The following is a 72,089-nucleotide window of genomic DNA, read 5'->3' as shown; positions in this document are numbered from 1 at the left end:
AAAAAACATAAAAATAAAAGTTTGATCATTAATGTGGATGATCACATCAAGATGCCAAAACAGGAAATGCTATATAGGCCTAGTGTTTAATCTGCCACCACTTAAATAAACAAACAAATGACAAAATCACTCAGGAAATGCATGTCACGCTAACCCTATAGCTGCCATGCTGTTACGATGCGCCACCACTCATTTCTTAATTTCAAGTTTTACATCGGACCATTTCTTCTTAAAGGGGTCATTGATTGCGGGACAGACAGCAGCACCATCTCGATTCACGGACATTTTCGGTATATTAACACATAATGTCAATTGGTTACTGGTGTGTTGTATCATGTATGTCTGATACTTTATTAACATGTATGTATTACATGAACTTATACATAACGCAATATTGTGAAGCAGAGCTAGAAATGGCTATGCTAGCTACCATACTGTACATACCAAACAGTAGCCTAATGAGGACTATATTGTTCCACTTAACGTTTAACCTTAGACGGTTGAAGTAAATGGGTCTTCAGCCCACTTACAATTTAGCCTACCACATTAACAACACTTATATTTGTAGTACTTGATGCAAGTTGAATCTAACCATCATCACCAGCAACTGCTCAATTTAAGACAAGAAAGGAGTTTGGTAAATAGAACAGAATAAACAAGGCAACCAACTGCATTCAATAAAACATTTTATTGTACAATATGTCCTGTGTTCTTCCACTCCTTTTGTTTGTAGTGATCCGGGGATCTTCTGGCTATGATACATGTACAGCTAGCTAGAGTAAAAGTGTTGCTTACGTAGACCTACAGTCTAGCTCCAACTGCATTTAGAATCTAACAAGCTTACGATAAACTTTAACTAAAGCTGGCTATATAAAATACTAACCTACTAATAACAATTGATATGTGGTGGTCGAAATATGAAAAAATGCAGGATTTTCGTGAATTTACCAGCTAACTTGCTTCAGACCACTTAATTTGCAATTCATTGTTGCTAGCTCTACTAACTAGGCTAATAAGAGCTTTATATAGAAGACTTACTTTGTATGCCAACGAGCACCAATAATTAGAACTAATTTGACAGACTATAAGCCAACTGACTTCTGGTTATGATACACGTGTTCTCTAGCTAGCTTCAGTAAAAGTGTTGCTTATGTTAGATACTAGCTAGACCTACAGTCTAGCTCTAACTGCGTTTCGAATCAAACAAGCTATAATCTTACGATAAACTTTATCTAAAGCTAGCTATATGAAATACTACTAATAACAATTGATATGTGGTGGTAAAAATATGAAAAAATGAAGGATTTTCATCAATTTACCAGCTAACTTACTTCGGAGACACTGAAAATGAAGGGGATTGAACGGTGGAAAATGCAATGTTTGGAACTACAGGTCGCATGTGACACGCTTTACTTCCACATTCCTCGATAACAATGGGAGTCTATGGTCTACTCTCTTTTTCTATGGCTCTGTTCTGGACCAGTGGGTTCTTTCCCTGTCCACACCATCTCTTTCAAGGAGCTTGGTGCTCTCCCCTTACTGCTCAGAGACCAGGTAAAAGCATGAACCACACAAATGATCATTTGCAGCCAATTCTACATATGTGAATTTTGTGTATTCTAATACAAGATCATTTCTCATAGGCTTGCTTTCTACAACCATGGCATCTGGTTTCTACAACTTGACTAAAGGAGAGAGTATATGAACAAGTGAGTAATTATGATAGCTTGCTCCATTAATAAAGTACCAAAACATTAAATAATTAATTAAGTAATTCAGACCAGAATTGCATAGATGTTACAGTATGTGCAGTATTATACATATGGTTTGCATACCAATATACATATACTGTAAGTACACAATTATGTGCAGTGCAGAATATGAATATAATTTATATATATATATATTTATAATGTAAATAAAAAGTGACTAGGGATGTGGTTTGTGTGTAATTTTGTGTGTGGCAGGTCTGTGACTGTTGGTGAAGGAGCAAAGAGTCCTGTACTGCCTCCCAAGATTAGGTGGCAACCAGCCAGTTGTTAGGGTCCTCTGCAGGCTCTCCTCAGGAAGACCAGGAGAGCTCCTCAGAGATGTGGACACCCAGGAACTTGAAACTGGAAACATAAATATACATTTTATTAGGCTAATACTAGTTTGACAGTAGATCAATATCTCTACACTAAGAATGATTGTGGTCCAAAGTACTTGAGAATACATGTAAACATTATAGGCTATTAGTGACAGAGTCCATGAGTGGAAAACAAATACTTGTGCATGTTTGTAAAATATCCCCTGTGCTACTTGTGACACAGTACTGGATTATATAACACGCATGGCATAAAAATACAGGCCTACAATATAGATTTTCCCAATGTAAAATACACTGCAGTGCCATCATGTAAATAAAATCATCGTAAAAGCAATGGGCACATCATAATCCCTCTTAGTTACAAAACAAGTGTTATACATCTTGTAAATCCTGAACATACATCTTGTAAATCCTGAACAGTTGTAGGCTACTCTTACAAAATTGACTGATTCATCCTACTCAGTGCTGTTTTCTCTTATCGGATCATGTTGGTTATGGTATATATACATTAGATCACTTGTTTTAATGTCTCTGTTCATATTGGGTAGGCTACAGAAGTTTAACACACCAAAAAATATGGCAGATCGTGTCACCACAGCCGAAGACTGAGCTCACGGGCCGGGACGTCTCGTGGATGGTTTACCAACAGATTCAAAATGCTAACGTCTTTCTTTGCAGTTTTTGGTGGTTTTCAGCGAGACAAGACAGAAAGATTAAGGCATTGTTAGAATTGTAGTTTTACTGTAGTATAGTTGTTAAATATTTTATATAGCTCTAAAGTTTTTAATAGTTCTTGTTTAGCTAGTGTTCCGACATAGCTCTACTGTAGGTTTGTTGTGTAATCTTTAGCGTAGCTTATGTAGTGTAGTTTACAGTAGTGTTTTGTATATTTAGCATAGACTAATCAATTGTTTTATAGTATCAGTGTTCTGTACAGTAGTTTTATTGTAGGTTTTGTATTTAGGTCTAGCGTTAGTTGAATATACTCAATATTTTAGCTAGTCCAAGTTAGTTGCTACGGCCTAGCTTGCAATTCCTGTACAGTACTGTACAGTGACCAACTGACAACTGACCAACACCAATCGACAACAATTGCCAGGTGAGTAGAGCTAGCCTACACGGGTGTATGCGATGTTATTACGTTAAGTATTTACGGTTAATGTGGAAATGAACTGACACTTATTTCAGAGCTTGATGAGATATATTATGAAACCCAAAAGGGCACTGATTTGATATTTTGTGAGGCTTTTTCTCAGGAGAAAAACAGGAGAAATAAGCCATAATCTCGTTTTGGTTTCATACATACCCCATTGTTGACTACGAGAAATGCATGAGACATTTTGAGAGCTCTTTTCTAATTTTATTTTCCTCTGGGCTCTCTCCTCACTCTCTACAGATGTGGACCCTAGTTTGAGCAAATCCTGCATGACTCCTTTCCAGGGGTGTCGTTAGACCATTTGGCACCCTGGGGCACGTGCCCCAGTATAAATATGCTGTGCCCCAGTAAAATCTAAAGTTTTATTTTTAACAATTTACTTTTAGTCAGTGCATTAATTTAGGTTGATAATCCGGGAAAAAAATTACGCAGTATCTCAACGCTTGTAAAATGAAAGCAGTTTAACCGAAAACTCAAACCGACGCATGTCAGCGAGCTCTTCTGAGCTTGCCAAATAGCCACTGCAGCACACACACAGAAGTCCAGGGGCCTAATGTATAAACGTTGCGTACGCACGAAAAGCTTGCGTACGGTGGTTTTCACGCACACGGTGTGATGTATAAAAATGTACTTGACGTGAGAATGTGCGGGCCGTCACGGAGACCTTTGAGCAGACGTGAGAATGTGCGGACGTCCGCAAAGTCTTGTCTGGCTAGCCAGCTGTCAATGTTAACATACCTTATCTTACGATACTGACAGTAACCTTTCGAATACAATATCATAACTGACAGATGAATATTAATGCAACAATTAAACATAAATCTAGCTACTAACATAGCCTTATGTGAGAAACAACTTACCATTCACGCGTGCTCATCCCGAATGACTACTCTCGTTCAAATTCATTCCTCATTGGTGTCGACGGAAGTGGCTGGATTTAAAGAGTGCAGTAAACAATTGTCGCGTTGTTTACATAATTAACCCCTTCTGATCCATGATGACTGTGTTCACACACGAAAACAATATTCACTGCATTTACATTTAACTACTTTAATGTTTAATTCTAATTACTTAATGATTACATGAAAGTAAAATAAATAACAATGATTCTCTTGTATGAAAGTATTATACACTTAACCAAAGATCACTTTTCATGTGCTATTAAAGTACTTGGTCAGAGCTTACTGTTGTATAAAAAACGCAATTGCGAGATATAATGCAGCCTACAATAATATATGTACATACTGTTACTATTGGTACTTTTACTTCTAATTAATCAACCAGAATGTTAGTGCTAATGCATTTACTTTGATACATATCTGCTATTTCTGTCAACTTTCTGTAATATCGGCAGACGTCCCCGCTCTTCCTCCTGCAGCCAGACAGCTATTCACTCAATTAAGGTGATAAAGGTTCTTTAAAAATAAGTTATACATAGTTAAATGTTTAAATGTGAAGGCTTCTTAGTGTCCAATCAAATGACTTGGTCAGTACCAACTAAACTATACATGTCACTGCCCTTTAGTGATTCACTTCCACTGTGTGTTTTAGAACTCTTGGCATTTGTCAATAATGGCTGAAGAGTATTCAGAATATAGTGTGACTTCAAACATCCGGCGAAGGTGTACTGCAAACGTGGCTTTCTGATTTCTGACATCCATCCAACACGAGCAGTCTACTGTAGAAGATACCGTTATTCTTCAATCTAATGAGGCTTCAGAGGAAATGTCCAGTGATCAAGACTTTGAGAACTGGACAACAACATCAACAAACAACTGTTTGTTGATGCATCAATGGACAGTGCAGGTTTAGAAGAAGGTGGACAGCAGGGTGAAGTTGATGATGAGATTGATAATGAGGGTGAAGATGTTGAGGAGATGGTTGACGAGGAGGTTGAAAGTCCAACAGACCGTTTTAAAGGCTACTTGGTCAATTGGGCTCTTGAATATGGAATAACATTAGTTGCATTAACAGCCCTGCTTTTGATTCTGAGGTTCCATCATCCAACCTTGCCAAAAGATGCAAGGACTCTCCTTAATACCAACAGAGGCTACATAATTGACAGGATTGCTGGTGGCACTTTTTTTTACTTTGGTATTTTAACCCTTCAGAAAATCTGACACTTATTTCAGAGCTTGATGAGATATATTATGAAACCCAAAAGGGCACTAATTTGATATTTTGTGAGGCTTTTTCTCAGGAGAAAAACAGGAGAAATAAGCCATAATCTCGTTTTGGTTTCATACATACCCCATTGTTGACTACGAGAAATGCATGAGACATTTTGAGAGCTCTTTTCTAATTTTATTTTCCTCTGGGCTCTCTACTCACTCTCTACAGATGTGGACCCTAGTTTGAGCAAATCCTGCATGACTCCTTTCCAGGGGTGTCGTTAGACCATTTGGCACCCTGGGGCACGTGCCCCAGTATAAATATGCTGTGCCCCAGTAAAATGTAAAGTTTTATTTTTAACAATTTACTTTTAGTCAGTGCATTAATTTAGGTTGATAATCCGGGAAAAAAATTACGCAGTATCTCAACGCTTGTAAAATGAAAGCAGTTTAACCGAAAACTCAAACCGACGCATGTCAGCGAGCTCTTCTGAGCTTGCCAAATAGCCACTGCAGCACACACACAGAAGTCCAGGGGCCTAATGTATAAACGTTGCGTACGCACGAAAAGCTTGCGTACGGTGGTTTTCACGCACACGGTGTGATGTATAAAAATGTACTTGACGTGAGAATGTGCGGGCCGTCACGGAGACCTTTGAGCAGACGTGAGAATGTGCGGACGTCCGCAAAGTCTTGTCTGGCTCTGTAACATGGCAAATTCTAACTGAAAAGTGCCGAAACTCACCAAACATTACAAAATAAAGTTTCCACTACAGTTACTGTCATACGTCTATGACGTTGACTATTCAAAAAACATAAAAATAAAAGTTTGATCATTAATGTGGATGATCACATCAAGATGCCAAAACAGGAAATGCTATATAGGCCTAGTGTTTAACCCTTGTGTTATCTTCGGGTCATTCTGACCCATCAGTCATTGTGACCCACCGTCGTATTGCGACAAATTTACCTCATACAAAAACAAAGTGAAGCATTTTCTTTTAACCGTTGGGCTGTCGCAGACCCCCCACATTGCAAAGGTTACAAAATTATTTTTTATTTGTTTTTGTATTGGGTAAAACTGGGTAAACACAACGATGGTTCGTTATGAACCTTTGGGTCATGTGACCCGAAGGCAGCACGAGGGTTAAGTTCAATATCTAGCACACTCGACAAACTTTGGCAGAAACTCACAAATAGGTATACGTTGAAATTACAACTAAATTTTGATGGGCTTCCTCTTTGCCCATATTGGGACTGATCCAAGGATTTAACATTAAGAAACCCTTTTTGATTGCACTTTTTGGTGGAACATTTAAACCTAATTCATTGGCAGAGTATCTAAAAGATTTGGTGAAAGAAGCTAAACAACTGCACTCTGGCTTTACATTTAAAGAAAAACAACTCTTTATTACTATTAGTTCTGTAATGTGCACGGGCTTTCATCAAAGGTATCAAGTCACACTCAGGCTATGCTGGGTGTGATAAATGTACAGTATATGGTGTGCATTTTCAAGGTAGAATGACTTTTCCTGAGACCAAATGTGCCCTGAGAACCGATAGTAGCTTCAATGCACAGTCAGATGAGGAACATCACAAGGAGACATCCCCACTAAGCATACTTAATTTTGGTATGGTAACAGCATTTCCCCATGACTACATGCACCTTGTATGTCTTGGAGTGACAAGAAAACTGTTAGAGCTATGGACTGGCAGCATTGGTCCACTTCAATCCCGGTTATCATCTCAGAGGGTCACTCAGTTGTCTCAACATCTACTTAACTTAAAAAGCTATATTCCCTCTGAGTTTGCAAGAAAGCCTAGGGTTGTTGCTGAAAGACACAGGTGGAAGGCTACTGAATTCAGACAATTATTGTTATACACCGGGCCGGTTGTGCTGTACAACCTTTTGAGTGAACCAGTGTACAATAATTTCATGCTCCTTTCAGTCGCAATATCAATTCTTGCTAGTCCTTCACTATCTGTTCAGATGTGCTGTTTTGCTAAAACTTTGTTAGTGTCTTTTGTAGAACACTTTGGCCAGCTTTATGGGGACAAGAATTTGGTATACAATGTGCATGGTCTGATACATCTAAGTGATGATGTGCAACAACACGGTCATCTTGATAATATCTCGGGTTTCCCTTTTGAAAACTTCTTAGGTCAAATAAAAAAAATGATTAGAAGTCCACACTTTCCTGTGGCACAAGTTATAAGACGGATATCAGAGTTGGAAAATTCAACCTCTGATTGTTGTAGTGACATTTCTCACCCTAAGGTGAAAAAATATCACAATGAGTGTCCTATCCCACAACATGTTACCAGTACAGTCAGTGAATACAAGGAAATATATCTTGCATCAAGGTTGTCACTGGAGACCTAGCATCAAAAGCAAAGACAGTATAGGTTTAGTTAGAAATATAATTTGCATAGAAGGGGACCACTATGTTGTGTATAATGAGTTCACTTCTGTCACAGACTTTTTTGACTACCCAGTTAAATCCTCACAGTTGGGAGTCTTTCTTTTGTCAGATATGTCTTCAAACTTGAAATGTGTCAAGGTAGATGAAAGCCTTGTAAAGTATGTGCTCTTGCCATTTTGTGGGCATGCCACTTCTTCACTTAGTGGAAGGTTAACAGATGAAATCTGTACCGGTAGTCCAATAGATATTGGCAGATACTTGATTGTATTTGACTATTATATGTAAAACATTTTGGATGCCAGGACTTTTTTTTTTGTAATATGGAACCAGACCTTACCCAAATGTTTTTAAAGTTTGTGAATAGTGTTTACAAATACTACAACAATATTTGTGTGAAATTGGTGTTTAACTATTATAAATACAAATGTGTCTTTACAAAGGTGCATGAGTGTGTCTAAAGTCATTCATGTCATATTTAAGGGATCTACACTGCAAACCTTTGATTAGCCTATACATAAGTCACCAACAAGCATGGGAAAGTAAAACATGTCTTTCAAATAATCATAAAACACATAGGTACATGTTTTCACCTACCACATCCTACACAATCTAGTGAGCTAATTGTGGAGTTAATAAATATGCTAATTCATTCTCAATGTACACAGCATGTTTCACATTGTGGACTTTATCTCTGCGGAGAAGAAGGAAACCAAAGTTGTGCCTTCATCATGGGTCCAGGATGGCATGAGCTACTGGCCGCCTTATTCCTCCACAGAACGCTGCACAAGTGCAGTGAAACGTCAAGAAACACCTGACGAAACATGGGGTCTGTTTGATGTGAACATCAGGTACACAAGAGGTGAGTTAAACTTATATTTCCAGTCAACTACCGGTAATTATAAGTGACATCAACCTACTGAGACAATATGCATCTGCATTCTAAACACAGCACGTTATTAAAATATTCTCTAACAGACACATATGAAGAGGCTCGCCATAAGCTTCCTATGGCTGTGGTTCAATCTGATCTGCAGACAGAAGAGGAGGAGGATGACCGTCCTGCATACATGAAGAGAAAAGGAAGGTATATCAACTAACAACTTAATTTGATAAGAAAAACCTTTCAGTGGATAGGCTAAATATCAACATGAATGTACTTCACTGGTCATCCTTACAAGTTCAATAACCTTATATTTTGAACATCAGGGGCAGAAATACGCAAATATTCAGTGACACTGAAAGTGAGGATGAACCAAGTGCCAAGTTTCCACGGAAGGACCGGTCAGTCACCTCTAAAGGTTTGCCACCTGCACCTGTCTTTAGACCTCCAGAGGACAGAAGAGAGACACCTGGGACCTCCAATACACAAACAAGGACTGAGCCAAACATTCAACAGCAGCTATGCGATCGTAAGTGTTACTGTGGCTCCCACCAGAGGTCTGAAACTGGTGGTGCGAAAATTGTATTCCCCTGACCCACTGGAACATAATTCAGGGATCTTAAATTGTATCAAAAGTTTGGCTTTAGATTACCACTGGGTGGTCTTTAGATTACCGCTGGTGATGTTTTCTGATTGGCAGTTAACTCTGTTTGACTCGAGACAACTATTACCTTAGCAGACATCTTCCCTCGGTATGTATTCTGCCCTTGTGGTGCGCTTCTATGCAGAGCTAGACAGGTAGCTAACACTCAAGATCTCAAGTAATTACAAGGCTTGACTTTAGATGTTTACTGAAGATTCTTGATATTTTTGTAAAACTGAAAATACAAACAGGAATGGAAGCATACATTAGTACACAAACACAATGAGACATGCTAGCAAAGGAACATGAAGAAACAGCTTACTGCGAATGTATGTAAAACAGAAGCACTCTCTCACATTCGATAATATGGAGGAGTCAGGTGGCTGAGCGGTTAGGGAATCGGGCTATTAATCTGAAGGTTGCCAGTTCACCCTGCTTGCCTCGGGGTTAATGTCCCTGTACTGTAAGTAGCTCTGGAAAAGAGCGTCTGCTAAATGACTAAATGCAAATAATAAGCGTATACAGAGAGCTAGCTACGAAATGTTAACCTAGCTGCTTGGAGTGTGTCCTGACAAACACATTATCAACAGAAATAATGTTCTGCTAACTGAAAATATGCCCCCCAAAACGTAAATAAGCTTGACGTTTATTTAGTGGAAAATTGCTCATTCATAAAAAGCTCGATGGTAGCGATCATTGTCAGTAACAACGCAAAATGCGATATAGCCCTGTGTGGAGAAGCTGCCCCGGTAAATTGTAGGCCTACTACTATGGTACACTACTGCTGTGTTCGTCTTGGTAGCGATTGCGTTGGTTGAATTGGATTTAACGTTCCGTTGTACGGTTTAGGCTGAAATTTATTATTTTCATGAACAGATTGACAAAGTTTAGGCTGTGGCAATGAAGTTCAGGTTAGTAGTTAGATAGACTTTTGATTTAAGTAAGGGAGTGCCGAACATGTTCTGTCGCCCTTTGACTTCCTAAACAGCTGTCTAGATGTTTTTGTAGTGTCTCGCGTAGGCTACAGCGTTCCAGTGATACACTGGATTGAAACCACAGGTAATGATAATTTCACCCACAAATCGTTTACTTGTAATCTAATGTCATAATAAATCCTACAACGAAAATGTATATGTGAGGAATGTTTATTTTAACGATTGAAAACAAATACATCATAGACCACTGTAGTATGTGTTGCCCGGGCAACACAGGCTAATGTCATGATGCTAATACTTCAGTGAAATAGTAGACTACTGTTTCCGAAAGTAGATGTACTTCCTTAATAATATCAGCTTATATTGTACATTACACATCACCATTGTGTGTCATATCACAAAGTAAAATGAGTAAATAGTTATCACCCTGGCCTCTTTTCTTGTGGCGTTTCTGCAGCTGCCTTGCAGTAAAGCTATAGTTAGCCTAGCTATCCCCCAAGTTAACAGATGCGAAACAAATGTTCTGCCAAAGGTAGTCACGCGTGTTTTCGTGACGTTAGTGACGCAGTGACGTTAGTAACGTCAGTGACTGTGGCTAGCAAATTAGCCACCGTTAGCTTCACTTTTCGCCACAAAAACTTAACTTAAGCCCAAACCATGCAACGGAACGTAAATTCCAATAGAAGCAACTCAATCGCTACCAAGACTAAACTTTTGACACCTACGTTGTCTATGTAGGCCAAATATTGACTGAGTTTTAGGGGGGCAAAAAGAATAATAATAATATATATGTGAGAGAACAAAGGTTGTGCCCTTGCCGAAGGCAAAGCACACCCAACTAGAGAGGGTACAATTTCTGGGGAAATTGTAGGGTGTGCTTGCTTGCGTCGGTTACACAGGGGTCCGTTTTTAAATGACATTTTTACAAATGATATTTCTGTATATTTTATATAAAAATGCATACTTATTATTTATAAAGATTACATAGATTTAAAAGCATTTTTTCTTTGCTGCTCATTTACAACTGAAAATACGAGTGAAGTGTAGAATGAACAGTACACTGGTTTGAAACCACAGGTAATGGTAATTTTACCAACAAATCGTTTACTAATGTCAGAATAAATCCTACAACGAAAATGTATATTTGAGGAATGTTTATTTTAACGATTGAAAACAGATAACGCTACATTATAGACCACTGTACTATGTGTTGCCCGGGCAACACAGGCTAATGTCATGATGCTAATACTTCAGTGAAATAGTAGACTACTGTTTCCGAAAGTAGATGTACTTCCTTAATAATATCAGCTTATATTGTACATTACACATCACAATTGTGTGTCATATCACAAAGTAAAATGAGTAAATAGTTATCACCCTGGCCTCTTTGCTTGTGGCGTTTCTGCAGCTGCCTTGCAGTAAAGCTATAGTTAGCCTAGCTATCCCCCAAGTTAACAGATGCGAAACGAATGTTCTGCCAAAGGTAGTCACTCGTGTTTTCGTGACGTTAGTGACGTTAATAACGTCAGTGACTGTGGCTAGCAAATTAGCCACCGTTAGCTTCACTTTTCGCCACAAAAACGTAACTTGAGCCTAAACCATGCAACGGAACGTAAATCCCAATAGAAGCAACTCAATCGCTACCAAGACGAAACTTTTGACACCTAGGTTGTCTATGTAGGCCAAATATTGACTGAGTTTTAGGGGGCCAAAAAGAATAATAATAATATATATGTGAGAGAACAAAGGTTGTGCTCTCGCCGAAGGCTTGAGCACACCCAATTAATAACATCACAGTTTCAACCCAAACAAATTAAACGAAGGAAGGCAGCACAGTATGCCTGTGCCATTAATTGTATATAGCATTATATACAAGCATAATAAGTTATCCCTTACCCCACCAGGAAAAGCTCCAGATTCAAATTTGGATGAAGTTCCAGATTTGACCGACCTTCGACTTCCAATGTCCTCGCTCGAAGATTTGAAGAGAGTTGAGGGACAACTTTCAGACCAAGGCATAAAAAAGAACTTGCTATGTAACCAAAACATTATAAACTGTCACATGTATTGATGAAAAGTAATCAACCCACAATCTGACTGAGTAGGCTACAATTCATAAGCTTTCTTCAAATTGGTGATATAATCATCATATACATTTTTTGTTTTTCAGACCGCATATTTGGGACTGTCTGGAGGGATGACCACCAAGGAGAATGTGTGGAGAATCCTCGCAAAGCTCCTTACAAATGCCCTGGCCATGAAAATTAATTGGAGAGGGGCCAATGGGAAACAGGCCTTTGAACCTCTTGCCTTAAAAAGTGTTGTCATCGGTAAGAGTTTCATGACCACTGGCTGGTGCAGACACACAACGTCACAGAAATGTTTATTTAAAGATCCTGAAAAGAAAATTCCATGTTTTGCTTCTAAGAACATTATATACGTGTGAAATGAGTTCCTGAAAGCATGTGCAAAGCACTAAAACTTTGTCGCACTGAAATGTGGAGTTAAACCGAAGAACAGTTTCTCTTCCGTTTACAGATCAGGTTTTAATGGGCGGAGCCAAAAAATGCCCTATCTACGTCATTTCGCCCCATCTACGTCAGATCACTGAATGGCTCCTCCTGCTGTACTGCTTACATCAGCTAGCTAGCTAGCTTCAGGATGTCTCCCAACACCCGCAACTGCATCTTCCCTGGATGCAAGAACTCCAGCTGCACTGCAACTCCATTTAAGTTCCCTGTTGATAATGAAAGGAAAAATAGGTGGATAGATTTTGTGAAGAGCCACGCTCATGGAAAGCTTCGGATAAACTCCAACAGCCGCCTCTGCGCCACTGACCATTTCACGGCGGACAGTTTTAACATGGACCAGAGACAGACGGGGTTCACAAACACACGGCTTCTCTTGCAGCGCGGAGCTGTACCGAGCATCGCCCCCCCGGCCGTTCATCCTCCGGTCGCACCTAGACCATCCACTGCCGCCAGCAGTTCATCACTAATTAGTGCAAACCGCTAACTTGATATTAGGCTACTCGGTGTAGAATGATGGTATTTTGGTGAAATGGTAACTAATGTGCTAGAAGTAGTTGGAGAGCTCACTGTCTGCTGTCTCTGCTGTAAATGTTTACTCCTGTGTTACAGCTCGGGGGAATATTTCATTTATATGCATCTGTATGTTTCACTAATTGAACAAATACATTCTAATTCAATACTGTTTTGTTCGGCTTGACGTAGCGTCCATTATCTGGGTTGTAGGTAGCTTAATTGAGAGAAGCGGTGCCTTCCAGCGAGGGGGCCGAGCTTCAGCTCCTTCAGGCGACACGCCCCCCCCACTCTCGAACAGAGAAGACTGATGATTTTCTTACGATTTCAAAGCCTAATTTAACATACTTGTCAGTGTTTTTTTTTCATTCGAATTTGGATGGGTAGTTAATAACACATTATTCTGTGGTGTGGTGAACTTGAAACTCGTTTTTATTTCCACCTTACAGGATATTTAAATCGAACAGGCTGATGTTTTGATTGTCAGCAAAGGAAATTCATAATAACAACACAGTTTATATGACAACACAGTTTCTGTGGAAGAAAGAATATAATGAATGGGAAATATTTTACAAAGGGCCCTTAATTAAAAAAATTATAATAAGGGATATCCATTGACTATGAGTAGTAATATTTCAGGGACTATTTGAATACATGTTAAATGTTCTCTCTTTCTAATAAGGTTCTGTGCGTCGTAACCATTCCGGGGCCTGTACTACGAATCAAGATTTGGCGTTAGCGAGGTAACTTCAGGTTCAATCCAGGGTTTTCTGTACTACGACGGAGGATCACTTGTTACCGGGGTAGATCGCCATGGTAACACATGCTGAACGGCTAACCTGGTCGGGAGCAGGTTAAGTTGGAGATCAGAGATCAACCGGTATAAAAACCCCGCCCACTGACTCATTCTTGAGAGGATAATGGCGTCACCGTTCGTGGAAAACCCCGTGGAGCTTGGTGCGCGGATAGTGAGAGGTGCGCTCAGAAGAGCCAGAACTTTTAGAGACCGGCAAAACCCGTTGGCATTCCATGATGACCATCTTTATGAAAGATATAGATTTTCAGCTGAGGGAATGACCTATCTTTGCCAGCTTCTTGAGCCGTATGTTGCAAATGCGACACATCGAAGCCGTGCGCTCACAGTCCCACAGACTGTATGCGTAGTGTTGCGGTATTTCGCAACGGGTACTTTCATGTACAGTGTGGGTGATGCGGAGAACCTTAAGGCCGAATTATACTTCTCCGACTCCGTTACGGACAGACTGACGGACGGAGTCGGACGGATTGATTGAATTTATAGTACTCCGAAGGCTGTGGGTGCTGAAAACCATTCACCGCCAGAAGAGTAGGTGGCACAACGTTTTTTTGTAAGTCGTCATCGAGTGTTTATTTACCTACGTTATCGAGAAGTCGGAGCAAATGTACAAATTAGCCGTTTCATCAATAAAATACGCACATTTTCAGCAACTACACTGCCCATTTCTCGTCACATTTTAATTCAGATGCTGATTTACATGTACTGTTTAGCTGAAATATGAATTGTAAAAACTTACAGCAATGGCGGTCAAAGGATTCTGTTCGTCCTGTTTATCACTGCAACCCCGCCCCTGACGCAAGCGGTTCTTAATACGGACCAATCACAGCCAAGGGGTATCCGTAAAATGACGGACGGACAGACGGATAGTCAGGAAAATCAGGAGGTGCACGTAGAGCTCTCCGAGGGGCTCGGAGAGGGCACGGAGAGGGAATTCCTCGTCGGAGAGGGCGTTCCCTGTGTCCGTATCCGTAAAAACGTAGAAGTATAAATCGGCCTTTAGTAAAAACACGTTCTGCCGCGCTATTCGCAAGGTGGTGCTTGCTCTAACGGCACACGTGGACACATTTGTTGTGTTCCCAGGGCACCTGCCCACGCAGACAATAAAAGAGGGCTTTTATGAAATAGCAGGTAAATATTCCCTTAAATTTAAACTTCATCTATAAATAATCTTGCATATGAAATATATATATATATATAATAATATTGAAATTCATCAAACTCTTTAGGCTTCCCAAGGGTGATTGGGGCAATCGATTGCACCCATATCCCCATTGCTGCAGGACAGGCTACACATGTTTGGTCATACTGGTAAAGGAGGAGTCCTTCTAATGCACATTGATGTTTCCCTCACGTTAATGTTGTTATGTGGATGGATTCTAACACAAGATTATTTTGCAGATGACTTGTGACCATCAGTGCTTGGTGACCAGCATTGAGGCAAAGTGGCCTGGGTCAGTCCGTGACTCCCAGATATTTAGGGAGTCTGCACTGTGCCACAGACTAGAGCAAGGTATGGCAATTGTAACTAACATTTTGTATTGCATTTTGTTATACCGATTATGCTAATATAAATTTTCTTCAGGGCTCTTCAGTGGATTGCTGGTAGGGGACCAAGGGTATGCCTGCCAGCCCTTTTTGATGACCCCCTATCCGGACCCCAACACACGGCCACAGAATTCTTTTAATGTGGCCCTCAACCGAACAAGGGTCGAGATAGAGATGACCTTTGAGATCCTGAAAGCACGCTTCAACTGCCTGCGTGGCCTCCGAGTGGCCCCAGACCGGGCTTGTCAAGTGGTGACAGCCTGTGTCGTGCTCCACAATGTGGCCTCCATAAGAAGGGAGAGAGCCCCACCTGTCAGCCAGCAACCCCCAGATGTAGTAGACCCCATCACCCTCGACTACCCTACTGGCAGGGCCGTGAGAGACGCTATAACGCGGCAGTTTTTTGTTTAAGGGGAGACAGGCTAAGCCATTTTTCTTTACATTTAGTCATGTAGCGGCATTCTTTACCCTTTACTTTTCAGTTGGGCTATTTTGGTTCCATAGCATTTGAGCTATGTATATTTTATTTGTGTCCTTGGACAAGGCACTTCACCCTACTTGCCCTGGGGGAATGTCCCTGTACTTACTGTAAGTCGCTCTGGATAAGAGCGTCTGCTAAATGACTAAATATAAATGTATTTAATGTTGCCACCATATTCGGATTATGGAGTGATGAAAGATATCCAGAGTGCCCTCTGTAGAAACTTTGGACTCTTAATATGGTGACAAAATGAAACAAGGATTTGCATTCTGTCTTCATCCAATGTTCTGATTTCCGTGCTGGAAATGTATGCAAATTATATTATATTTTACAACTTAATGCATCATTTGCTCATTGAAACATACATTTACAGGACACTAGTATTGAAAACAATATTTGACCTAATATTAGTTATCAACTGGGGAGGTTTCATGTTGATATGTTATCCCTATTCACTGGGGTGTCTCCCCTTAACCCTTTTGTATTTGGGTTGCTTTGACCCATTTTCTAATAATTTCCATATCAGAAATTGGGGTTTCTTTCAACCAAAACATTTCAAACCAAAAAGAACAACGTGTATGGTACCATGCAATGCTCTTCACAAGTTAAATAAATGATTTCACTACTTTCATAGAATTTTGATGTTTTTTTACATTTATTTCAATTTTCACAAACAATAAATAGAACATTGAAAGAAAGAAATTTTGAAAACCCCCTCAAAGGACTAAGGCACAAAAGAAATCTTTGGGGACAAGCCACAAAAAAGGTATAAAAAGTCCAAAACCTAGAAAACAAAATGCATCCTCCTCATGCGTTCTCCCTTTCCTAGGAACACAGAAAAAGATTGTCAGTGTAACTGTAAGTTGATTGTAAGTCATTCATACATTCAGTCATGTACTACCTTCTCATACTGAAGTTTCTCAATCTCCAGCCTTGTTTTTTTTATTAATAGTCTTATGCTCAATATCGAGCTCCAGGGTCCTCTTGTAGAGGGCCCTCACATTGTCTGCTCCAACCTGAAACAAATAAAGAGCATTGTCCCTTTGCAATGCACACTTGGAGAAAGTTGAAGGTGTCCATTTGACTACTGTGTTTCAAGGTTCATTGCTTACCCCATGTCTTTGGCTTGACCTTGAGGTGGAGGCCCTAGGCTCAGGGGGAGGAAGAAGTCCCTCTTCCTGCTGAGTTTAACACCAAAGCAATTTAATCAATTGAGTCATATTTGAAATGAGCAATTTAAGGACTTGTGTCTCATGTTCTGACCACCACCTTTAGCAAGTCATTACAGACACTTCAATCACAGCCACACGTTCACACCCTCTCAGCATCTGTGTTGGAAGTGGTAAAAAACTGAAAAGCGTACCCCCAAAGCGTTCTCTGAGCAGGCGTTCTCATCTAGGGCCTCCACCTGAGAAAGTGAATGTCATATTTGATCAATATTCAGCAACCACATATGGCATACATACTGGCGTATGACTATTAGTTTCACTGTTACCTCTGTATGGCACCGTGGGATGACAGTGGGTGGTGGCAGCAACACCACTGTATTTCCTTTCACTACAGAGAACAGTAATACATTTCACTCCTACAATATTCATAAATAATTGTTGAATGAACATGGTCACATAGATTACTTGAAACATACCCTGTACATATGCCTGGGTGTCGGATATGCTGCCACCAGGGTCTGAAGAGATGCCCCCTTCCATTCCTTCCATTATGGGGCGACCCTGATTGCTGGAGAGGGCCAGCTCCTCGGTAGGAGTGAAGTCCTGTGGAGGAGGGCCCCCTCCAGTTTCTTCACCTCACTTTTCTTCCTGTTGGCTGCAAGCGATTTAATTGTTCTATAGGCCCTTTGTACATTTAGTATTTTAGCAGACGCTCTTATACCAATATCCTACAAAAGGGACTGACTCAGGCAACTCAGCCTTGTACTTGTTGGCCTTAACATATGTGCAAGTATTGCCTACTGCTACTTACCGGTTTGAATGATGTTTTTATATTTGTTTTTTTATTTGCTCCCAGGACCGTTTAGCACTGGCAGGGTTGCAACTAAAATATTACAGCAACTTAAGTTTAACGTTATGGAACGCACAAGTGTAATTATGTAACATCTTGTGCCTGGGCCAGTGATATCAATAAGTCATGTAACGTACGCATTAACAGCGTCTGCAATTTTCTGCCAGCTTTCTCTCCTTGACTTGGCAGCCGCGACGGTGTTACTCTTTGCCTGTATTGTATGTTTGTGCGTTTGCTAAGTTTCCATAATTATCGTTTGCTCCTCCTGAGTAAAATATGCGGCTCTTGTTCTGTCCATGTTTGCGATTGGACATACGGTGAAAACACCGCCCTTTTATGTGTACGCGCACGTCTCTAGATTGGAAAGATCTGGGTTGAGTAACAGTGCGTTCACACTGCAGCGGAGCGGGCGGCGCGGGGCGTCGGCTTGCAAGTTGGATTTTCTCAACTTTATGTAAACGAGGAGCGTGAAAACGCTAGCGTTGGCCAATCGGATTGGTTTCTTGTTTCTTGTAACGTAGCAACCGTTGGTCATGATAAACATTTCTAGGTTTCACAATTTCAAGATGCAGGAGAAACTTTTCGTATGTGTCTGCACACCCAGTTCTGTTCAGAACAAAGTTACTAATGTGATGAGCCTGAATTTAAAGATTACATTAAACTAATAATGCATGGTGCATGGTTGCCGATGTCGTCAGTGTTCCTAGTGTGTTTTTATAGCCTACTTTTAAATTCAGTCTCGTCACATTACGTGACTGTTCTGTGCCACTGCTAGCTCGCTAGCCCAGCCTACAAACGACTGGTTGAGTGACCGGTGGCGTAACATGTATTCTACTGTAATCTTGCACTAGTAAAATCTTGCACTTACATAAATGTTGTGTAAACGTGGTATTTTGATCGATATTGTGAGTACATGAACCCAAATCTGCACGCTTGGCCATGACTACAACAGTGACCTTAGAGAACTACAACTCTGTATTAACTTGTCTAACACGCCCCCGAGCGTGGTGTACTGTGGGAAGGCAAGCGATGCAGAGCGTTAAAAAACACTGCAGTGTGAACGCAGCGTTAGAGAGATGATAACCGCCGTCGTGATACCACTTATCGTGATTGCGATTGTTACGCTTCACGTAGCAGGGTAACTGAAAGTGATCCAGAGCATGTTGATCTTGATTCGTAGTACAGGCCCCCGGAGTTCCTGATGCGGAAATAGAAAAGTACATCAAGCAATGGATGCAGCTATCCCCAGACAGAGATGGAGGAAGAAAAAGGAGAGAGCGAGGGAGAAGTGACCAGACCGAAGAGTGATGCACATCCCAGAATACCTGGCACAGCTTTACAAAATAGATTGTAAACCCAAAAATAATTTTTTTATTCAATTAGGCTAGGCCTATGAGTTTTTCCTTTTTAAGTAGCCTAGTATTATCGATACTTTGTGAAAGGAAATTGATCAGCGTTAAAAACGTTGTGGATTGGGATGAATTTGTAGGCCTGTGTCAAATGAATAATAGTAGCGTAATATTTTATATAAAAAATCCACATATGGGTCATTTAAATTTAGTTAAATGTCCATCGGGCCGCTTCTGGGGGGATTCTGGTGAGATGCTGGCATTGTCGGTTATATTCCGGTACACGGAATCGGCCAGATTTACATGGGCCGATTCTGGGCGGTCATTCATTTTGATTCCGGCCCGAGTCCGTCAGCCGATTCTGTGCCGATTCATTAAGTTCTGGCTGGCCGGAAAAGGGCCGCTTCTGGGCCGATTCCTCCCTGCTAGCTGGGGGAACCAAACACTCGACGGGCTGTGATGTTTGTCTATGAGAAGATCCCTGTGCAATTCGACCCTCAATTACACATTGGCTCGAACCATTTCACCAAGGAAACTTTTGAATGAAAACCTTGGACAATTTAAAGAAGGATTTGCTAAGCCGCTGTTGCTGAAAAGAGGTGCTGTTCCAACCGTATGCTCATCACAAACGCAAGCTGTAAGTATTATTTTGTCGCTAACAGTTAGCCTATTAGCAATGCTAACGTCTCCTGTATTCAACATAGGTAGAATGCTAAATATGTTTCTAAACACATTAACATACCTTACTTGGCAAATGACTCTAGCTAGACTAGCTGTAGTCGGCATTAGAAGGGAAGCTTCCGAAAAAATAGCCAGAAAACGAATAGCAGTCTAGCCTATTACTAACGCCTGTCTAGATTATCTATTTGAAAGAACTGGAGAAAGGCAGGTGCTAGATACAGGATACGTTAGCATTGCTAATAACTTATCGACAAAATAATACTACAGCTTGCGGTTGTGATGAACATAAGGTCGGAACGCACCTCTTTTCAGCAACAGCTTCATAGCAAATCCTGCTTTACATTGTCCCAGGTTTTCAAAACCGTCCTTGGTGAAATGCTTTATGCAAATCATGCCCGTCTAGTCAATGTTAGCTAGACTAGCTCATCTGCTTTTTATTTACGCTGATTTGCAAGGAATGCTAGAACAGCTAGATAGCGAAAACACCTAGACTGTATGCATGTAAACTAGTTTAGCTTGCTAACGCAAAGGCATAGGTATAATGTGTGATGATTTCGCCTAGTTTATTGGCAATGATTTAGCCTAGTTTATTGATGGAACAAACTTAATTGAATATCGATACACAACATTCCTCCCCCTTTACTTTTAAATCCCCATAAGTGAAAGTAATATTCACTGTATTTATTATTCTCTTTTACAGTCTTAAACCTTTAAGAAACTTTATTTTCATTTGAATAAAACAGTCCCTTTTACTTGTAACAATGTTATAAAATAACATTTACCCAATTAACAAAATACAATTTCCTGAACTAGGGAAAGAGGGTAGACTGCCTCAATTCCCAGACTTAACCTTGGGGTGTATTCTACCCCACTGTTGGAGGTTAGTCTCTAGACTACAGGTTCAATCTGTCAGGGGGTTGTTGTTCTCTTGTGGGGTTATGACGACGTACAGGTAAGTCTACAGCCCCACTGTCTCTGAGTCTGAGTGGTGATGGTGTATGCCCAGACTGGGGTGCATCAGTACCCTGAGTAGGCACACCCACTGTTTCAGGTGAGTGACACTTTCCATCTTTCTAGGTTGCTGCAGTGGGTGTTCAGATGATGGCTCAAACCCATGGAATGGCTCCAGTAGCTGTTCTGGGTTTGCCATTTGACCTGAGTCATCACTGAGGTTGGTTCCTGGCAACAGTTGATCCACGTGTCTCCTCCAGATGATGTCCTCTGGTGTTAGAACTGTGTAGGACACAGGGCTTGTTTGTGCGACAACTGTTGCTTGTATCCACTTTGGACCTTTACAGTAGTTCCGAGCAAGAACTCTCTCTCCAGCTCTGAAGCTTCTGTCTTTTGTTTTGCTCCGTCTCTCTACCTGTGCTCTTTGTTGCGTCTGTACGACCTGCTTAGTCTTCAGTGGCCTCAGAAGGTCGAGTCGTGTGCGCAGTTGCCTTTTCATCATGGCCAACGAAGGGGCCACTTTGGTTGTAGCATGGGGGGTGTTTCTGTAGGTCAACAGGAAGGTGCTCAGGCGCTTGTTGAGTGATCCGTTTCCTTGTGATGATTTTAGAGCTTGCTTCATTGTCTGCACAAATCTTTCCGCTAGGCCATTTGTGGCAGGATGATAGGGAGCTGCCTTGATGTGCTGTATTCCGTTTGCTTCCATGAATGACTGGAACTCTCCAGACACCAGTTGCGGGCCATTATCGCTAATGAGTTGCGTGGGCAATCCAAAGCGACTGAAGATGGACCTTAGCTCTTCGATGGTTTTCTCTGATGAAGTGCTCTTCATTATGGTGACCTCTGGCCATTTGCTGTGTGCATCAACTACGACTAAGAACATACGATCCTCCAGTGGTGTCACGGCCACAGCCGTGCCCCCGTTTTTGGTTTTGCCCTGTCCTAGTGTTTCCCTGTCATTGTCTTCACCTGTGTCTCGTTCTCGTTAGCGTCATTGTGTCCACCTGTGTGTCGTTTGGTTCTGTGTATTTAGGTTTCTGTTTTGTGTCCGGTCTTTGTCTTGTCATTACCTTACCTGTCTATGTGAGTACCCTATCCGTGTCCCTGGCTTTTTTCGGGAATAAACCCTTTTGTTTTCAGTATGGCTGTGTACTCCCTTGCATTTGGGTCCTACCCCTCCTCACACCCTGACAAGTGGACCTGCAAAGTCCATGTGGACTCTCTGCCAAGGCTCCACTGGGAAGTCCCATGGGTCTAGTGGCGCTAGCTGAGGCATGTTTCTCATCTTTTGACATGCAGAACATGACTTGGCCTTGTCTTCGATAGCTGCGTCTAAGCCTGGCCACCAAAAGTAGCTGCGCGCAATCTCCTTCATTCGCACCATGCCACAGTGCCCTGAATGGAGTTCCTCAAGCACCTGCCTTCTGAGTGGCGGCGGGATGATGACTCGAAAACCCCATAACAAGCATCCAGCCTGAACTTTGAGCTCGTTCCTCCTCACCAGGTAAGGCTTTAGGCTGTCTGACAGCTCTCCTTCTCTCCCATGAGTGACAATGTCCATGACCTCAGACATCAGTGGGTCAGTGTGGGTGAACTTCTTCACATGGGCTGAGGTAACTGGGGCGTTGCTCACTTCCTTGAAGTAGAAGATTTCAGCCTGGGAGTGCTTTGTGTGTGAGACAGGTAAGGGAAGCCTTGAGAGGCCGTCTGCATTACAGTGCTGCTCAGCTCTTCTGTACTTGATGTCATACTGGTGAGCAGACAACAGTAAGGCCCATCGCTGCATGCGGTTGGCTGCGAGCGATGGAATTCCAGTGTGGGGACCAAAGATGGAGGTGAGTGGTCTATGGTCTGTGAGCAGCGTGAATCGTTTTCCGAACAGAAACTGGTGGAATTTCTTTACTCCGAAGATTATAGAGAGTGCTTCACACTATCTGTGCATAATTGCTCTCTGCTTTGCTTAAAGTCTGTGATGTGAAAGCAATTGCCCTTTCTTCCCCTGATGGCATTATGTGTGAGATCACAGCACCAACACCATAAGGCGATGCGTCACAAGCTAACTGTAGTGGCAAGTCAGGGTTGAAGTGAGTGAGGGCTTCTGAATGGACTAAGGCTCTTTTAGCTTCCTTAAAAGCTTTCTCACATCTGTCTGACCACTTCCACCGGGTGGTGTTGTTCAAAAGTTCATGCAGTGGTTTTAGCATGTTTGCTAGGTTCGGCACAAACTTTGCGTAGTACGTCAGTAGTCCCAAGAATGATCGCAGCTGACTCACATTTTGCGGGGATGGAGCTTCCTCAACAGCTTTTACCTTAGATGGTGCCTTGTGCAGCCCAGCACCGTCGATAATGTGCCCCAGGTACTCAATTGAAGACTGGAAAAACTCACATTTGCCCGTCCAGACCCGCAGTCCTCCAGTCTCTGTAGAGCGGCGTCAAGGTTTCTTAGGTGCTCTTGTTCGTTTTTACCTGTGATGAGAAGGTCATCGAGGTAACACTGGACACCGGTGAGCCCACTCAGTATCTGGTCCATAGCTCTCTGGAACAAGGCCGGGGCTGAGGTGATCCCAAAGGGAAGCCTCCGGTACCTGAACAGTCCTTTGTGAGTCACTATGGTCAACAGTTCTTGTGACTCTTCGTCAACATGCATCTGAAGATAGGCCTGACATAAGTCAATCTTACTGAATTTCTGTCCTCCAGCTAAACCAGCAAACAGATCATCAATGAGGGGTAATGGATATTGTTCAGCTGTCAAGACAGGATTAACCGTAACTTTGAAGTCGCCACAAAGTCTGATGGATCCGTCTTTCTTCATGACTGGAACAACTGGTGTAGCCCATTCACTAACACTTACTGGGTCCAGTACTTCACTCTTGACTAGTTTGTCTAGTTCAGCTTCAACTTTTGGCTTTATGGCGTATGGGACAGGCCTGGCTTTGAAGCATTTGGGCTTGCCGTTTGGTTTCACTGTCAATTTAACTGTTATGTCCTTCATACTTCCAAGGGAGTCAGATGGCTGAGCGGTGAGGGAGTCGGGCTAGTAATCTGAAGGTTGCCAGTTCGATTCCAGGCTGTGTCAATTGACTTTGTGTCCTTGGGCAAGGCACTTCACCCTACTTGCCTCGGGGAGAATGTCCCTGTACTTACTGTAAGTCGCTCTGGATAAGAGCGTCTGCTAAATGACTAAATGTAAAATGTAAATGTAAGTTCTCCCTTGAACACTTCATCATGTTTTCTCAATATTCCTTGTAGGTTATGTCCTCAACTTTTGCAACCATATGAATTTCCTGCCAGTTTAATTTGATCTTTTCCAGCCACGTGCGTCCTAGCAAAGCTGGCTGACTGCCCTTCACAATGTAGAGTGGTAGCTTTACCTTCTGTTTGTTGAGCTTCACTGTTAGTCACGATTCCTCTCACTGGTACAGTCTCACCAGTGTACGTTTTCAGGGTGATCTTCGTTGGCTGTGGCGTGAGGTGATGTAGTTTCTCCTTGTATACAACCTCAGACACCAAGGATACAGCTGCTCCTGTGTCCACTTGCATCCGTACTGCCTTTCCGTCCAGTAGCGGTGTAACCCAGTATCCATGCCCATCATCTGAAAAAGAAAAAACATGCAAAGACTCTTCCCCTTCAGATGGGGTGTCACTTTGGTCTTCCTCTGTGTGATCCAGTTTGTGCACTCTCTTTTTGTACTTCCTGAAATCACTTTTCCTTTGTTCAGTATTTCTGGTTGACTGTCCCTTTTTGTTTTTACATACACGCTCAATGTGACCCTTTTTGCCACAACTTCTGCAGTCTAAGGGCCTCATGTACTAACGCTTTTGCGCCCACTTCAGGCGTATTTGCGCGTAAAAGCATGGCGAGGTATGTACAAACATGCTGCACTGAGGTAAAAGCGCAGAGTGCCTGTCGCGGGAACTGAAAATGGCAAATTGCGCTTTTCCGTGTCATGCATATGCATTCACGGGAGGGTCAAGGGGAAAGTGGGAGTTTCCCATAAAGAGATGGGAGGGGATGCGTAAAGTGCGCCTAATTATGTATTCCACGGTATGTACAAAAAACACCCGTGAAAGTGCGCCTCTATTTTGCGGTGAAAATTCTGCGCCTCTTAAAAGCAGGTATAAACTAGGATGCGGGTTTTCTCGCATATGCCTCCTGGTGAAATGGCAGCAGTAATCCGAGCAAGACTAAGACATGGGCCAAGGAGACAAGCTGAAAGGATTATTGCCACATAGATCACACTTTTTCAGTTGAGTGAACACAAAATCATTACGCATTACTTTCAGAAATATTAATCTATCAAGCATTGCACAGTCAGTAGGTGAACAAGTTAAGAAAGCTTTATTGCTTGCGACTGGCCCACAAGGAGACAAAAACATCACACGCCATTGTGCTACAAAGTTTATCCACTAGCATGTTGTTCTAGTTACCTATTTAAACAGACCCGCTCTTGACACTCATTGGTTAAAACAATGCTTGCAAATGTCCTATGGCTCTTCTTTTATTGACTCCCTTGCATAGACCTGGTGCGCGTGTGTGCGTGCGTGTTTTTATGTGTGCGTCCCTTGCAATGGACATTTACAACATCAACCCTACCCCTACTAGGTGACAAGCTAATGGTCACCAGACCTCAGTCTCTTCCTTCTAGCTATGTCAAACAGTATCTCCTTTAAATAAACAAACAAACCCCCCTCTTCTTAGTCCTTAGCCCCCAAGATCCCTTACAAAAAATAAATATACTTCAAGTTTATTTTGTAAGTATACTTAGTATAAAAAGTATACTAGCAGTGTACTAGCGGTGTACTTATTTATATACTATTTTTGTACTAAGTAAACTGAATTGGCCCACTTTTTAGGTATTGTAGTACATTTTAAAGTACACTTATAGTGTATTTGAGGTTTACTTTTGAATACTGTACAGTAGCCTGTGTAGTGCACTTTCAGGTCATGAAGTATACTTTGCAATACTTAGTGCACTTTCAATTAATGCAAGTACCTCAAGAAATAAACGTAATAAATGTAAAATTACTCAGATTTACTCATTTTTAATGTTTAGGGGCCCTTCACACGCCGCTGACCTTGCGTCACTTGGCGAGAACGGGGGCCTTTCCCAAGTGACACCACAGATTCTTAGCTGAAAGAAGCTAATTGTTGCGTGTGGACTAATGTTGAAATAATCCAGCTCATTTTATGAAACGTAACACTCATTTAACTCATGGTTACAATGGTAAACTGGCACAACAATGACAACTAGAGAGGGTACAATTTCTGGGGAAATTGTAGGGTGTGCTTGCTTGCGTCGGTTGCACAGGGGTCCGTTTTTGAATGACATTTTTACAACTGATTTATGTATATTTTATATGAAAATGCATACTTATTATTTATAAAGATTAAATAGATTTAAAAGCATTTTTTTTTTTGCTGCTCATTTACAACTGAAAATACGAGTGAAGTGTAGAATGAAATAGATGTCTTCTCATTTCCCCTGCAAGAGGCTGCCTCATCGTTGAATCAAAACGAATAAATTTGGCAGACCGGTGTAAAAATTGACCTAATCTCTATGACTTAAACGTCATTTTAAGTTTTTCCCTTCTCGTGATATTTTCAGGCATGTAGCCTACTCATTGCATTCATTCATTAATAAAGAACCCCCTTTGAAGATTATTCTACAACGTTACCCGGCAGTAGAAGATGGAATCGCGATTCAAACAGTACCATCTGCTAACTGAAAATATGCCCCCAAAAACGTAAATAAGCTTGACATTTATTTAGTGGAAAATCGCTCATTCATAAAAAGCTCACTGGTAGCGACCATTGTCAGTAACAACGCAAAATGCGATATAGCCCTGTGTGGAGAAGTTGCCCCGGTAAATTGTACTACTACGGTACAGTACTAGACTACTGCTGTGTTCGTCTTGGTAGCGATTGCGTTGGTTGAATTGGATTTAACGTTCCGTTGTACGGTTTAGGCTGAAATTAATTATTTTCATGAACAGATTGACAACGTTTAGGCTGTGGCAATGAAGTTCAGGTTAGTAGATAGTAAGTAAGGGGAGTGCCGAACATGTTCTGTCGCCGTTTGACTTCCTAAACAGCTGTGTACAGTAGTGTAGATGTTTTTGTAGTGTGTCTCGCGTAAGCTACAGCGTTGCAGTGAGCTACACTGGTTTGAAACCACAGGTAATGGTAATTTTACCAACAAATCGTTTACTAATGTCAGAATAAATCCTACAACGAAAATGTATATGTGAGGAATGTTTATTTTAACGATTGAAAACAGATAACGCTACATTATAGACCACTGTAGTATGTGTTGCCCGGGCAACACAGGCTAATGTCATGATGCTAATACTTCAGTGAAATAGTAGACTACTGTTTCCGAAAGTAGATGTACTTCCTTAATAATATCAGCTTATATTGTACATTACACATCACAATTGTGTGTCATATCACAAAGTAAAATGAGTAAATAGTTATCACCCTGGCCTCTTTTCTTGTGGCGTTTCTGCAGCTGCCTTGCAGTAAAGCTATAGTTAGCCTAGCTATCCCCCAAGTTAACAGATGCTAAACGAATGTTCTGTCAAAGGTAGTCACGCGTGTTTTCGTGACGTTAGTGACGCAGTGACGTTAGTAACGTCAGTGACTGTGGCTAGCAAATTAGCCACCGTTAGCTTCACTTTTCGCCACAAAAACTTAACATAAGCCTAAACCATGCAACAGAACGTAAATTCCAATAGAAGCAACTCAATCGCTACCAAGACGAAACTTTTGACACCTACGTTGTCTATGTAGGCCAAATATTGACTGAGTTTTAGGGGGGCAAAAAGAAAAAAAGAAAAAATAATAATAATATATATGTGAGAGAACAAAGGTTGTGCTCTCGCCGAAGGCTTGAGCACACCCAATAATAATATATATGTGAGAGAACAAAGGTTGTGCTCTCGCCGAAGGCTTGAGCACACCCAATAATAATATATATGTGAGAGAACAAAGGTTGTGCCCTTGCCGAAGGCAAAGCACACCCAATTACCACGCAACAAAACACTACATTCTAAGCAGACACATTAAAAAAACGAAATTCATGAAGTTATTTATTTCGAACAAATGGAAAACTTATCAGCAAATTTTTACATTATTTACTGCCTTGCATCATGGGAATTGAACAGACAATGAGCCACGCTATCTTCATTTTTTCACGTCCTTATTTCGTTCTTCAGTCAGTTTGACAGTATAACTTTCAAATGCACAATGCAAGCCTTCTGTCTGCTTCTTTCTCAAGTAGCTTTTACGTTTTTTCCATGAATACTCCAATTGATAATTATTAGTATAAGAGTATATAGGGCTTCAAAATGTTTTGGCAGTAATTAAGCTTACAGCTTCAGTACGAAAAAAGATTCAATGTGCAATGCATAATAGATTTTCCTAGACATGAATAATTAGAATGAGATGGATCTAAAGAATTTAACCTGTAATGTACTTAAAACATTTTTTGACTGTTTTTGCTGTATAATAATAGAAAACGTACATCCTACTCCAGAAAAAAATTATAACATTTTCTGTTTCGAACCATACTTCTTAAAAGTATATCAAAAGTGAACTATTTTCAAAGCATACTTAAAAGTACATCAAAAGTGAACTAAAAGTGTACTATCCATATTTTAGTATACTTATAGTATACTTTAATATACTTATTTTTTGTAAGGGATCACGTGTGACTTGATGTGGTAAAAGGTGAAGACATGCTGCGTCTCGCACTCGTGCTAATGTTCGTTTATCTTTAAACTCACCGTTTGTAACCTAACTCTCTCCTAAACCTTAAGTAGTAAATTTACTAACTTGCTGTTCTGCTATTGAGCTGCCATGACCATGCCGAAAACTAAAGCGGTGCAGACCAACATAAACACAGAGGCGGTCACCATGGCGTCCCTCACCCACCTGCTTGAGTCTCATCGTACCGCCATCTCCGAGGACTTTAAACAAACTCTCTCAGCTCTCGAGATCAAGTTGGACAGTGTCCTAACTACCGTGACAGAACATGCGGAGAAACTCAAAATACTTGAGTGAAGGTGACGCGCAAGAGGTATGCCTGAAGGCTGCCAAGGAAGCTATCACCAAGCTACAGAGAGACCATGCTAAATTAGCAACTAAAGTTGTCGACCTCGAGTCACGGAGCCGGCGCAACAACATCAGGGTTATAGGTGTACCTGAATCCATGGAGGGGCCTGGGTCGACGGCTTTCTTCGCCGGGATGCTCGAGGAGGTCCTTGGAGGGGTCCTCGATTTGCCTGTGTAGTGTGAACGGGCTCATAGAGCCCTGGCACCTAAACCTCCACCTAACCAGCAACCAAGACCAGTCATCATTCGTTTTCTCAGGTTCCAGGAAAAGGACAAGATCATCCGCCATGCCCGGACCATGAGGGGTAAACTGAAGTTCCGGGATCATTCCATCCTTGTGTTTGAGGATTATCCTCCAGAGGTTATGGAGCAGTGGAATGAGTTTAAGGTCATGTCGAAGTTGTACGAGCGAGGGTTCAAGCCGGTCCTGCTGTACCCGGCCAGGCTTTACGTCAAGCTGGAGTCGGGATGGAGGAAACACTTTCCCACGGCAGCTGAGGCTGAAGCCTTCATCGCTTCCTTGCCACCGTGGAACACCTAAGATCATAGTTTGCCCAAAATCCATGCGACGAGGATGGCAAGCGAGAGGGCGGAGAGGTGAGAGACATTTTTTCTTTTCATCTTCAAGAGACTAAAATGCGAGCTGGCAGCAATGACCGCGTGTTGCATGTTCTTGACCCTGATAACTTAAAACCATTAAATGATATATATAATTATTCATTGTTACATTTAAATATCAGAAGCTTAAACAAACATAATTCTGATTTAGTTTCTTTACTGTCTAATTCAAGTTGGCATTTTGATGTTATTGGGTGTAGTGAAACCTGGCTTAATGATTTCTCATATGTAGATTTACTTAATGTGTAGGTTGTACCCATCGAGATTAAGAATAGACCTAATAGAACAGGTGGAGGTGTCTGCCTCTATGTTAACAGTCTACAAGTAAAAACCTGTGATCTTTACTTAGAGGATGACCACTGTGAGTCTTTATTTATTGAGATTAACAATAATGACAAAATATGTATTGTCGGTGTACTTCATCGCCCACCAGACTCTGCTGTTGACACTTTTTACCGTAAACTGGAAGATATATTACATAAACTGAATAAGCAAAATAAAAGACTGTATACTCCTTGGTGATTTTAACATTGATATTTCCAAGGAAGATGGGGTAAAACATGACTTTATGAACACACTTGTCACGGCTGGCTGCAAGGAGAACCCAAAAACGGAGTGCGGAACGGAAAGTTTATTGAAGGAAAACTGAAAACTTCACGAGCAAAGCTCTGGAACCAAAACAGAAAACAAGCCGTAGAAGGAAAGCAAAAAGCGATGATCCGAAAAACGTGGTCAGGAAAGGCAGGGTCCGAGATTGGGAAGGCAATCCAGTGTCCAGGGAGGGGTAACGCAGCGGCTCAACGTGGCTGGGGAAAAAGCGTAAAGCAGGATCCAGAACAGGTCTCAAGTAAAACAAAACTCTTCGGCAAAGAAGGAGGGAAAACAGAGGGTATTTATAAGGGGTGTAATCAGCGCAAAACAGGGAACAGGTGGTAAGGAAAAAACTGCTAACAGAAAGAGCGCTGCCATGAAACACAGTGACCTAGCGGGGGCTTTTAACGGACACTTTGCCCCCCCCCCCCCCGGAGCGCCACCCGGCGCCCCCGAGGGGTGTACCTGACTCCGACGTTGGAATCCCTGATGAGCGAGCAGTCCAGAATGTCACGGGCCGGCACCCAACACCTCTCCTCTGGGCCATAACCTGCCCAGTCCACCAGGTACTGGAAACCCCGTCCACGTTTCCTAGAGGACAGGATCTGACGCACAACATAGGCAGGCGCGCCATCCACGATAAGAGGAGGCGGCGGGACAGGAGGGACATGAGGAGAGTGGGGAGAGCGCAACACGGGTTTGACATGGGACACGTGGAACATGGGATGGATGCGATGCAGCCCATGAGGCAACCGAAGCCTGACCGCCGCCAGACTGACCACCTTGGTGATGGGATAGGGCCCAATAAACTTGGGAGCCAGCTTGTGGGAGGGAGCGCGCAGCGGCAGGTCTTTAGTGGAGAGCCATACTTTCTGACCACTGACGTAAGATGGGGCCCTAGTCCGGCGTCGGTCAGCCATCTGTTTGGTACGGTCCCTGGTACGGAGCAACGCCTCTCTGGCTCTCCTCCAGGTACGGCGAGCCCGTGGCACAAACGCCTGGACCGAGGGAACCGCCGCTTCGGCCACCTAGGACTGAAATAGAGGAGGTGAGTAACCCAGCCAACAGTGAAACGGAGAAAGCCCAGTTGCAGACACCGGCAAAGAGTTGTGGGAATACTCCACCCACGGTAGCTGCTGACACCATACATCGAAGTGCCCGACCGAGATCCCGGTTTGCCCGCTCGGTCTGGCCGTTGGTCTGTGGATGGAACCCTGACGACAGACTGATGGTAGCGCCCATCTGTCGACAGAATTCCCTCCAGAAGCGAGAGGTGAACTGGGGCCCCCTTTCAGAGACCACATCCTCCGGCATGCCATGGAGCCGTAAGACGTGGTCGATGACCACCCTGGACATCTCTTTCGCGGAGGGTAGCTTGGGAAGGGGAATGAAGTGAACCGCCTTAGAAAAGCGGTCCACCATGGTGAGAATCACAGTATTGCCACTAGATGGAGGAAGACCCGTGACGAAATCTAGGGCAATATGCGACCAGGGACGGGAAGGGACAGGAAGGGGTTGTAACAGACCAGCGGGAGGCGAATTGGAGGTTTTATTTTGAGCACAAACCGAGCAGGCCCCCACGAACCGACGGACATCTTCGGCCACCAAAAGCGCTGGCGGATGGCTGCCAACGACCTCCTCGTCCCGGGATGGAACGTGAGCCTGGAAGAGTGACCCCACTGGAGGACATCTGCCCGACCCGGGAACAAAGAGCAGACCCTCCGGACACCCCACGGGCACCCCGACTCCAGCAAGAGCCTGCCCAACGCGTGCCTCCACATCCCAGACAATGGCCCCCACCACCCTGCTTGTAGGCAAGACGGTGTCTGGTGGAGAGCCGTCAGCCGGGACGGCGAATTGGCGGGACAGCGCGTCGGGCTTGACGTTCTTAGACCCAGGTCTATACGAGAGCGTGAAGTCGTAGCGCCCACTGGATGTACTCCAGGTTCTTGTGGTCAGTCCATACCAAGAAAGGCACGGACGCACCCTCCAACCAGTGACGCCACTCCCCCAAGGCCAAGCGTACTGCCAGCAGCTCCCTGTTGCCGATGTCGTAGTTCCGTTCTGCGGGGGACAGACGGTGGGAGAAGTAAGCACAGGGATGCATTTTGTTATCCTGAAGGGATCTTTGAGAGAGGACTGCACCGACACCTACTTCTGACGCATCAACCTCCACTATAAACTTCTGTGCAGGATCAGGTGTTATGAGGATAGGAGCCGAAGTAAAACAGGCTTTGAGCATACCAAATGCAGCTTGGGCTGAAGGAGACCACAGAAACGGAACCTTCGTGGAGGTCAATGCTGTCAGCGGACCTGCAACCTGGCTGTAGTTGCGAATGAATCGCCTGTAAAAGTTAGCAAAGCCCAAAAACTGCTGAAGGGCCTTGCGAGAGCCAGGTTGCGGCCAGTTGGTGACAGCCCTCAGCTTAGCAGGATCCATGCGAATCCCCTCCACCGAGACGATGGACCCCAAGAACGGAACTGACTGGACGTGGAACTCGCATTTCTCCGCTTTAACGTAAAGCTGATTCTCCAGCAGCCTCTGAAGCACCTGCCTGACGTGCTGGATGTGTGCCTGGAGAGATGGAGAAAAGATGAGAATATCATCCAGGTACACAAACACATGCTTGTTGATCATGTCACTTAGCACGTAATTGACAAGCGCCTGGAAGACGGCTGGAGCATTGGTCAGAACCAAGTATTCAAAGTGCTCCACAGGAGTGTTAAAAGCCGTCTTCCATTTGTCCCCTTCACGTATCCGAACCAGGTGGTAAGTGTTGCGAAGATCCAACTTTGTGAACACCCTTGCCCCCTGCAAGAGATCGAAGGCCGATGACATAAGCGGCAGGGGGTACCGGTTCTTGATCGTTATGTCATTCAACCCCCGATAGTCTATACAGGGGCGCAATGAGCCCTCCTTTTTCTTCACAAAGAAGAACCCCGCCCCGGCCGGAGACGTGGAGGGACGAATGATACCCGCTGCCAGAGAATCATCCAAGTACTTCTCCATGGCCGCCCGCTCAGGGGCAGACAGGGAGAAAAGACGGCCCCGAGGAGGAGAAGTGCCGGGGAGCAGGTCAATGGCACAATCGTAGGGCCGGTGAGGAGGGAGAGATGCGGCCCGTGATCGACTGAAAACCACCCGCAGATCATGGTACACAGCTGGGACCCCGGAAAGGTCCATGTCGTCCTGTAACACAGGAACAGAAACAGGCACAGAAGGACAGGCAGACACAAGACAATGGGCATGACAGTAAGGACTCCAAGACAATATGGACGACGCCGACCACTTAATATGAGGGTTATGGAGGGAGAGCCAGGGGTGGCCCAAAACCATTGGCACAGAGGAAGACTCAAGAACAAAAAAGGACCTCTCTGTGGTTACCCGAGGTCACGAGACCCACGGACTCGGTGACTTGGGTGATGGTGGTAAGTTCCTCACCGCTAATGGTGTGTACCGTGAGAGGTTCTTGGAGGTCCTGAAGGGGAACCCTGTTCTTAACGGCCCAGCCAAGGTCCATGAAATTCCCCTCTGCACCGAGTCCACCAAGGCAGAGCAGGAGAGGGACAAACGATCCCATGACAGAGTAACAGAAATCAGTGTACGGGCACCGACTGACGGAGAGATAGAAGAACCGCTCACCAGGACTCCCCTGTTCACCGGCGAGCGGGGGCTTTTAACGGACACTTTGCCGCCACATGACCCTCTCCGGCGCAGTACAGACACAAGCCCAGGTTCAACTTGCGGCTTTTCTCTTCTGTCGACAGGCGCAGTTTGCCCATCTGCATGGGCTCCGGAGGAGGCAGGGAGGGAAAGGACGGCCCAGGAGAAGGGTTTGTAACGTCCTCCGCTCGCACCTGGGTGGTGCTCCGGGCCCGGCGCCGAAGGTCAAAGCGTTGATCAAGGCAGATGGCAAGACGGACCAGGTCATCGAGCAGATCTGGAGGGCCACGGGCGTAGGTCTCGTCTTGGATTTCTGCCGTCAGCCCGTCTAAGAACCGTGCCACCAGGGCCTCTGCATTCCATTCGCTCGTGGCAGCCAAGGTCTTGAACTCTATGGCATAATCTGCCATGGTGCGACGGCCCTGGCGAAGCGAGGCCAACTGCCGGGACGCCTCTTTACCGAACACCGATCTATCAAAGATCCTGGTCATCTCCGTCTTGAAAAGATCAAAGTCATTGCAACAATGATGGTGAGCCTCCCAGACGGCCGTCCCCCATTCACAAGCCCGACCCGTCAGGAGAGAAATTACGTAGGCCACCCGTGTGCGCCCCGTCTCGTATGTGACCGGTTGGAGGGAGAAAATGACCTCGCACTGAGTGAGAAATGCACGACAGGCGGCAGGCTCTCCTGCATACAGCGGTGGATTGTTAATGCGGGGCTCCGGAGTACGCATAGAACGTTCAGCGGCTGTCCCCTGCATGTTGTCCTGGTCTTGCCGAAGTCGCTGGAGCTCCGTGGTGAGCTCCGAGACCCGATCAACTAGGGCCTCCGTCATGCGGCGAGAAGCGTTTAGCTGTTCCTCGTGCCGGCCTAGGATTGCACCCTGGTGCTCCAGCGCAGAACGAACAGGAGAAGTCTCTGCTGGGTCCATGTCTGGCCGAAGAGTTATGTCACGGCTGGCTGCAAGGAAGACCCAAAAACGGAGTGCGGAACGGAAAGTTTATTGAAGGAAAACTGAAAACTTCACGAGCAAAGCTCTGAAACCAAAACAGAAAACAAGCCGTAGAAGGAAAGCAAAAAGCGATGATCCGAAAAACGTGGTCAGGAAAGGCAGGGTCCGAGATTGGGAAGGCAATCCAGTGTCCAGGGAGGGGTAACGCAGCAGCTCAACGTGGCTGGGGAAAAAGCGTAAAGCAGGATCCAGAACAGGTCTCAAGCAAAACAAAACTCTTCGGCAAAGAAGGAGGGAAAACAGAGGGTATTTATAAGGGGTGTAATCAGCGCAAAACAGGTGGTAAGGAAAAAGCTGCTAACAGAAAGAGCGCTGCCATGAAACACAGTGACCACTAGGTCACCCCTAAAACCCTGACAACACTGCATTCCTCCTCTTTCTTCCCCACCATTAATAGATTTACTAGAATTACACAGACATCCAAAACGATTATTGACAATATCTTTACTAATATTCAAAATTTCCCATTGTAATATGTTTTGGCTCTGGGAAATCGTTCTCTCCCCCACTATCTAAAATTAAATCTAAAATCCTCAACAAGAGAAACTTAGACTGACAGTCTGATAAAGATCATTCAAGACTCATCATGGACACAATCCCTGAGAAGATGCAGCACTACCCTCCAGAACCCTTGGATTACAAAGGGAATTTTAAAGTCTATTAAATATAAAAGTAGGCTTTGTAAATCCTACGTAAAAATCCTTCCATCTTAAATAAAGAGAAATATATTTCTTATAAAAATAAATTAACGCAGATCATAAGAAAGAGCAAAAGAAGCCATTACGCTGAACTCTTACAAGCTTCACAGGGGGACTGCAGGAGGTCATGGAATGTGTTAAATGAAGTCCTCAACAAGAGACATAAACCTACTACTCTGCCTGATTTTGGTGATGCCAAAGCTGATTTTGTACAGAGTTTTAATAATCATTTTGCCTCAATAGGTGTTAATCTGGCTAAGAAGATAAATCAACCTCAGGGTGTCACCTTCAAGCATTTTCTTTCTGGTAGCTACATTAACAATTTTTTCATGATACCGACAGATAGTACTGAGCTCCTCAAGATAATTTTGGATTTGAGGAGCTCATACACCGCTGGTGTAGATGGAATATGTAGTAAGATCATGAAAGCCATTGCAAATGTCATTGTAGAGCCACACGATCACTGCATTAACCTTTCTTTACTTACTGGCTGGCACTGTACCTAAAATGACAAAAATTGCTAAGATAATTCCTCTTTTCAAATCGGGCGACAGAAATGATATGAGCGATTACCGGCCAATATCAATCCTACCCACTTTCTCTAAAGTAATGGAGAAAGTAGTATACACCAGACTCTGTGGCTGTCTTCATAAACTGGATATTCTTGTTCCCTCTCAATACGGTTTTAGAAAAAAAGAGTACAACCTCTATGGCAATACTTGACCCAATAGAACAAATAAATTACTGCTTGAAGAGGGAAAATGTGGTGTTGGTATTTTCTTTGACTTATCAAAAGCCTTTGATACCATTGACTTTGATATTTTATTGTGCAAATTGCATCACTATGGTATCAGAGGTTTAGCACTTAAATGATTCAGAAGTTATTTATACGAGAGGAAACAGTATGTCCATGTCAATGATCATAACTGTACTTGTCAGCCCATGATCTTTGGGGTCCCCCAGGGTTCCATTTTAGGGACACTCTTATTCATTCTATATATGATTTCATAAATTCTTCTAAAATATTTCATAAAATTATCTTTGCAGACGACACAAATTTGTTTACATCACACAAGAACCCACTTATTTTACAAGACATAATAAACTCAGTTAACCAAAGTGGACTTTTTAAATGCAATAAACTGTCATTAAATGTCAGCAAAACAAATTTCATTTTATTTAAATCATGTAAAGAATTTATAAACACTGATCCCAGCCTGATTAAAATTAATGGGCAGGCGATAAAAATAGTGTATTCCACTAAATTCCTCGGGGTCCTCATTGACGAATCGCTCAACTTTAAATGTCATATCGACTATCTCGTAAACAAACTGTCCAAATATGTTGGCTTGTTCTATAACATCAGACATTTCCTTCCTCTGTCTGCCCTTCTCACGCTGTATAAAACTCTTTGAACCACACCTTAACTATTGTAATGTGATATGGTGCAACACTTTCACCAGCCATCTTAAAAAAACTTATATCCTTGCAAAAGAAAGTCATACGGGCTCTGTCTTGGTCAGAGATAAACTCTCCCACCAAACCTCTATTCCACCGTTTTGAGTTACTAAGACTGACTGAGCTAAATGAATATCATAATGCCTTCCTTATGTTCCAAATTGTCAACAGGCTGAACTCTAGATTGAATAGTCTTGTTCCCATCTCCAGCCCCTAGCATACATACCAAACGAGAATCAAACCACTCATATCAGGAAAATGTCGCCGACATGTGCGCGCCACAGATCTGGAACAGGATTGATGAAGGCCTCAAGGCCCCAAGCTTCTTTGGGGGACCCATTCACTCTACCCAATTGATCTTGTACCCCAACTGTATTATTGTAATATCTGAAGTGGTATTGTGAGTAAATAAAATAAGATAAGGGTCTTGTATGTTTACCCAGAGTGCAGATTTGGGGGTAGGCCTCTCTGCACACAAGGAATGCTGAACACAGTATAATTTTATACAGAATAAAGTTACATCTTCAATTTTTCTGACAGTTACAGATTAAGCAACCATGCAATATTAGTTACTGGAATTTGTAACTTCGGTCCAGATTTTTTTGTGTCGGTGTGGAATTCCGGCCTTGTATAATATTTAATTGACCTGTTACCTCATGAACAAGCACATCTATTTCGTTATCACTAAATCTTTGTTTTTCGCTGTTTTGACTTTGGTGGCTGATCCATGATAGAAAGATTCAATTGTGTCTTTAAATGCTCGCAATGTACGGTATAGTGGGCGGAGAAAGGGGCTGATTACCCGATTAACTGCAGGATTGGTAAATACGATGTAAACTGAAGTATCACAGCGTGCGCTTTCTGCGGGTTGGCCATGTAACCCTCCCTCCAACCTGTGCTGAAGGCATTTTCAATGTACGTCCCGTGACAAGGCAATGCGAGTCAGGCAAACAGGTCACCTAGCAAGAGAAGCGACCCCTATTCTATGCGTTTATTATTAGGGCATTTGTGGACCAGCAACAACACTATGTTGCCGGTCAAAACTAAACTAGCAAGCATAACACAGTTAGCCCAACAAGGAAGCATATGCATGTGCTAATTCCAGCTCCACACCCAGTCACAAGCAAGGAGCGAATAGGCAATTGCAAGCACATTTTGTAACGTATGTATTTATATTCTATGCATAATGATAGGCCTAATGATTTCAGAATAGTGTAAGAATATCCCCATAAAAATTTCATTTAATGTTTTTTTCTGAAAGTTTTAGTGGTTTATAAGTTTTAACAAACTTTATTTAAAAAAAACTTTTAAAAAAACAATCGGTTAGAAAAAATATTGATTAGTAAGTATAGGTCTTATCTATTTATTTTTATTGCACCCAACAACACCCATTCCACAAAACACTTTAGAAACTAAAACATGAATTCACTAAAAAATGCAACACATTGCGGAAGCTATTAAACATATTGTTGGTCTAGTCTACGCCATATAGTGTGCAACAAAAACAGAATTTACTTAGGCCTAAAAATGCAATGTTGAGGAAGATAAATAGGCATTGCAAGGGTTCCAAATGTCCGGTCATTGTAAGAAAGTGTGTGCACATAACTTTATTTGGACACCTGCCTTTTTATTTATGTATTTATATGAAAATACAAATTGTGACACTCCCATGATCAAAACAGTGACAATAAACAACACTTAGTTTTGTACTTTCATTGTTTGTTACTGCCCACCACCAATTCTTAGTAAGGCCAGGATGAAGACGTTGATTTGATGAACTGGTGGCACCACTATGCCATTTCTATGCCTTCGTCTTTTAAAGGTGCTTCAGATTGAAGTTCTTTGCTTTTCTTTGAAGCACTTTCTGATTTATTCCTGTAAAAACAATTGTTATGACTGAACTTAATATGCTAGAGTAGAACAAATGGAAAATCTTTCAATATTAAATGTATTGTTTTGTCTTTCTCTAAGAAATGAACTAAAACACATTTAACAGTGTAGTGGTTCTTACTTGCTCTTCATAGTTAAGACAATAGCAAAGATGAGGATGATTGCGCCGGCGAGACCAAACACAATTCCGAGAATCAATGCTGAGAAAATAACATTTTCTTTAACAAAACCATTAAAAAACTAAAAACCTTAATGCTATTAGGCCAGTAATCTTAAATCCCAACTCACCAATTGGTGTGTCTGTTTCTAAATCCTCATCAGTATCACCGTCATCTTTTGACAGATAATGCAACACATTACCAATGACAAATGTACTAGTTAAGAAGATATTTTAATTGTATAAAGGTTGTTTAACCTTATCTTACCTTTGATACTAGCACATGTAGCGTTGCATTTGAATGGATTTAAATATCTGTTTCCATTCCCAACACAGCCAGTATAATAGAATGACTTGCATTTTTCATGGATGGGGTCATAGTAGAAACGCAAATAGTGGCCATAGCATTCACCAGTAGCCTTCGGAAAGTGACAAGATATTGTTTCTAAAGAAGGAATAATTCATGCAATATTAATGTTTTTTCTCTCAGGATTTCACTACTTGAGGTTTTACATTTGTTCAGCACATGGTGGCAGATTGTAATGCTAAAGTTTCCCAAATGTTTTAAGTATTTTAACACTAAAACATTAATTACAAGGTATGTAATGAGGATATAATACACACTAGCCTAGTACATGAATATGCCATACCTGTTGTCTTGCTAATAAAGAACTGGGGGGAGGAACTATCTAAACTGATACAATTGTTTCTTTGAGTGTACTTTGAACTATGTCTTCAGGCAAAATATGACACCGCCTCTGAGAGGTAAATTGCCCAAACGTCAACTCAGCATTTTTGACCCCTCTTTTGCTCTCTCAATTTGATTTGCTGAGCTGTGTTGTATTTTGTTATTTTTTAAAACAAGCCAACCTGTCACTGCAGCTAGGAAAACATACTATTAGTGTTTACTGCTACATAAGGTGTATTGTCAGTCTTTGCCAGCCTCCCTTCATACATTCATGAAGCCATAAAACCTCTTCCTGCAGATATAGGCCAAAGTCCTTGGTTTATGACTGTTATAAACGGACATTTCTCTGCTAAAATGATCTGAATAACATGTCCACAGCACCTCCTTGTAGACTCCATTGTAGTTAATGGGGACAGGCCAGTTTTGCTTTTGTATAGTGCATTACTTATTTCTTTCAGCATTAGTTGACTAACAATTTGTGTTGTCTCACCATCTATAGGGTACACATCCTCTGCGTTAGCAGAGCAGTTCCTCATGCAATCCCTCTCATTTCCAAAGCGATTGCCATTCCCTCCGACTCCTGTGTATCTGAAAGGATAGCACTTGTCCCTGGTGGCATTATAATACAAAACAATCTGGATGTCTGTGCCTGTGCCCTCATTCTTGGGAATGGTACAGAAATCTGTTGGATAAAAGAAAGATACTGTCAAATCAGGGACGAACATAACTTAACAGTATTGAATATACATATAATGGGAGATGTACTCTTTAAACTATTTGTATCCTAAAGAAATGCTAGTTACAGCATGAGGACTCAATTCTACCTATTATAAAGACCAAAATATTTGTCAGAGGAATAAATATTACAATACACAATGTTCTATGATTTTCTGCATATGATCTAGCAGTATCTTTCCTTTGACAAATGTCTAACTAGCTCTGTCACCAAGAGGCCCACTCCCTTACTCTATAACTGTAGTAAACGTGTCATTTATGGCAAGGCTTCAGCACTCACCCCTTTACAGATTTTAGTTTACATGTTTTAATAACTCTATTTTAAAAAATACATTAAATCCAGACCCCATAACATTTCCCTTCCATGCCTGGGTATTTATTTATTTTTATTCTGTGTGGGGGAGGCCGCCCTGGATGTAGTTTAGTTTCAGTTTAATAATGATTAGCTAAATATTGGTTATTGGGTCCTTTTAAGGAAATATCTCATAATAATACATTCTATATGATTTTGGCTTTGACAGTGCCTTTTTCATCTGTGTTCTGAACATCTGCCTGTCAGCTGGATAATTCAAAGCTTGAGGGAGTTTTAAATTCAGGTATCACATGACAATTTGTGAATTTGACTGTATTCTATTGAAAGAATAAGTTATAAAATATATGATAAATACATCTGTCAGGGAAAATTTGTCACTCCCTTTATCAGATTCAGGCTTCAGGTCCACTTTGTTACACCAAAATGATGTCCATGTTTTATCAGGACTTAACCACACAATGTGAAACCTTTAACCGTCAATGAAATGAGTGATACTAGGATCATAAAAGGTATGAACCTTTGAACTCTATTGAAATAATCACAATATAAATGATAAATACATATCGGGACAGTATTTATGTAATAAATATTAGATTTAAATATCAGTTTTTCAAGTTGAATTCCACCTTCCTCTTTGTAATGTATATGCCAAGAAGGAAGACCCTGAGCATAAATCTTTCCATATTCAGGCATGTGTCGAAATTTAAGAATGAAACATTAAAATAACTTTTTTTTCTACTACATTTAGAAATCATCCAAGCAGGTATATATTTAGAAATTAGCCAAGCATAGTTCTTAATGTAAAAAAGACAAATGTGACAATAAATTATAATTGTGTTTGCATGACAAAAATGTGTTATCTTTAAATGATGTATGATTTCCACTTACCTGGCATACACTGAACAAATAAGAATAAGGCAAAAGCAACACCAAAAACTAGAACTTGTCTCATCTTGCGTCTGTTGTCTGTGCTTCCTTCAGCAGAATGAATGAAGGGTTATAAACTAAAATAGGAGTGGGTGAGTCCTCATTGTTGACCTTTGTACTCATGTTTTCTGTACAATCAGGTTGGATACTTCTGCAGTTATTTTACAGTAACAGATTAAAGTACAGGTGACAGACTGATGACAGCTACTGAATCCATGTGGTAATTGTCAATTATCAGCAAACTCTAAACTCACTGTTAATTATTATTATTAAGGATTTCTGATGTTGTCATACCCACATACTTTATCTCTTGTACCTAAAAGAACATAACCACTTGGAAAGTAAAAAATGTCCCTTCACACTTATAGAAGCCCATAGCAGTCTTATGGTATGTCTCAGCAATGATTTGTATGTTTATTGCAGATCCCCAGAAACGGTGCAAGCCAGGGGGGTATTCCAGGTAGCGGGTTTAACAAACTCTGAGCCTAACCCTGAACTCTGAGTTGAGTTACTCTAAAATGGGAAACTCCAAAAACTCGGTTCCAGAAAAGCTGACTTGAATTTGTTAACTCAACTCTGAGTACGTAAACTCTGAGTTAAGCACGGGCATGAGAACCATTAAAAGCCAACATCAATGGCGCTCCGATACTAGGATCCACCATGGCACCTGGCGACAAAAAACGTCCTACTTCACCACACTTCAGATCTAAGTTTTATTTAGTGTTTATGGTCAATCTGAGCACATATTCCGGAAAAAAAGCAACACGGCTGTAGCAGCGTATACCATTGGCGTGAGAGACAAATTGCCAAGTCAATGCAGACATTTGAATATAATAGCCAGTCCATACATTGAACATTTAACCCACTGTCTGTTAATATTACAGGAGAAAAAGTGGTGGACTTAATAAAATAGCATGTTCAATGTTATATTAAATATAAAAACATACTACGAACAGGTAAGACATATTTTGCTTAGGCTATACGCTTGTGATTGTAGCCTCAACGTCACCTTGGTTTTAATCATATTCGACATGATACAAAGTAAATATCAATTGGTGTCTATTTCAACTTGTAGTAGCAGTTTACCCCAACATAATGCTTTTCATCAAAGGATGATGATGATGATTAAGATGACAAAGAGACATTGACTGCTGCCGCAGAAATGGATGCAGAGAATTATGTATGGTAGCTACTGGTAGTTCTCTTCCATGTACTTTTATTAACAGGCTTGTGTGGATGCAGTATACAGGCTCACTGTATACTGCATCCATGCTCTGTTCATTATTCTCAAGTTACACCGACATTATGAGAATAATGAATATACAACGATGCAGTATGGATGCAGTATACAGTGAGATGTTCATTTAACCCTTGTGTTATCTTCGGGTCATTGTGACCTACCGTCGTATTGTGACAACTTTACCGCATACAAAAACAAAGTGAAGCATTTTCTTTTAACCGTCGGGCTGTCTCAGACCCCCACATTGTAAAGGTTAAAAGAAAATGCTTTTATTTGGCAGGTGAATTCTGCATGTGGAACTGTGAAATGTAATGCAATATCATGTATTCCCAGTTACAAATAAATTAGTTGTACAAACTGCACCTCATGAAGAAAGTGCCAAAAACTGACCAAGAGATGGTGTAGGCCTACTTAGGGTAGAAGAATAAAGGCTAATCTTGAAAAAGATTTACTGGAACAATAGTTACAGGAGGATGCCTGGTCACAGGTGATGTTAATTGTAGGAACAATAGCCTATATGAATATTAATTGTTGAATTTGCTGAATTTCTATTTTGACCAAGAGATGGTGTACTTAAGGCAGAAGAATAAAGCCTGATCTTGTAAGGCTATCAACCTGCCCCCACCTCTCATATGGTAAACTATTGTTACTGGATTGAATCTCAACTTGATGGCTCTCACACATCATTGTGTAATTTACTGTAGCATTGCTAGTCATGTTGATAAGTAAGGGTCAAGATTGTGGTGTGATTAGTTGTTCTTGGGTATAAAAGGAATTGTGAAGCATCTGTGGATTCTTGATCTCCTGAGACCTTCTCCTCAGCTCTGGCTTGTCCTACTCCTTCCTCACCTCTTGCTTTCTATCTCTGGTTTACAATAATCATGGTAGAGTAGGTAAGAGTTAACCTTCATTGATTTCATTCATTTGCAATATGATTCAATGATTATATTATTTAACCTTACTTTGACCATTCTTGCTCTGATTGAACTCATAGAGTCAAATAACTGTAATTCCATTGGTATTGGCATTATTTGGTTAATGTTAATACACTGTTCAGTTTCCCATCTTCCTTCAAACCATAGGGTTTCGGTAGTTTGGTCAATATTGACCGCCTACAATGCTTGAAATAGATTTGCTGAAACACCAGTTACAGGACGGTGCATGGTCACAGGTGAATCATGTAAATTGTAGGAACAATAGCCGATAAATATGGAAGCAAATCGTTACCAAAATTCAAATGCAAATGCATTTCCAGAAATGCATTTGCATTTTAAGAATGTGGCTGCATTATTTGACTCGTAAAAGGAATTGGTAATCAATCATCCTATTTGCATTTTAATTTTCTTCTTCAAGAGTGCTCAATCTTTCACTTAATTAAAATGAAAAAGAAATAGACATTTGAGATTTAATTTTCAAAACATGCCCCAGCAAATAGATACCAAAATTCAATTTGAAATGTAAAATTTAAAAATTCAAATGCATTTCCAGAAATGCATTTTCATTTTAAGAACGTGGCTGCAAAATCGTGACCACAATTCAAATTCATTTCCAGAAATGCATTTTCATTTTCAAGAACGTGGCTGCAAAATCGTGACCACAATTCAAATTCAAATGCATTTCCAGAAATGCATTTTCATTTTAAGAACTTGGCTGCAAAATCGTGACCACAATTCAAATTCAAATGCATTTGCAGAAATGCAAAATGAACGAAAAAGCATTCTGAGCGGCGCAGCAGAGTGACGTCAGTAGCCGCTCTTCTTCAGCTCCCTGCTGACCGAGTTAGCCTTCTTGTTCGGTAGGGGGCGGTGTGCACATCTGCATTGCATTACATTGCGAATGTGCCGGGAAATTGATTGAATTGCCGGGTCTTTAGAGCAGCGTTCCCCAACCGGTGCCCACCGGTCCGCAGACCGGTACCGGTCCGTGGGTCATTTCATACCGGGCCGCACAAAAACGAATTAATAACATTATTTCCTTTTAATTGATTATCAGAGTCTGAAAGACGTTTTATTCTGAAAAATGATTCTCTCGTTCTCCGCGGGCCTTTTCCCCTGAACAAATAAGCTCTGCAAAGACGTGTGTTTACTAATTTTTTAGCAAGTTTGTGGGCTTTATTGAGCGGTATCATGCGCGTCTCTTCCTCTTGACACATGACAAGTGATAGTTACCACTCAATGAAGCCTGTTTGAGACAACAACTCTATCAGTGTTTTGGATGAAGGCTATCCTGAGATTGCCACTAAAGCACTGAAAACCCTGCTTCCATTTCAAACATCAAACGGGATTTTCTGCCGTGACAGCAATCAAACAAAAACAAAAAGCAATCAAACCCGGCAATTCAATCAATTTACCGGCACGTTTGCAATGTAATGCAATGCAGATGTGCACACCGCCCCCTACCAAACAAGATGGGTAGCTCGGTCAGCAGGGAGCTGAAGAAGAGCGGCTACTGACGTCACTCTGCTGCGCCGCTCAGAATGCTTTTTCGTTCATTTTGCATTTCTGCAAATGCATTTGAATTTGAATTGTGGTCACGATTTTGCAGCCACGTTCTTAAAATGAAAATGCATTTCTGGAAATGCATTTGAATTGTGGTCACGATTTTGCAGCCACGTTCTTAAAATGAAAATGCATTTCTGGAAATGCATTTGAATTTGAATTGTGGTCACGATTTTGCAGCCACGTTCTTGAAAATGAAAATGCATTTCTGGAAATGCATTTGAATTGTGGTCACGATTTTGCAGCCACGTTCTTAAAATGAAAATGCATTTCTGGAAAAGCATTTGAATTTGAATTGTGGTCACGATTTTGCAGCCACGTTCTTGAAAATGAAAATGCATTTCTGGAAATGCATTTGAATTGTGGTCACGATTTTGCAGCCACGTTCTTAAAATGAAAATGCATTTTCAAATTTTACATTTTACATTTCAAATTGAATTTTGGTATCTATTTGCTGGGGCATGTTTTGAAAATTAAATCTCAAATGTCTATTTCTTTTTCATTTTAATTAAGTGAAAGATTGAGCACTCTTGAAGAAGAAAATTAAAATGAAAATAGGATGATTGATTACTAATTTCATTTATGAGTCAAATAATGCAGCCACATCCTTAAAATGCAAATGCATTTCTGGAAATGCATTTGCATTTGAATTTTGGTAACGATTTGCTTCCATAGATAAACATACTCATTGTTAGATTTCTATTTGTAGGCAATGAAGAAGACCAAATACAATTTCAAATATAGCTGCAAGCAGCGATGCAGGTTCCTCCGCAAGATGGGAAAATATTATAAAAATGTACATTATAGAAGATCAAGAGTTGGACAACAAGAGAGAAAAACTACTTCATGTAGTTGGCCAACAACAGTAGGCTGAATGGAGATTTGAACTCATTAGCATAGGGTTACAAGTCAGTCTCTTTATCCTCCCTGCTACACACCAACTGTTGAGATTTTATGAACAGAAAGGGCAGAGTATTAGGTTTGGTCAGCTTTGGGACTACGGTTAAGAAACGGTTGACATTTCAACATAGAATTGCATGAACTTCCGCATGGTACATCAGAATGATGTCACCTTGAAGCCAATAAGGTTTGAAAAACCATCAGTAAAAATTATAATTGATTTATTGACACAAAGATATTGAGGCAATGTGGACATTTACATTTAGTCATTTAGCAGACGCTCTTATCCAGAGCGACTTACAGTAAGTACAGGGACATTCCCCCGAGGCAAGTAGGGTGAAGTGCCTTGCCCAAGGACACAACGTCAGTTGGCATGACCGGGAATCAAACTGGCAACCTTCGGATTACTAGTCCGACTCCCTCACCGCTCAGCCACCTGACACCCCTGACACATTTACATAAATACACCCCTTTCATGCATTTTGTATTGCATTTCTCGCATTTCATTTCACCCTATATAAAGACACATCTGCCCAAACACGGGAAACATCCATGCTGTTTCCCTTTCTCCCAGCGCAAGTCACACCAAAGCAGAAATGCTGCAGCAGCCGCATGAGATTTAGATTTAGCCCAAAAATTGCCTCCCACAATCAAAACATTAAACACAACACTGTTTTCAAAGACAGCTTGAAAACCGCAGACGTTGACTTTACTTGAGTAGATCTGTTTCCAGAATCTCTGTCAATCCACAATCAAGAATAGGCTCGTAGGGAACTTGGCCAGGGCACAGCCCATGTTCGAGTATAGCCTGTGACAGCCAAATTGCTGACTCTCTGTTCCCATTAAACTACACAACATGCACACTCAGGGTGACCAACAAGTTTATATTAACTAACAAACAGTAACATTACAAACATCTAACTGAATGAACACAACAACTGAAATCCCTCGCATGGCTGTTGTAACCAAACTATTTTCCACAAGTCTTTGCGTTTTTTTGACATGCCACACTGCATGCTGGGAAGTACTTAATTTGTAAAGTGGGAGGTCCCGGAACGTAGAGGGGGGGGTGGATCCGGCGACTCAAAATGGGGTTGGAGTTAACGGAACTCCCCAAAAATTGCACTGAGCAGGCATGCAAACAGGTCAGGGGTAAGGTGAGAACGATGCAGGGAATCCCCAACCCAAAAATTTCAACCCACGACCCCTAAAATAATGGTGCCAGTGACTCGCGACCCCCGCATGCTAAAAAGCATGCACATTCTGTGTCTGATGTGATGCTAGTTCGGGAGTTCGATAGTCAATGCGAGCGAGACAAATGTTTGGGCCTTTATTTTAACGCAAAATCGTTTTTGAGCTTTGTGTAAAATAAACATAGCCGTTTTTCAATTGGTAAAACCTTGTCTAGTGAAGGTTATGTATTTTTGTCTCCATTTTTCAGCCCCACCCTTAAGTTTCTTAGCCTGGGTTTCCATCGTTATTCTTCTCCCGGTGCTCCCGATGGCCAGTCCGCTACTGCGGGGCGGTGCCGCGGTGGTGGATTTTCAAGTCATAATATTTTACATTCTCGTGCTGTCAGGGGGTGCTGTAGCACTCTCAGCCCCCTTAGTTCCCGCGGCCAAGGTATTCCCTCTCCACTGAAATCCAAAACTCAGCCAGTGTCTTGGCTGAGAACGCTGCCTTTAACGTTCGGTCGCTTGACAGTTCAACTTAAAGGTGACATGACATGCTGTTTGTGGATGCTTTTATATAGGCCTTAGTGGTCCCTTAATACTGTATCAGAAGTCTCTATCCCGAAATTCAGCCTTGGTGCAGAATTACAGCCACTACTAGCAGTCCCACAAGGAGCTTTCCTCAGAACACGCTGTTTTGGTGTCTGTAGCTTTAAATGCTAATGAGGAGCGGAGGGGCGGCACCATGTGCTAATGTTTACAATGGATGTATCGCAATGGCCAGTTCAAAACCAAGTTTTGTTGACACTTATGAAGCTCAGACAGAACTTTGTTCTGGCTGACTTAGCGAGGCGCTTTAAAATATCAGTCAGTCAGGTCAGTAAAATAGTTACGCATTGGATAGATGTCCTTGCTGAGCACACCAAGGACCTCATTCCATGGCTGCCCCGTGACACAATGAAATCAACAATGCCACAGGTTTTTCAGCAACATTTCCCTGATGTAACTTGTATCATTGACTGCACAGAGTATTCTGCAAAAAGCCAAAAACTTAGACTCACGCTCAGAGTCTTACAGCCAGTACTATGCAAGTAACACTGTGAAGTACCTTGTTGCCATTGCCCCATCAGGGATGGTGATGTTTATTTCACGATTTATCTTACACAACATCTTGTATATTTCTGAATATATTTATTTATTCCTGTTTTTGAATTGTAAAATATACTACAAATGTATTTGAACCATTGTTTGCATTGTTTATGAATTTATGTATTCCTGTTTTAGAATTGTAAAATATACTGCAAATGTATTTGAACCATTGTTTGCATTGTTTATGAATTTATGTATTCCTGTTTTAGAATTGTAAAATATACTACAAATGTATTTGAACCATTGTTTGCATCTCACAGAGTGAGACTTACATTGCCAACTGATATGTGGGTTAATTACAAAACAGTTCGAGGTACTTGAGGTAGTTTCTTTCCTCCAAAATCATCAGCCAACCTGGTAAGCATATGTAGAATTTTTTTTTTTTCCAGTTGCTCTACTTGTTTGTCAGTGTAATCTTTGTCGAATGGAATGTCCAATTCTAAATGTTCCTTTGGTGTCCAGACAACCAGTTTGCAGCTATGTAGACCTAGGCACATCATAGCCACCTTTGTCTGAAAGAATAAAACATACCGTACATTTAATTGGCACCAAATTATGAATATTAGGTCAAATTATCTTTTGTAATAATGCAGCTAGTATATCTTGCCCTTGAAAACAATCCAGCTTACCTGAAGGTAGTATCCAGCTCTTCCATTTGGACAAATTAGGTACTTTCCATCCTCCAAGATTTTGATGTCACCGTTTGGCCGGGTGAGAAGTTCTTCAAGAGACATCTGACTCTTGAAGGGGCACTTGATCTCAAGAAGTTTTGTCCCATCAAGGATCCCATCTGGACTGGCTGCCAACCAGGGGTGGTCAGGATGAACCACAAGGCCTCTGTTGTGCACAGCATGCCCTCTGCTCTAAAGGAGTGTGATGACCCTCACTTCATTTTCAGAGCCATATTTTGTGGCTGCGTTCCCAGTGAAGGTGGGTTACACGTGCTCATTGAGAAATCTTTGGGGGTCTGTGGTGTGTCGTTTGGGGACTTGTTTCACTGTGCTTGCAGTTAGATGCAGTCTCCTAGCATCATGCCATACCTGTGACCTACTCTGGGTCTTTGTTTCTATTTCCAATGTAGATATTTGATTGGGGGATAAAGCAATATAGGATTGGTAAAACACTGAACACTTCCTACATGTCAGACGTGTACTATGATCAGTGTGATTCTCTATTCTCAATTCTGAATTTAGGCTTGGCTCAGTGTTGTTCTCTACATCTGCTCTGTAAGCAAGCTGGATAAGACTATTAGTTTGGAGCTGATAGAGTGGGGCCATTACTGAGGAGTTGATGTGTGTTTTGAAATCCTCATGGTTTCTGAAGAGTCGGGGAGATGGTGTGGAATTGATTTGTTCTCGCCTTGATGGGTGGAGATATGTGTCCTGGGGTATGTGGTGCCTAAACTTAATATGCTTTGCCTTTACCAGACCTACATTCTTCTTTGCACCACTATTCCATTCCCTTTGCACATCAGTACATGCTGTCCCTGTCTCACCTTGCCTGACTGCATTCTCAACCTACAAGAAGGAATGGTTTCATATTTTGTAATCACATGCTAAACCGACTTCTATGCTTTAAGTAGACTCTCCGGCGTTTACAAACCTGACACTTTTACACACACATCAAGACCATGTTACTCTTGTTAGCACTATCATTACTAACCTTCCACAGTAATGCTGCTGCATGACTACAGGAGCGTCCTAGCCCTGCAATACACGAACAGCCTGCTGTCTTTATCACTCCTGTCTTTGATACCAATACCCAGGCCTTATGATGGGTTGTTTTAAGACTCTGACTTGGCTCTATTTCAGCTTTCAAGTAGACTAGGTCTTCTGTGATCTCCTTTAGCCACACTCGCCCGACTTTCTCGCTGTGCAAATACTGGTAAGCTTCAGAGCTTTTTAGGTTCATCATTGCCTGACCATCGCAAGACACAGACTCAACAAAGTACGCAAAAATGCTGCTGTATGTTATCCTAGGCCATTTTTTTTTTTACTTCGTCTTCCCATCCAGTTACTGCAGAGGGCAAAGGTATATTTATATTGCCGTTTTTTAACTCGGTGAGGTTGTGTTCCCACATTGCAGAACGAATGAATGAATGAGAGACGGCGATTGTTTACGTCGGTCTCGTAGCAACAGGAAGTTAAGCCCACAATTCGCGCAAAGCACTATGGGGCGGTGGAAACTTGTGGATAGGCTTCTTAGTGGTCCCCTAATACTGTATCATAAGTCTCTTTCCCGAAATTCAGCCTTGGTGCAGAATTACCGCCACTACTAGCAGTCCCACAAGGAGCTTTCCTCAGAAAACGCGCAGTTTTGGTGTCTGAAGCTTTAAATGCTAATGAGGAGCGGAGGGGCAGCACCACGCGCTAATGTTTACAATGGATGTATCGCAATGGCTGTAGCCCCGTTGCTGTAAGATGCCTCGAATTTGCCCATTCTCATCTGATAACCCTGGTTTGCAGAGGTACACACAGTCATTTCGATGAGGGGAAAGGTGGATATCGCGCGCGCCATAACACCAACAGCAGAACGGTTATCCAAATAACAAACAAGGGTACAACACTCACGTACACACACATACTGTCACGGCTGGCTGCAAGGAGGACCCAAAAGCGGAGTGCGGAACGGAAAGTTTATTAAAGGACAACTGAAATCTCACAAGCAAAGCTCTGGAACATAAACAGAAAACAAGCCGTAGAAGGTAACTCAAAAAGGGATGGTCCGAAAAACGTCGGGAAGGCAATCCAGTACGTCCAGGGAAGGGTAAGGCAGCGGTTCAACGTGGCTGGAACAAAGAGCGTATCGCAGGGTCTAGAACTGGTCTCAAACATAACAAAACTCTTCGGCAAAGAAGGAGGGAAAACAGAGGGTATTTATAAGGGGTGTAATCAGTGCAAAACAGGGAACAGGTGGTGAGAAGATAAAAGCTGCTGACAGAAAGAGCGCTGCCACGAAACCCAGTGACCACTAGGTCACCCCTCAAACCCTGACACATACTCGATGCTATCTACCTTTCCATTAGCGACAGTAACTCAGCTGTTAGCTGCAGAGCTAATGTTACAGCCACATTCTAAGGGTAGCAAGCTAGGTAACCATATACAGTAAAGCTACAAAATGATATAGCGTTAGTTAACTTACTTGTCCGAGGTTAGTAGCTGGACGAAGGAGATTTAGTACTGATCCAGAATTTAATTTCAGCAAGGACAGTTTTTTATTAGCTCAAGTTGAGGAAACAGTCGTGGCTGAAGTGTTTGGCGCAGACATACAAAACAAATGCGCCTACAACAGAAGTTGTGTGGCGCATTTCCAGAGAAAATAAAATTAAGACACTGGGTCTTCAGAGGCTCGGATGAAGGAACTGTAAAAAGATTGTTGTTTTCCTTTGAACATCCAAACTGAGCAAATGTAATGCTTCGTTCGTTTGCAAGCCATGATGTCTCTCGAGGATAAAAACACTTGCACGGTCGTAGCTCAGTTTCTTATGGGCGTGATAGATTCTCTGGGCGGGCAAAGCAGAGAGAGGGGAGCTAACCTTTTGCTCTGTTTGAAAATTTCCTCCTTGTGACCTCACAAAGAGGAGATTTTCAAACAGAGCAATTGAGCCTTCATTTTCTCAAAGGCGGAGAAGAATACTAAAGAATATATTGTGCTTATTAAAGTTATGCATTGTGCTTATTAAAGTTATGAAACTTAGAAGTGTGCTCAGGCTTAAACATAGGGTCTCACACTGAGTGTGGGAAGCAGGCTGTTCTTTGTGTCTCTATCTCTTCATTTTCAGAAACAACCTTGAATCTGGGTGGAGACGGCACCAGAGCAGGTGGGACGCGTAGGCAAGAACAACTCCCTGACGCACGAGAGAACAAGCTCAACCCTTTTTTGATACTTGTGTTTTCAGTTGCATTGTATATGATATGCTGGGGCAGGGAAAGATAGCCAGTTGGACTTCGTGAACCAGCCCAAACTCTGTTGCGGGTAGGGAAACGTAGACAACCCCAGAGCTCTGTACTTGTTGATTTCCAACTGCTGCATTAAAACTGATATTATCGGACCTCTGCGACTCCAGACCACTCTTTCTAGAACACAGATTTGTGTCATTGAATACCATCATTACATATTGGAATAGACACATAGATTTTGAAACCTTCAAATGGTGACCCCGACGCTGAAAAGAGGGAGTCCAGAGGGTTCCGGCCCGACCGACAGATCGGGAGAGAGACCCATACACCGGTACGAGGAGGCAGACGTAATCGTCAGAGGCGCCTCAACATAAAAAAAGGTAAGCAGACACCTGTTAATTCAAAGTACTGCTATTCAGAACTGAGAACCAAATTTAGACGATTACTATGTTTCATCGTACCTAGTCAAACCAACAGTGGTGGGAAATCAACCGTTTTTGTGTTTTGTCTTTGTCCAAGGGGAGGTTAGAGTCCTCTCCAGGGGTTAGAGTCCCTAAACTCGTTGTCTTTGTCCAAGGGGAGGTTAGAGTCCTCTCCAGGGGTTAGAGTCCCTAAACTCGTTGTCTTTGTCCAAGGGGAGGTTAGAGTCCTCTCCAGGGGTTAGAGTCCCTAAACTCATTGTCTTTGTCCAAGGGGAGGTTAGAGTCCTCTCCAGGGGTTGGAGTCCCTAAACTCGTTGTCAACTGCTGCATTAAAGCTGATATTATCGGACCTCTGCGACTCCAGACCACTCTTTCTAGAACACAGATTTGTGTCATTGAATACCATCATTACATATTGGAATAGACACATAGATTTTGAATCCTTCAATACCCAGGTCTTGGTTTACACCTATCGAAAATTCTAGCCACTGGGGGACCAAAGGAAGGCTAGGGGAACTCATATTAATGTTAAATAACCTCCTAAAGTGAAGTTTTCATGTCATGTCACCTCAAATTAAGGCCGATTTATACTACTCCGTTTTCACGGACACGGACACATGGAATACCCCTTGGCTGTGATTGGTCCGTATTAAGAACCGCTTGCATCAGAGGCGGGGTTGCCGTGATAAACAGAACTAACAGAATCCTTTGACCGCCATTGCTGTAAGTTTTTACAATTCATATTTCAGCTAAACAGTAAATGTAAATCAGCATCTGAATTAAAATGTGACGAGAAATGGGCAGTGTAGTTGCTAAATATGTGCATATTTTATTGATGAAACGGCTAATTTGTACATTTGCTCCGACTTCTCAATAACCTAGGTAAATAAACACTCGACGACGACTTACAAAAAAACGTTGTGCCACCTGGGGCCTGTTGCACAAAAGTAGAATTAAGACATCCGGGATAAATGACTCAGCTGAGCTCAATGAAGCCAAAACATGTGCGTCCAGGCTTAATTGGTTGCACAAAGACCAAGCCAGGATGAGCAGACACGGATTCATTAAGCCAGGTGAAACCAATCCTGGATAGGTGCGCGCTCACGGCTCACTCAAATAGACCCCGCCACAGATCACAGATTAACTGATTTACCATGGCAACTAGAGCCGCGTACTTTTCCCCGTCGGAAGCACAAATCCTCATGGAGGCATACGAGGAGGTAAAAGATATAATTAAGAAGAAAGGCAACACCGCCACAGTGATAAAGCAAAGAGAAAAAGCGTGGCAAAGTATTGCAGACCGCCTGAATGCGTAAGTAGTGCACAATTACATACTCACCGCTCCGCTGAAACATCACAATTACAATTCAAATATTTAATTCACATCTCCAAAAATGCAGTTGTACTGTAATTATGAAACGGTTAAATTTTTTATTGAAATGCACTGCAGATATGAGTGAAATTGTGTAAAGTAACTCCATCACACTGTATAAAGCTATGATAAATTTTTTGATATTTTTACTGAAAACAAGACAAAAATACCAAGTAATTTTTTGCAGTGTGACTCCATTAAATATGTGTGTGTGTGTGTAGATTAAACATGAACGGGCCAAAACGGACATGGCAGCAGGTCAAAATCAAATACAAGAACATTCTGCAGAATGGTATGGTCCCTGACTAATATTTAACAAAGCACAAGCATATATTGTACCCAGAAGGTGCCTGCTCACACATTGTCTGTACTGTTTTAGCAGTGAAAAAGAATACCCACAGACAAGGCACGGGTGGTGGGTCACCAAAGGCTGACCTTACCCCAGCAGAGGACATGGCCTTGGAGCTAAATAAAGGCAGGCCCGTCTTAGAGGGGATCCCTGGGGGGAAAGAGACGAGCATAGGTTCCTCCCAAGATGCCACCCGCTTCATTCAAGGTATGTCCTTCCATCTCTACATGGGATACAACCACATTCATATTGAATCAATTTGGACTGTCTGACTTTGGTTTACCTATTGCCTTGCAGTGTCTGGCAGCACTGTGTTCCTGTTAGAGCCACCAGCACAAGCACCAGACGATGCTGATCCAGTGAGTACTCCATCAAAGGCATACTGTAGGCCTGGCATGTCTTGTCTACTAGCTTCAATATGAATCCGATTAAATGTGATAGGGTGAAGGCCCCAGTGCAGCAGCAACAGCACATGATGGAGACGATGATGAGGAGGAGACCATCTCTCTGGATTCCAGAAGGCATGAGGTATCATGTTAAGACTGTGAAAGTACTATTTACTCTACAATGGTGAGGAGTCCTCATCAAAATCAAAAAATCTAATTTCTTTTACAGGACCCAGATGCTATACAGTGGGAAAACCAGCCTGGCAACATAGTGCGTATTAATAAAAGGACACCACATCCTGCCAAATTCCAGCTGCGCTAATTGTATTGTGTTCACAGAGCTCACAAGCTATCAGAAAGTTGTATGGCAACCACCTCCGGCGCCAAATAGAACTGGCAGACATAGACATTCAGTACAAGAAGAAAAAGATGGAAAATCTTGCACTGGAGTCCGAAATAAAAAAGAGGACAATTAGGAAACTGGACCTTGAAATAAAAAAACTTGAGAGGGAGGTGAGATATGCCTTCAATGTACACTGTATGCTAACTGTAACACAAATGTATTAATCATTATTTTTCTTTCCTCCCCCAGCTCCAAGAAGATGACACAGCTGAAAATAAAAATTAGGTATATTCTCGTAAAGTCAAGTGAGCCATGACATATGAGCTCTTATTGTGAGCACACAGGACGGTGGCATCTTTCTAAGGTTTTTTTTATTTTCCCAGCAATCAGTACAACCAAGTCATCGTTATAAGGCATCGCCCTCTTTTGCCCACCCCCCCAGCACCAGGTGTGGCCACTAGCCTATATGAAGGCCCAAAATTGTGTGTTCCTTTCTGCTCTGACAATGGCATGCCCATTCGTGCGAGATGTGGTGGATGAAGAAGCACTTGTGCTGAGGAGAGCCTTCAGGCGAGAAAGGGTCTTCAGGGACCGGTTGGACCCACTGGCCTTCCCTGATGACCATCTATATGAAAGATACAGGTTTTCTGCAGATGGCATCAGGTATCTATGCAGACTACTGGGTCCCAGGATTAAGCACCGCACTGCACGGAGCCATGCACTGAGTGTGGAGCAAATGGTTTGTGTGGCCTTGCGCTTTTTTGCTAGTGGAGCCTTCCTGTACTCAGTGGGGGATGCAGAACAGCTGAACAAGGCCACAATTTGCCGCACAATAAGGAGTGTGTGTCTGGCTATCAAAGCATTAGCAGATGTCTTCATCTCCTTCCCTGGCCACAGAAGACTCTGTGACATCAAAGAGGAGTTCTATAGGATTGCAGGTAAGAGGATCTACAAATTACAGGACAACTGTTAACACATAGTAGGATACTCATTACTTTGTGTGACAGGTTTCCCCAATGTCATTGGTGCAGTGGACTGCACACACATAAGGATAAAAGCCCCCTCAGGTGCCCATGAGGCCGATTTTGTGAATAGGAAATCCTTTCACAGCATTAATGTTCAGGTGAACATAACTTTTTGATATTGTCCATTGACGAACACTCTGCATTGCCAGTGATGTGCATTGATTGGTGTAATATTCCTCATCTTATGATTTCAGATGGTCTGCAATGCTGACTGTGTGATCAGCAATGTTGTGGCAAAATGGCCTGGCTCAGTCCATGACTCCAGAATCTTTCGGGCCTCTGAAATCTATCAGTGCCTATCACAAGGTAAGCCACACAACCCCTATTTATAACCATCATGGCTGTGTCAAGAATATCACTGTGTTTATGAGGTAGTAATGATGAGATTTTGTGTTGACAGGTGAATTCTCTGGTGTGTTGCTGGGAGACAGGGGGTATGGCTGCCAGCCTTTTCTCCTGACACCTTTCACAGACCCCCAGGAAGCACAGCAGGCCTACAACCATGCCCATGCCAGGACCAGGGCCAGAGTTGAAATGACCTTTGGCCTCCTGAAGGCACGCTTTCACTGCCTTCACAAATTAAGGGTCAGCCCTGTTAGGGCATGTGATATTACTGTGGCTTGTGCTGTCCTCCACAATGTGGCCTGCCTGAGGAAGGAGAGGGCCCCCAGAGTGCCACCAGCCATGGACTGGGACAATCCGGCAATCTTCCCTGATGACGACAGTGGTCGGCTGCTGAGGGACCAATATGTGTTGAATTATTTTAGTTAGTATGTGTGCTTTCAATTTTGGTTAAATATGTCCTGCGGTGGCAGAGGAATTTGGGTTTTTTTGGGTTCGTTTTTTTACGAATTTGGCCTCTTATGATGTTTGTGCGGTATACTGTGTGTAATACAAGGCTGCAGGGAGGCTACTGCATCCATTCATTTGTCTGTTCAGTTGATGTGTATGGATTTGTCCTGCATTTATTTTAGTGTGCAGACATGCAGGGTGTGTTATATACAGACCTTTGAATGTGTATGTATCATTTTGTATAATATGCTTGGATTCTGTGCTTTCCATCTTGTAGAGTCACTGTGACTTCAGTTTCGAAAGGAGCTGATGGTTTACCTGCTTTGTTTTGTCCTTATTCAATAAAGGAACATAATGTTACACATTGTGTTTTTATATTCATATGGAATGTGTATTTGTTTATATGACAGAGTACTAGGGCCACACTGAAGAAAAAGGATAAAGTCATAAATTTATGAGGCTGGTTCTTTCTGCAGAAAAGCTACATATTGTTTTTACAGTTTTGATACTTATGACAATGTGATACTTAATATTCTGGCACATCAGCATGTCTTTGTTTATGAAACCATACTGAAGTACAATTTCACGAAATGCCCCACATCTGTCATTTTAACAACTGTCCTCCTTTAAAACAACTGGTTACAATATTATGACTTGTGTTTTTTTCCCCTCTGTGGCCCTAATATTCTATCATTTTATATATAGCCTTATAGTCTATGGGAAACTGTAAATTATCTAATGATAGCAACATCATCTAAAAATCATTTTTTATCCAAAATCATTGAAATTAATGATCACAAACGTTTAAATAATGACAGTGGGTCTAGTTATATGTGATAACAATGTATAGTGAGCAGTGAAATAACTATTGGTTTCCATTTGTGGTGACTGCTGACTGACATTAGGGATGAGATTAAATAGATCCTGGAATTTAGCCTGGTCTGGAGCAGGCTAGCTCCACAGAATAAATCTCCATGGTAATTTATACCATAACATATCCTCCTGCCCCCTATCCATCTTTAGTGCAACCGGATTACGGATCAATTGAGCCAGGATCACCAAGATATCCTGGCTTAATCCCTTATCCTAGTTTTGTGCAACAGGCCCCTACTCTTCTGGCGGTGAATTGTTTTCAGCACCCACAGCCCTCGGAGTACTATAAATTCAACTAATCCGTCCGACTCCGTCTGTCTGTTTGTCCGTAACGGAATCGGAGTATAATTCGGCCTTAATGCGTCCTCCTTGTCGGATGTCAGATGGTTTGCCGTACTTACAGTGAATGGAAAATCAAAGGCTGATGGCTTTTTTATTTGCATGCATTAATTGAACTACAATTTTTTACTTGTTAATTTTGGCTAAAATATGCTATTTCTAATTGTTTTAAAATGTTCCTTGATTTCTGGAAATCATCTCGCGACCCCCACTTTGGGAACCACTGCTCTAGGGGGGTCCGGGGGCCTGCTCCCCCGGAGGAAAATTTCTCAAATTTTAAAGTTAAATGCATCAATCTAGTGCACTTTGAGAGCAAGATTAAGAGGCTAAATCAATGTATAAAACCTCTCCCCACTCTGCCCCTGATTGGCTGTGAGGTTTAGGCATTAGGAGTGACGATTGGTTCCAGAGCCAGTTGTAAAGCAGCGCACGGGTAAAATGCTGTGTTGGCCAAGGCCACGACCCCCAATGTTTACAGTAAATAGGGCAATGTTTATTTTAATTTCAGAACGTGCACTGCATGGGTGAGAAATGTAAAAAAAAAAAAAAATTATACACTGCAACAATAATTTTTACAAGCAGCAATTATCCAATCGAAACGAGGCTAACAGCTAGCCCTCTCAACCAGAACAAGTGCAAGTGTCACTTGAAGTGCCTCCCCCTCTGTCTTACCCTGAAGATTCACCTCAAAACGCATCGAAAATGCAAACACAAGATTTTTCTGAAACTTCAATGGGGAATAAAAACTAGCAGGACAGATAACAACATTGAACACTACACAGTAATTTTTTTTTTGGATCCAGGTGCCGGATCCAATAAAAAGGTTCCGGATCCAACGTCGGAGGTGCCGGAACATGTTCCGGCGTGTTCCGGCTCAAATTAAGCCCTGATGCTGGGTACCCAAGAGCGCTGACGCTGATTATCTAGCTGTGCTCCGACTGCGTGATATGACGAGATGCTAGTGACGCGCTACGGTCTCAGAAGGTCTGCGTTCGACATGGACTGCGGCTGCATGAAACGACCGGCGAGAGTAGCCGCTTGCAGTCGGGGAGGAGTTGAAAACGGCTCTGTGAAGTCGGACATTCCAGCTTCTCGTGGTTTGCTGCGTTGACGTCAGTCATGGCCGATCAAGCGCTGTTTGCTTACTTTACTTTATTTATAATTAAACTAAATCTTTCCGTTAGTGAATAGGCGGACTAAAACCCTTTCTTCTCTTTACTGTCCTTAGGACACATAGATTGGAGCTCTAACGGGTTGACCTGCGATGTCTGTCAACTTTGCAGAGCTCCACATGTTGAGGCGTCCTTGGGAACTCATTTTTAAGAGCCTCCAAAAATTGCTCCTGGTTCAACCCCAAGTTCACATTTACTCTGTGTGGAGCCGATCCATCTATGATAGAATATAATTTGCATTATTTTTTATAAAAATGCATTTATTTAAGATGATGCTACAATCCAAGTCAAAGTGAGTTCTGTGGGAAATATTGGTAAAGTGGAACACTTAATTTATTTACTAGAAAAGCATATACACATAAAGAAATAGAAGATCAAACATAAGTGTCCCACTTTAGCCTACCAATATTCACGGACTATCTTTGTTTAGTAAGTGTAACAATTAAATAGCCTACTATATTTAGTTAAATATTAATTGATTAGACTAGGCTATAGCAGTTTTTTAGCCATGGGTTGACAGCTAGTAGGCTAAAATATCAGTAGGCTACATTGTGCAAACTATTTCCAGAAACCAAAATATCCATACCTGTTAATGAGATCTCCCTCCTCATTCTCATTATCGTTGCTATTTAATATTCTGTCCATGTCAGCGTTGAACCGATGCCTTAGCGCCAACAGTCGACTCTGCATATTTCTGTTCTCCATTGTCAATCCACTGCAATCCACAGATGTGTAAAGAATGCGCCTTTTTATATATAAAATTGATACATTTAAGCGCCTTTTCAGGAGCCTAATTCATTCGTTCATTTTTGAATGACGTGTGCATAACTATTGTGTCATGTTTGTATTTTTGTATTCAAAATAACGCATTCCATTTACTTTCTACTTCAATTTCCAACTGGAAATCATATTTTACTATTAATAAAATAAATGTAGCCTAATAACCAGACCCATACGATGGGTTGAGAGGGTGTTGCAACACACCCCAAAAAATCAAACTACTTTGGGATAGACTATAATTGACTTCTTATCAGTATAATATTTTTTTTATATATATATATATATATATATATATATATATTTAGGGTAGACTTTAAGCTTGTCATACATGAATCATGTCCAATTATATGGTATTGCGTTCATGGCAAACATGACGAAGGTCATTTTTCAAAGTGTTCCACTTTAAAGTATTCACCCTATAAATGCAATCAATGTTGAAATGCTTGGCTAAATTCCTAATAAACGCAACAAAAGGGGACATAAACACCCTTTAGATGACTAGCTGTCCAAGTTTACCTGTAACACCCTGTCCAACAAAATGACTGCTAATAAAATAATCTATAAATAGTTTAGATATAGATTTATAGATTTTGGAGCAATCGTTAACTAAAGTTATTAAAGTAGGTGCCTAACCCACCGGAACTCGATAAACAAAACAACATACTAAACAAAACTCGAAGTGATTGGTATAGCTTTGCCATACACTACCAATCTGCACAACTAAAATGGGGACACCAGCTATGAATGAAAGATTGCCTAACGTAGGCCTAAAACAAATTCACAGTGGACCATCACCGGTTTACTCAGTGACTGCAGTAGACCAAATGTGATGCCTTTGCAGGACAATGGAATATGTAGCCTGTTACAACACTAAAAGTGTTACAAGAATGTAATACAGAAAATAAATAAATAAAACATATCAAACATTACATTAAATGCTGTTTGGAACTCTATTTACATGAACACAACTCTAAATGATAAGTCATCCTTGGTTAAACTGTCTGGATGAGTAGTGACATAGCGGGTTTGGATGTTCAGGTCCCTGCCAATACAGCCCTATAGAAGATTAAGCTTAGGTGTCCCATTTTACCCTTTGTCCGCCCAATATTCACCAGATCTGAAAACATTTGTTTGTGTAGTAGCGGGGTTTGCTCGTTTAAAGATAGAAATACTTAATTTATCATAAAGTCTCGGGGGAACCACCCTAATATTGGTTTAGGACATTAGGGAATCCTATGTTTAATATGTAATAATCAGTCTCATCTTTAGGAATGAATTTGTTCTAAGTGTAGAGCCAATAACATCAGTGAACACGCACGTCAAAATATCTTTACAATGAATTTATTCAAGTAAGGTAAACAGATCTTATGAACAAGTTAGATTATGGGTTTGATATGAGAGATGGTCTAACTTAAAGAAAGACAGAAATTGTACAGTCAATGATTACATCCTTACAAATCATAAACAGAGCTCACGCCAATGCCATGTCGAGGAGGAAAGAGCGTTAGCCATAGTTACGTTTGATCAGGGTTGATCACTGAGGTTGAGGGCGGTTTGCAAACCAAAGGCCAAAGGTCCATTTGAAGAATCTGAAGTCAAAGCGCGGCTGCGCTGGGTCATGTGACTGAGTCTGCGGGATCTCAGTGAAGTCGCATTTAGAATTGCGTTTTTGGTTCTTTTGTTGAAACGTCCAGATAGTGACGCGTTCACTATTAAGTTGAATCTCAGGAGAAGCTTGGCGACGTCCTTTGGAACGCCGATCCTGATGGCGTTCATGCCATGGTTGGTTTCCCTCTCATAATTCTCCACCTTGTACTCTTGTGGTGAAGTCTCAAGAACTTTCCTCAAAAGTTCTGATCAAGGTATGTTCTGTGTTCAAATCGCTGCTGAAACGGATAGCAAATGGTTGCTGGAGACGTGTTGTCTAAATCAGGCCCTTTGAAGCTTGCAAGCTAGCAGGAGGGCTGATTAGGTAGATTGGGGAGGTGTGTCCCCCCCCCCCCCCCCCCCAATTTTATGGTTCCTTTGCATCGGCGTTTGGTGGGTAATCAGCATACAAGGCTGAGTAGGTTTGTCTGATGTGATTGAATCACTCTTCAGGTGTGGCAAGATGTTGGCTCCGTGTGGTCTTGTGGACCTCACTACAGTGTACAAAATTCAAATAGTCACTTCACTGGGTTAACAGTCAATGGCGCCTTAATGCACGGGCTTACCTGGTCTTAAGCCCGGGGCCTCGACCAATCAGGGGCCTCTTAATAATAATACAAAATAATAATGATGATAAACTATGGAGGACTAAAAGTGCCACAATTAATTAAATAAATACACCATTAAATAAATAAATACACCATTAAATAATTACTTAAATGTGTCATTAATTAATTAAAATAGACATTAAATACATAAATGTGTTCTTAAATGTGTCATGAATTAATTAAAATACAAATTCATTTAATGTAAAATACATGTATAATTATTTCACTATTTAACCCTTGTGTTATCTTCGGGTCATTCTGACCCATCAGTCATTGTGACCCACCGTCGTATTGCGACAACTTTCCCACATACAAAAACAAAGTGAAGCATTTTCTTTTAACCGTTGGGCTGTCTCAGACCCCCCACATTGCGAAGGTTAAAAGAAAATAATTTGTATTTGTTTTTGTATTGGGTAAAATTGGGTAAACACAACGATGGTTCGTTATGAACCTTTGGGTCATGTGACCCGAAGGCAGCACAAGGGTTAAGTATTTCATGCTACATTTCATGCTACATTTCACAACGAGTTGTGTTGCAGTGCTTCATTAATTGTGTTATCTGTCAAACTTGCCCATCAAAGTCAGTGGGTGGGGCTAGCGCGAATCTAGTCTGATCCATTGCGTTGGTCTGAATTAGAGTGCCTGGGGGGTATTCGTCGTAGCTTGCTAAGCGGTTTAGCGAGCTAATTTTCAGGCTAAGAAAAAAAAACGCCCCTCTTTTTGGTTCGTGGAAGCAACTTTCGATAAATCACCATAGTAACATATCAATTAGCACTAACCTGCTCCAGAGCAGGCTAACGTAAGTGTAGCTGGATAAGCTTGCCACACCCCCGGAAAATAACATGGCAGCTCCCTTTTTGAGAGACCCAGTTGACCAAGGAGCTATATTTTAGATCGATTAGCTTTCCATACCAATAGAGTTCTTCGCGATTGCCAAGATCCTTTATTTCACACGGATGAGTTCTTGTTTGAGCGATATCGATTCAGCGGACAAGGACTCATTTATTTGCAAGACCTTCTCGGGCCGTACATTGCAAATATCACACGCCGCAGCAAGCTTTATTATGAGCTTATGCTGCTGTATGTGAATATGTAACGCTATGTTTTAGGAAATGTCTTGTCTTATCTGTTGTGCCTGTGCTTTTTATATGTTTCACTGTGGGAGAGTGGGAAACGTCATATCGATTCCTTTTTATGTCTTGACATGTGAAGAAATTGACAATAAACTTTAACTGTGCTTCAGACTCTGCATTGCCTTGAGGTTTTTTGCGTCAGGTATAGGCAAAATTTTTATACAGTATAGGCGATGCAGAAAACATTGGCAAAGCCGCAGCATGCGTTGCTGTAAGAAAAGTGTACTTGGCGCTTAACCAGCTGATGAATCAATTCATCATATTCCCTGGCCATGTCCCAGTCAATTAAATCAAAGAGGGATTTACACATAGGCCTATATGCATATACACATATATAGTACATGATATAAGCTCAGTAGCCTACATATATCCTCATAAGTGTCTATGAATTCGTATCAATTCGATACTCTTTGGCCTTGTTTTTATCTAGCCTACTTATTCTGAAAGAGTTGAGATCATTATTTTCGCTTGCAAGATCTCATTCGATTATTAATTTCCATTAAGCCTACTACCAGCAGGCACATTTAAAGAAATGTGATCTGATTGGGCTAATGAGGCACTTAAGATGAGCCTATACATTTCCCCAAAACCTTCGCATTTATAGCTTATCGGAAATTTTGCTAAGCTGCTTGTCTTGCTCTAGCAGCGGCGGTGTTTGACTTAGCCATGATAATATTCTTATTGTCTTCGCAGAGACAGACTCATTATAATAGTTTGCTCGGATGGCGAGAATAGCCTATCACCGCTCTCTCTTTCGTCTTTTCCGCCATCATACCGTTAGAAAATCACGGTTTTGGTGATCGACCTTTCCTGCCTTTTGAAGTAGGACGTGCACGTGCAATTTCCCTGATAAGTTTAGCCTGATTGAAATTAACCACATGATTTGGATGCGGATCAGCCGTTGACGAACCGATATTTGCTATTCTCACTCATCTCGCTAATGTTAACGGGCTAAAGGGACAATTGATTAACTTAGCTTCAACCCTTAAGACGAACGGGGCCCTGGATAGAGACGATGGAGGATCTTCATGAACTTTCTAGGGAGTTGGTGAGAGCCATTTTAGACTTAGCTGACGATGTGGAAGCAGGACCTGCTGACCCAGAGCATGTAGCGAGTAAAGCAGAGGAACTTCTTGAAGTTATTGGGTGTGCTCACGCCTTCGGCGAGCACAACCATTGTTCTCTCACATATATATTATTGTTTATTTTCGCCCCCCTAAGGATCAGTCAATATTTGGACTACATAGACAACGCCTGTGTCAAAATGATGTCTTGGTCTCGATTGCGTTGCTTGTATTTTTATTTACGTTCCGTTGCACGGTTTAGGAGGTTACAACGTTTGTGTGGCAAAAAGTGCCTTTAGTCAACGAAGGGTAATCAATGCTAGCTACGTCACCACGTCAGCACACGTTAGCAACGACGCATGGATTGATGTGCTGTTGCACAGCGAGTATCGTATCGTGCCGTGGTCAGAGCCATAGAAAAAGAGAGTTGCGACACTTCCATAAACTCCCATTGTTATCGAGGAATGCGGAAGTAAAGCATGTCTCACGCGACCTATAGTTCCAAACATTGTATTTTCCCCCATTGAACCCCATTCATTTTCAGTGTCTCGAAGCAAGTTAGCTGGTAAATTGATGAAAATCCTGCATTTTTTTATATTTCAACCACCACATATCAATTGTTATTAGTAGTATTTCATATATCCATCTTTAGATAACATTTATCGTAAGATTATAACTTGTTAAATTCTAAATGCAGTTAGAGCTAGTATCTAATTTAGAGCTAAGCAACACTTTTACTGTAGCTAGCTAGAGAGCACGTGTATCATAACCAGAAGTTCGTTGGTTTGTAGTCTGTCAAATTAGTTCTAGTTATTGGTGTTCGTTGGCATACAAAGTTACTCTTATTAGCCTATAGTACATCTGATTAGAGCTAGCAACAATGAATTGCAGATTATGGGGTCCCCTATCGTCCAGCTAGCTCTCAACGCTCGGCAGGAATTTCAGGTCCACTCACTTGCTAGTTAGCTCAACTAGATGCATCTACTACTGCTTCAATCAAAAGGATAAATTACCTTGTGATAAGATCATCACAAGTGTGGATGATGACAGTAAAAAGAAAGTATAAATGCATGGAGACGATAACTTTAATGGTTATTATCCAAACAGCAACAAGGTATTGTCAGGCTGGTGGAGAGATGACCAGGTTGTTGCATTGACACGGCTGGTAAGTGGAGAGTTGGAGAGGCTGTAATAAACAATTATATGGAATGTTAATTCTCCCAAATTACAGATTTTTTTCATAAATAGTTTCAGCTATGTAGCACCTGTTAGTGCAGATTTTACATTAAATACGTGATATCAATTTACTGTTTGTGTAGGAGTGATGGTGAGGCTAGTGGAGTGATGCAGCTGGTGGAGCAATGGAGAGGCTGGTGGAGCTTGCCATTCCTGTAAGCGGCGGAGTGATGACGGAGCTGGTTAGAGGGGATATTGACTGATATTAGTATGTAAATTGCCAGTTACCACAAACAAACATAACTTTGCATTTTCTGAAGTAGATGAAGCAGATATGTTGACCCTGGTCCTGGGGATCCACATACCTATGGAAGCTGAAGTCAAGGTAGGTTGTGGGACATTTGTTGGTGCAAAAGTCAGACCGAGCACCTCCATGGCAACGATAAAAGTGTTTGATGGTGGCGTGGTTGTTGTAGGCCTAAATGTTGCTTGGCTTTGCTGGTTCTTCTTTGCTCTTTTTGACTGGCTTTTACTTCCAAGATGCCCATCTTTTAAGAGACCTTTTTTTCTTTCAGCTCGTATGTGCTTTGCTGCGATTCTCAACCTCAGCCTGATGTATCTGTTGGTGATTTTTTTTTGTACATCATGACATGAGGGAAGCCTGTAGTCGATCACCATAGCTTCCTTCTGCAGCACATCCATGGCATTTTGGATATGCATGAGGGAGTCACTGGTCCTGGTTCGGAACAGCTCCTCAATTTGCCGGACTAGGTCAAAGGCCTCTTGCGACGGCCGACAAAGCGCACCAGGCTTGAATTCCTTCAGCTTCAGTAAACTACTGTGCTCTCCTTCAGGTTTGTCAGCATTGTTGTTAATTTCTTTTTTGCATTCATTACAAATGTTGTAGTATTTGTTAACTTGATTTACTATGTATCCTGTCAGATGGTAGAGAGCGCAGGTCTCTGTTTTAGTGAGGTCAGGTGCAGGACTGCGCTCCATCAGCTCCTCCACACGCAGGGCAGGACTGGGTAAGGTCTCCTTTGCATCCAGAAAGTCAGCCAAAAGGCTGTTCTCATCTTCCTGATAGCTTCCTGATTTTGTTGTTCTTAAAAACTGCCCAACAGAAATGGACTTCAGTGCTTGGTGAAACTCCACGGCAGTTGGGACTGGATTCCTCTGTCGGATGCAGCCAAATAGGTTTTCCAGACAGTCTTGGGTAAACCTGCTGGTCAACACAAACAAGTGTCCCTGTGACAGCATGTCTTCTTGGATGGACAGTATTGTAGATGTTGCCATCACAATCCCTGTTTGTACAGGCTTCCAGCTACTTGGTTGTCCAATCTTCAGCCCACGGAACAGTTGGATCGTGTCCTGGAGGAACTTGATGGCCTTTTGGTACTCCTCCATCTTGTGCCTGCTCAGTGCCATTACTGGGTGGCGAGAGGACATGAGATCAAACCAGTGGTCTACCTGCTCCAGGAGCCATGCTGTTGTCCGGTAAGAGGTGGGTCGTTGTTCCTTCTCAACCATATATTTCAGGCCAGCACTTGTTGCCTTGCTGAAAACATTTAGTGCAGGGCCTACCTTCATCTTGTCAAAATGACTGAGCTGAAGGGTTTTCATTGAGATATTTGGAGCAATTTTCAAAGCCATCCCCTCTTGAAAATTAACCAAATCTTTCAGTGGACCGACTGAAGCTTCATTGGAGGGGAGGTTCTCCCTCTCTACCATATCTGGTGGGATTGTGAACGTCTGTCCGCGGACCAGGGCACTCTTCAAGTTCTTCACCAGGTGTGGGACATCTGGCATGAAGTATAGCCTCCTGTCTGGTCTTGTTGGATGTGGGACAGACGTTTTGTTGTGGTCCACTCCAAAGGCCTTCCACATTGCCCGATTAGGGCTGCCCATGTCAGTGGTGACGTTAATCACATGTAGCCCGATGGAATCTGCTCTGTGAATAATGTCCAAGACAATAGGTTTGTAAATGGCCCCATTAGTGGAATTGTCACTGTAGTGGTAGGCCACTACTTGTTTCCAGCTTGTCGTGCTCCCTGCCAACATAAAAACACACGCATGTGTTGCCTCGCCTGTGTAACAGGTAACGTCACATCCCCATACAGCTTCCCTGTTCCCAGGTGCAGCTCCACGCTTGGTGTGATTGACATCTCATCCAGAGTAAGTACGCACTCCCTCTCCATCACTGTCAGGCCATCTACCTTCAGCTTCAGCATGTCAAACACCTCCCCTAGTACTCCTGGTTCCATCTTAATGTGCTGTATTCGTCTTTGCAGGGTTCTGATGTCGGGGAGAGGAATGTCCTGTAGAAGTTTGTAGCCTGTTGAGCCAGTAGCAAAACGGATTTGAATAGCCTTTTTAAGGATGTCATTTCCCCATCGTATGCTTCTCTTACTCTTCAGACCACTCGATTTTATCTGATCTTTTGATAACATTGTTCCACATTTATTTTCCATTATTATTATTTTTTTCCGTAGGACCACATTCATTCTTTTTTGACAATTTAGGGCTGCCTGTAACCTTCTTGTCTGATCTATTTGTTTTGTTAGCTCCTCCCTCAGGTCTTTATCACTGTACCCTGGCTCACTTGGACACTGGGCACAGGATCCTGGCTCACTGGAACCTGGCTCACTTGGACACTGGGCACTGGCTACTGGCTCACTTGGACACTGGACTGGCTCATTGGCTGCTGGTATGCCCCTCTCAATTTCCTCACAGTCTAAACCTTCAATAGCCTCTCTTCCCTCACTTTCCCTTCTCTGACTTCCCTCAGTATTTGAAATGATGACATGGCATTGTTAGTCTTATAAGGTGGTAAGTTCACATTGTTCATACTAAAGTTCATCATGTGACAGTAGGTGTGGTCACTGGCCACTGAATTAACATGTACTAAAGGGTTTTTGGTGGTTCTCTCACTAGGACCCTTCCTCTTCTTGGGCTCAGGACGATGCAGAAATATGCTGGGAACAGCATCAGCCTTCAATTTCAGTTGGCCTTTTTTTGTTTTTGTGAATTGGTCTCCCTCAAAATGTGCCTGCGATGATATTGGCACAATGGCTTGAGTTTAATTTCCACATGCATTCCAGACTCACCCCATTATTGTCAATCCCAATTTCATTATAGTCATGTACATATCACAGTTAACATATTGGTCCTTGATCCACAAGTGAAATGTATAAAGACAACTTAAACTCACACCACACAGTTTTTTATTATTTAATTTTCTTGCGATGGTCAGGTGCCTTCTGCCAACTTGCGCCATCCATTTTTTTCTCCTGTTTGTATCTTTTGGAAAACCATACATCCGGATCCCTTTCTCAGACCGATTGCTGCACAGCCAACCATAATCTCCTTGTCTTCTAGAATCATATGAAGTGCAGGAGCTCATTAATTTGACATTTTATACTGCATTTCAACCACTATAATGATTGTGTTTGTGTGTGCCTAGTCTGAGGTTTGTGAACAGCAGACATTTAGATCACCGGATCACTACAAACAAAAGGAGTGGAAGAACACTGGACATATTATACAATAAAATGTTTTATTGAATGCAATTGGTTGCCTTGTTTATTCTGTTCTATTTTTTTCTATTGAACAGTTGCTGGTGATAATGGTTAGATTCAACTTGCATCAAGTACTACAAATGTAAGTGTTGTTAATGTGGTAAGTTGTAAGTGGGCCGATGAATAAAAAAACGTTTAACAAGTCCCATTTACTTCAACAGTCAAAGGTTAAACGTTAAGTGGAAAAATATAGTCCTCATTAGGCTACTGTTTGGTATGTATAGTATGGTACAGTTGGTACAGTATGGTAGCTAGCATAGCCATTTCTAGCTCTGCTTCACAATATTGCGTTATGTATTATAAGTTAATGTAATACATAAATGTTAATAAAGTATCAGACATACATGATACAACACACCAGTAACCAATTGACATTGTGTTAATGTACCGAAAATATCCGTGAATCGAGATGCTGCTGTCTGTCCCGCCGAAAACCATTCAAACAGGTTGACGGCTGTGTTTTTTTTTTTTTACTACAGCGAGCTACCGGAACCACGTGGCCGAAAAAGCTCTAGCTTTAATCCTGTGTTTCACTGGCAATGAGTGTTCACAATGTTGTATTTCACTCCATTCTACACCAAACACGTCAGGGAGGACTGCCTTTTGTAGATACAAATCTGATTTCTTTTACCGAGCCTGTTTCATTCATCATTTGCCTGAGAAAGCGACTTCCGGTGGCCAGCTTCATTGAAAACCATTCAAACCGGTTGACAGCAGTGGGGCTTTTTGGAACTACAGCGAGCTACATGAACCACGTGATCACGTGTCGGCGAGATCAAAGCGTGTCGCAACTCTCTTTTTCTATGGCTCTGACTACTACTAGCAGCATACATGTACATTTAAGCAAATCAAGATTTGCATGTACAGTAAGTAATGTCACATTAAAGAATGTATTTAAACTCAAGCTTGTGTGGTGCGTCGCTGGCTTCAGTGCCACAGCCTAAACTTTATGTCAAAAGAAACATTCTCATTTCCGGCGCGTTAAAACAATCCCCTCACTCAGTCAAGTTTGGCTAGCCTTCTTTTGAATTAGCCATTTCTCCCTAAATAGATGTAAAGCTTATTTACGTTTTTGGGGGCATATTTTCAGTTAGCAGATGGTACTGTTTGAATCGCGATTCCATCGGAAATACTGCCGGTGACAACGTTGTTACAGTAGCTTGTTTCAAACAGGGGTTCGCTTGTTTCAAAGGGGGTTCTTGGGTAAGCTAAATGCTTGAAAATATCACTAGATGTGAAAAACTTAAGGGGACGGACCCACCTGCAACCGACGCAAGCGAGCACACCCTACAATTTCCCCAGAAATGTTACCCTCTCTAGTTTGAGTTATTTCCGCACTTTGCAATGCTACGGCTAATATTAATTGAGGGGAAGACTCGGTCCTGCTAGCCCCCATGTTGAGACAGCGTGCGAGGTGCAGGACCAAATGTCTAAAACTTGCCCGGAGCTGCTGAGAGAAGCAGCGAATTTGATGGAGTCTAAATTTGCAGTCACTGTGGTCACTATCTTGGTCGGAAAGTGCGGAAATAACTCCAAACTTCAAGAAGTTCCTCTGCTTTACTCGCTACATGCTCTTGGTCAGCAGGTCCTGCTTCCACATCGTCAGCTAAGTCTAAAATGTCTCTCACCAACTCCCTAGAAAGTTCATGAAGATCCTCCATCGTCTCTATCCAGGCACTCTACTTCAGACCAACGCAATGGATCAGACTAGATTCGCGCTAGCCCCACCCACTGACTTTGATGGGCGAGTTTGACAGATAACACAATTAATGAAGCACTGCAACACAACTCGTTGTGAAATGTAGCATGAAATGTAGCATGAAATGTAGCATGAAATGTAGCATGAAATGTAGCATGAAATGTAGCATGAAATGTAGCATGAAATACTTAAATAGTGAAATAATTATATATGTATTTTACATGAAATGAATTGGTATTTTAATAAATTCATGACACATTTAAGAACACATTTATGTATTTAATGTCTATTTTAATTAATTAATGACTCATTTAAGTAATTATTTAATGGTGTATTTATTTAATGGTGTATTTATTTAATTCATTGTGGCACTTTTAGTCCTCCATAATTAGCAATCAAACAGATACAAAACAGAAAACAAGTGGAAACCTTGCGAAATTAAGAAAGATTGCAAAAATGTAATTTCAAATGCATCAAATCTTATAGG

At 41.9% G+C, this 72,089-nt stretch overlaps 3 protein-coding genes and 2 long non-coding RNA genes across 7 annotated transcripts; 4 read left to right on the top strand and 1 right to left on the bottom strand.

Annotated features, from left to right (window-relative positions):
* The first annotated feature begins 8,517 nt into the window (after positions 1-8,517).
* Positions 8,518-9,182, top strand: LOC136941847 (uncharacterized). Its single transcript, XR_010876557.1, has 3 exons — positions 8,518-8,638; positions 8,755-8,863; positions 8,986-9,182. It is a non-coding gene; the product is annotated as an uncharacterized lncRNA (long non-coding RNA).
* Positions 9,183-14,198: 5,016 nt separating this feature from the next.
* Positions 14,199-16,051, top strand: LOC136941578 (putative nuclease HARBI1). Its single transcript, XM_067234117.1, has 3 exons — positions 14,199-14,246; positions 15,494-15,605; positions 15,678-16,051. The coding sequence occupies exons 1-3, from the start codon at positions 14,199-14,201 to the stop codon at positions 16,049-16,051; spliced, it is 534 nt and encodes a 177-aa protein (XP_067090218.1).
* A 22,583-nt stretch (positions 16,052-38,634) lies between these two features.
* On the bottom strand, positions 38,635-42,021 carry si:dkeyp-73b11.8 (BPTI/Kunitz domain-containing protein). The gene is made up of 6 exons (XM_067235346.1): positions 41,948-42,021; positions 40,502-40,693; positions 39,592-39,768; positions 39,455-39,499; positions 39,288-39,366; positions 38,635-39,151 (listed from the first exon to the last, which is right to left on the bottom strand). The coding sequence occupies exons 1-6, from the start codon at positions 42,009-42,011 to the stop codon at positions 39,067-39,069; spliced, it is 642 nt and encodes a 213-aa protein (XP_067091447.1). The 5' UTR covers positions 42,012-42,021; the 3' UTR covers positions 38,635-39,066.
* Positions 42,022-54,203: 12,182 nt separating this feature from the next.
* On the top strand, positions 54,204-57,916 carry LOC136942442 (putative nuclease HARBI1). 3 transcript variants are annotated; one of them, XM_067235349.1, is made up of 13 exons: positions 54,204-54,578; positions 54,860-54,930; positions 55,018-55,194; positions 55,285-55,346; positions 55,429-55,515; positions 55,603-55,644; positions 55,713-55,886; positions 55,966-55,988; positions 56,335-56,379; positions 56,485-56,654; positions 56,724-56,839; positions 56,936-57,047; positions 57,142-57,916. In XM_067235349.1, exons 1-13 carry the CDS (start codon positions 54,421-54,423, stop codon positions 57,510-57,512), a joined length of 1,608 nt encoding a protein of 535 aa, XP_067091450.1. In that variant the 5' UTR covers positions 54,204-54,420; the 3' UTR covers positions 57,513-57,916. The 3 variants fall into 3 exon arrangements, with proteins under 3 accessions (XP_067091450.1, XP_067091449.1, XP_067091448.1); XM_067235348.1 differs by having other exon boundaries at positions 56,335-56,654; positions 56,748-56,839; XM_067235347.1 differs by having other exon boundaries at positions 56,335-56,654.
* Positions 57,917-67,396: 9,480 nt separating this feature from the next.
* Positions 67,397-68,499, top strand: LOC136942552 (uncharacterized). The gene is made up of 3 exons (XR_010876606.1): positions 67,397-67,829; positions 68,009-68,301; positions 68,424-68,499. It is a non-coding gene; the product is annotated as an uncharacterized lncRNA (long non-coding RNA).
* Positions 68,500-72,089: the final 3,590 nt, after the last annotated feature.

Source organism: Osmerus mordax, chromosome 4, assembly GCF_038355195.1.
Source record: "Osmerus mordax isolate fOsmMor3 chromosome 4, fOsmMor3.pri, whole genome shotgun sequence".
NCBI lineage: Eukaryota > Metazoa > Chordata > Actinopteri > Osmeriformes > Osmeridae > Osmerus > Osmerus mordax.
This window is presented reverse-complemented; position numbering and strand designations above follow the sequence as displayed.

Coding starts and splice junctions, on each gene's coding strand:
- LOC136942442 (XM_067235347.1), top strand. CDS start 54,421: ATGGCAACTAGAGCCGCGTACTTTTCCCCGTCGGAAGCACAAATCCTC. Junction 54,579..54,859: donor ATTGCAGACCGCCTGAATGC/GTAAGTAGTGCA, acceptor GTGTGTGTGTAG/ATTAAACATGAACGGGCCAA. Junction 54,931..55,017: donor CAAGAACATTCTGCAGAATG/GTATGGTCCCTG, acceptor GTACTGTTTTAG/CAGTGAAAAAGAATACCCAC.
- LOC136941578 (XM_067234117.1), top strand. CDS start 14,199: ATGGCGTCACCGTTCGTGGAAAACCCCGTGGAGCTTGGTGCGCGGATA. Junction 14,247..15,493: donor TGGAGCTTGGTGCGCGGATA/GTGAGAGGTGCG, acceptor ATTATTTTGCAG/ATGACTTGTGACCATCAGTG. Junction 15,606..15,677: donor GTGCCACAGACTAGAGCAAG/GTATGGCAATTG, acceptor AATTTTCTTCAG/GGCTCTTCAGTGGATTGCTG.
- si:dkeyp-73b11.8 (XM_067235346.1), bottom strand. CDS start 42,011: ATGAGACAAGTTCTAGTTTTTGGTGTTGCTTTTGCCTTATTCTTATTT. Junction 40,694..41,947: donor ATTTGTTCAGTGTATGCCAG/GTAAGTGGAAAT, acceptor TTTATCCAACAG/ATTTCTGTACCATTCCCAAG. Junction 39,500..39,591: donor TACATGTGCTAGTATCAAAG/GTAAGATAAGGT, acceptor ATCTGTCAAAAG/ATGACGGTGATACTGATGAG.